The sequence below is a fragment of the Babylonia areolata genome, chromosome 24 (genome assembly GCF_041734735.1).
Source record: "Babylonia areolata isolate BAREFJ2019XMU chromosome 24, ASM4173473v1, whole genome shotgun sequence".
Classification (NCBI taxonomy): Eukaryota; Metazoa; Mollusca; class Gastropoda; order Neogastropoda; family Buccinidae; genus Babylonia; species Babylonia areolata.
This window is the reverse complement of record NC_134899.1, coordinates 47,778,960-47,833,959: the sequence shown is the minus strand read 5'-3', so window position 1 is coordinate 47,833,959 and position 55,000 is coordinate 47,778,960. Positions and strand designations below refer to the sequence as shown.

The following is a 55,000-nucleotide window of genomic DNA, read 5'->3' as shown; positions in this document are numbered from 1 at the left end:
AATCTGCATCTGTCAAATTTGTATCAAAATGTCGGGGAAACTGATGGGGTGAGGGGGGGTGGGGGGGTGAAGGGGGGGCCGTGTGAGAGTAGGACAGGGTGAAGATAGGAACTGAAGTGTAGGACGGGGACGGGGGGGAGGGGGGGGGGGGAGGGGAGATGGGGGATGGAGAGTAGGACAGGGGGAGATGATTGACGACTTAAGATAAATAAATTAGTTGACCCTGATGTTTCACGGGATTTCAAAAAATATGACATACTTTTTTTTTTTTTTTTCAAGAAACGCACCTGAATAAAGAAAGTGCACATGATATATATCTTCCAGAATTCTGACAAGGAATTCAACTATGTACGACAAAAACGGAGTAAAGCAGCAAGTTCATCTGGTGGTATATCGGTATATATCAAAGAAAATATCCGAAGATAAGTCAAATTTCTATCATGTAGCAACAGTGATCTAGTGTGGTTAATGATACCTGGGACCAACAATGACAATGATATTTACATTGGATGTGTATATATCCCACCACAAACAACGTCATTTGGTCGAGACAACACCGAGAGCATATGGGACAAGATAGACAGTCAACTGCAGTCCCTTTTTTTTTCTTTTTCTTTTTTTTTATAGTAAATTATTAATTTTTGCTTTTGCTTGTGTGTTTGTTTGATTGTTTTGTTTGTTTTGTTTTTTTTTCTTTGTTTTATTGTTTTGTTTGTTGTTTTTTTGTTTTGTTTTGTTTGGTTTTTTGTTGGCTTTTTTTTTCTTTTCTTTTTTTTTTTTTTTTTTTCGTTTTTGTCTCCTTTTCCTTTATGATTTTCTTTTCTTTTTCTCTTCGGGTGTTGGAAACTGTAAGTTTCTTTGTGCCGGGTAGGCATTTTAGTTTACTTTATTGTTTGTTTTGTTTTGTTGCTTTCACCAAAATGGACAAGGTTTACAAGAACACATGTAAAGGGGAAGATACAGCGATAATCTCTCTTCATTAACATAAATGTCTAGTATTTCGGTAATTTCAGCTAAAGTCCAGGGCCTAGGAGACTTCCAAAAAAGACGTGATGTCTTTCAGTTTCTTAAATAGAAAAGTAATTCTATTTATTTTGAAGCAGCACACGGACGCCGGACAACGTTTAAAACATTTAATAACAAAACTAAAACATTCTCAAATCAACTTCGCTAAAACAGTCGTTGAACAACGTGGTCATAGCAACGCTTCCGGTATCAAATACAATTGACTAAAAACCCAAATAGCATGCGACGTTATGTCATTAGGTAAGTCGCATTAGGTAAGTGCTACAGGGCTCCCCCCAGAACGGCGCACTGCGTTGAATGCAAACGTACCAAAATAAAACAAGTAATATAATGGATAGACTCGCTAACAACTGTCCAATATCATTTGGAAAGTATAAGCTTGGTTGAGTCTTTGAGGTATCATTAATAAGGGTAACAAGAAAATGTCTGTTCGACCTGTTCTATGTTGTAATGTTCAGACTCGGCTGAGTCGGTAAAATGTTCGATATTTCTTTGGCTTCTGCACCAGTCTTCCTGTGCGAGTTGTAACTTGTGGTGCCGGAGCATCTGACAAAGGATACTGGGTAGGTGCTGGAATGTTGCCTTGTGCATCATCAGATCTGGTAGCGCGATCAGATCCGGCAGCATCACCCGTTTTGGCAGTGCGATCTTCCTGAGGAGCATGAGGGTCCTGTGGTTCAGACACACAGGAATCCTGATTGGTTTTGGGAAAAGTTTGTGGGGAATAAGCAGGCTTGAGTCGATCCAGTGACACGCGAACAGCCTTTCCATCTTTGAAAATGTCAAAGTGTTTTTCAGCACGGGTCAATACAGGGAAAGGTCCATCGTAAGGTCTCACTAATGGGCCCTTGTGTGCGTCATGTCGAAGGTACACCTGATCCGCTGACTGCAAGTTTTTGGGAATGTACGACGCTGATGATCCATGGTGGGAAGGGGGGGAAGGGGAAAGTTTTCTAAGTTTTTCTTGCAGTTCTTGGACGAAAGTACTGGAAGGGAACACTTTGTCTGCACATGGGGGTGGAAGGAAATCGCCAGGCACTCGGAGGTTTGTGCCATAAGTGAAGAGAACAGGAGCAGCATCAAGATCTTCTTTCCACGTTGTCCGGATGCCAAGCATCACGATCGGTAGTTCATCCATCCAGCGTGGTCCATTGAGGCGAGCTTTGAGAGCAGCTTTGAGGCTGCGATGAAACCTTTCCACCATGCCGTTGGCCTGGGGGTGGTATGCTGTGATAGTTTGGGGTTTAATTCCGAGCACCATATTCAGCTCTCGCCACAGCGCACTGGTGAACTGACGGCCTTGGTCTGAAGTAATTGTGTTTGGGACCCCGAATCGCGCGATCCAAGTACGCAATAAGGCTTTGGCACAGGTAACAGCTTCTGCGTTGGGGAGAGGGATAGCTTCTGGCCATCTTGTGAATCTGTCCACGATGGTAAGCAGATAATTGCAGTCTTCTGATGAAGGGAGGGGTCCCACAAGGTCCACGTGTATGTCACCAAAGCGTCTATCAGGGGGGTCAAAAGAGGACAGTGGAGTTTTGGTATGGCGGCCAATTTTGCTAGCCTGACATTCATGACAAGCCCTGACCATGTTCTTCACATCCTTTTTGAGTCCGGGCCAGATGTAGCGTGCTGAGATAGCGCGGGTGGTGGGTTTGGGTCCAGGGTGAGACAGGTTGTGCAAAACATTAAATACAGTTTTTGTCCATGCTGGAGGTACCACCGGCCGGGGGTGGCCAGTAGAAACATCACACAGAATTTGGGTGCCATCCAGAGTGATGTCCTTTAGTTGTAGAGATCCTGGTTTGGAGCGTAAGTCTGCAACGTTGGGATCGGTTTGCTGTGCCACTGCCATTTGAGCAAGATCTACAGCAGGGATTGATGATGTGCTAGCAATCAGTGGCTCCTGGTCAGGCACAGGTGCCCTGGAGAGTGTATCAAGTACAATGTTGTCTGACCCACTGATGTGTCTGATGTCAGTTGTGAACTCGGCTATGTAGCAAAGCTGACGTTCTTGGCGAGGGGATCTGTCAGTGTTGCTTGTCAGGGCATGAGTTAGTGGTTTATGGTCTGTGAGCACCGTAAATGTTTTTCCTTCCAGGAAGTAGCGGAAATGCTGGATTGCACTGTAGATGGCCAACAGTTTACGGTCAAACGTTGAGTAACGTTGTTGGGTTGGTGTGAGCTTCCTTGAGAAGAATGCAATGGGTTTCCAGGCACCATTCTGCTGTTGTGACAGTTCGGCTCCTATGGCAGTGTCTGATGCATCCACCGAAAGTTTTGTTTCAGATTGTGGGTCGGGGTGATGAAGCATAACAACAGAAGCCAGTGCTGATTTGGCCTCCTGGAATGCAGCTTGACATTCAGGTGTCCATGTGAATTTCTTGGGTTTACCTTTGAGAGCCTCAGTCAGAGGTGCAAGGCGCTTTGCGATGCCTGGAAGAAATCTGTGGTAGAAATTCATCATTCCCAGAAAACGTTCAAGAGCTTTCTTATCAGAAGGTGTGGGAAGATCGACAATTGCGCTAACTTTTTCTGGCAGGGGTTCAATCCCGGCTGCTGAGACTAAATGTCCAAGGAAATGCAGGGAAGATTGACCAAAAACGCATTTCTTGATATTGACCACTAAACCGTTGGAGGTGAGTAGGCTGAAAATGGTGCGTAGATCGGCCTCATGTTGTTCGGGTGAATCACTTGCAACAAGAATGTCATCGAGATACACAAAACAGCAATCTAGGTCCTTCAAAACACCATCCATGAGGCGTTGAAACGCCTGAGCTGCATTTTTCAGACCGAACGGCATTTTCAGAAACTCATACAGGCCGAATGGGGTGATGACTGCTGTTTTTGGAATATCCTGTGGTGCAACTGGGATTTGGTTGTAGCCGGGAACAAGGTCAATTTTGGAAAAAAATATTTTTCCAGCAAGGTTGGCATTCAGGTCCTGGATGTGGGGAAGGGGGTAGCGGTCATCTCTAGTTATATCATTGAGTCGACGATAATCTCCGCAGGGACGCCAGCAGCCATTGCTTTTCTTCACCATGTGCAGTGGTGATGACCAAGGGGAAGATGAACGGCGGACGATACCTAGGTGCTCCATTTCATCAAACTCTGCCTTAGCAGCTGTCAATTTCTCATGGTCGAGGCGACGTACACGTGCATGCACAGGGGAACCAGTAGTGGGGATGTAGTGGAGTACACCATGCTTGTTTTCTGTGAAGGAAGGTACTAGGAGTTCAGGAAAATCCTCTACAATTGCTTCGTAGCGGTAATGAATCTTGTGTATGCCCCTTCCTGCTTGCGAGCGTGCCAGTCGTCCAGGAATCACCAGATCTCCATCCAGGGACACCAGACGTCTGTTGGTAAGATCAATAGCCAGTCTTTGGGTAGCAAAAAAGTCTGCGCCTAGGATTGGCTGAGTCACATCTGCGATCCAAAACTTTTGAACAAACGATGCGCCCTGGCCTAATTGTAATGGGATATTCCTTTTTCCATAAGTAGGAATGGCTGAGCCGTTGGCAGCAATCAAACTGGGTCCTCGAGTCTTTTTGCGTTCTGCGACACTTGCAGGGAAAACAGATTCCTCAGCCCCCGTGTCAACCAGAAAACTGCGTCCTGACAAAACATCTGCTACCATGATTGTGTTAATGTTGACTGAGGTAGCTGTTGAAAAGTCCTGAGATTCGGTGGAGCTAATGTTAGCAGCCTGTTTTTGATCTCTTTTCCACTTAGGTTGTTGTGGGGCCATTGCACAGGGTCGTCCACCAACCTTGTTTTCGCAGCGTCTCGCTTCAGTTCCGAATCGTGCGTGGTACTTGCACAAAGTGAAAGGATTTGAAGCAGCAGTGCTAGAATAATTCTTTGGTGGTCGATTAGATGTAGCTGCCACAAATGCAGGAGTTGGAAGATCCACTTCCAAAATGTGGTCAGCCTTTTCGGCCAGAACCTCAAGATCTTCGTTTGGAGACTGGGCAAGAATCTTTCGGACTTCTGGTGGCAGTTGATTCAGAAAAAGAGCTCTGAAGAGAGTCTCTGGGTTGGAATTCATCGTTTGCATGTACTGTAATAATTCTGACGGTCGTTTGTCTCCCAGACCTTGCATTTGCAGAAGGGCAGTATCTTTCTGTAGTTGTGTGGATTCAAAAGCTTTGAGTAGAGCCGCCTTGAGTGTTTCATACTTTTGGGTGTCTGGGGGGCGTTCAATTACCGCTTGTACGCGCCTGGATGTATCTGAGTCGAGAAGTTGTACCACATGATGAAATTGTGTCAAATCATTCGTGATGGGAGGTGTGTGGGTAGCAAAAACAGCTTCCAAACGAAGAAACCATGCTGATGCATTGGTTGTCCAAAAGGGGGGTGCTTTGAAGGCGACAGCTGCCACAAGTGGTTGAGGAGGAAATTTTTCTGTCTGAGATAAAGTATGTTGCCGGATGGCGTCTGCAAGTTGTGTAATTGCTTCTGTTGTCATCGACATGATTGTAATTTGTATGAGTTTGTGAGTATACGAGTGGTCGTAGCTGGTATTAGCTGGTCACTATTAGATTCTACTCACGTCGGGGTCACCAATGGAGCAGCACACGGACGCCGGACAACGTTTAAAACATTTAATAACAAAACTAAAACATTCTCAAATCAACTTCGCGGTAATCCTGCAGTTTAGAATACTAAACTCAGGGGGCCGTTCAAATGAAAAAATAGAGGTGAGATGCGCTGAGTCGAATGCAACCCTCAGCTAAGCTCTACGGCCACTCCTTGTCAATGAAACAGAGACATAATAAATAGTAAACTCAGTCGGTCACTTCCCGAGCAACTATCGGCGAGCCATTTTGATTGCTGGTGACGTGGTGTTTACGTCAAAATGGTGTGCAGGTCGGGAAGGAGTACTACTTACCGTGCATTTGATCCAGTTTCGTGGCAAAAGGAGTGGTCTTAGAGCTTAGCTGAGGGTTGCATTCGACTCAGCGCATCGAAGTCAGTCTAAAACACCTTCTACTTTTTCATTTTAACGGCCCCTGAGTTTAGTATTCTAAACTGCAGGATTACCCAACTTCGCTAAAACAGTCGTTGAACAACGTGGTCATAGCAACGCTTCCGGTATCAAATACAATTGACTAAAAACCCAAATCGCATGCGACGTTATGTCATTAGGTAAGTCGCATTAGGTAAGTGCTACAATTTTTTACAGGATACTCATTTTGTAAGTAAACAAGAGAAACAGATAAGAGCAGAGTGGGGATATGAATGTTTCTTTGTTTCATATACTTCTCATTTCAGAAGTGTGGCCATTTTGTTTAGCAATAATTTTGATTTCAAAGTCAAAACTGTAATAAGGGATGCTTTTGGAAATTATTTAATTATGATTATTCAAACTATTGAAAAAGACATCACACTAGTTAATATTTATGGACCTAATAGAGATAACCCACATTTTTATTTAGATTTAGAAAGACAAATTAAACAATTGGAATCTGAAAACGTAATTATAGGAGGTGACTGGACCTAGTTTTGAACCCACCACTTGATTATGATAATTACAAACATATTAATAATCCCAAAGCCCAAGAAAACGTGAACTGGAATTGATAGATATATGGAGAGAAGTAAATCCAGAAACACTAAGGTATACATGGAGAAGATCAAGTCCACTACAACAAGCCAGATTAGATTTCTTCCTAATTTTAGAAAATCTTTTATCACATGTAAAAGACACAGATATTTTGTTTGGTTACAGAAGTGATCATTCATTTATTTCAATAAAATTAGAATATAAGAATGATAATTAAACAAAGATTTTTTGGAAATTCAATTCATCACTTTTAAGGGATAAGAATTATGCTGAGACCATAAATTAATAGAGTAAAAGAGCAATATGCAGCATTGGTGTATAATAGACAAGAAGTGTGTATTCCTACAGAACAAATACACTTTACTATATCAGATCAGTTTTTCTTAGATACCCTTCAGTTTTATGGAAATAAGAAAAACATCAATGGAATATAGTTCTAGGAAAAACAAAAGAGATAAACAGAGAGAAAAATAATTAGAGGAAGAAATTGAGTCTTTGGAAAATAAAATAAGTAAATCAAATGAAGATATACAGCAAATTCAGGATAAAAAGGATTGTCTTGTACATCTTAGAAAAACAAAAGTACAAGGAATATTGATAAGAAGGAAAGCTAGATGGGCGGCAGAAGGGGAAAAAGTGACAAAATATTTTTGTAATTTTGAGAAAAGGCATTATATTAGTCAACAGATGTTTAATCTTGTATCTAAGAATGGAAAAACTTTAGATAAGACAGAAGACATGTTAAAAGAAACAAAAGAATATTATCACAATTTATATCACGAACGTGAAGTAAAAGATAATAATAATAATAATAATAATAATAATGATAATAATCATATAATCTAATAATAATAAGAAGAAGTAAGAAGAATCATCATCATCATCATAATAAGAAGAATAAGAATTAAAAAAAACAAAAAAACATTGATAACAATATGAAAATATGATATGATAATAATAATAAATATATTATTATTATTATTATTATTACTATTGTTGTTGTTATTATTATTATTATTATATAATTATAATCATAATAATAACAGTAATAATAATAATAATAAGAAGAAGAAGAAGAATCATAATACGAATAAAAATAAAAATAAGAATAAAAATAAGAATAATTAATACGAATAAAAATAAAAATAAGAATAATAATATAAAAATATAAAAATTATCATATAATAATAATAATAATAGTAATAATAATAATATTATTATTAGTGTTATAATAATAATAATTCTTATTCTTATAATAATAATAATCACCATCATTATTATTATTATTATATTATGTAATAATATATATAATAAGAAGAGGAAGGAGGAGAAGAATAAGAATATAATAGAAGAAGAAAAAAGAATCCTCATCATAATAAGAATAAGAATAGCAATATAATAATAATAATGGTATTTATATAGCGCTGAATCTTGTGCAGAGAAAATCAAAGCGCTTTTGCACCAGTCATTCACACGCATGCATAACTCTAAAACTGTAGAAACTAAAGACAAGGAAGGGCAGGCAAGGGAGGCTATTTTGGGAAGAGGTGGGTTTTAAGGCCAGACTTGGAAGAGCTGAGTGTGGAGACTTGACGAAGCGAAAGAGGAAGTTCATTCCAATCGCCCAGAATAAGAATAATAATAATATACTACTACTACTACTGCTGCTACTACTACTACTACTACTACTACTACTACTACTAGTAATAATAATAATTACTATATTATTATTATATTATCATTAATATTGCTATTAATATTATTATTAGTAGGATTATTATTTGTAGTAGTAGTAGTAGTAGTATATAATAATAGTAATATACACTACATCCAACTAAATACAATACATTCAACATATTACAATACATCCAACAGAATGCAACACAATGCAATACATCCAACACAATGCAACAGAATACAACATAATACACTACATCTAACACAATACAATACACTACATCTAACACAATACAACACAATACAATACATCCAACATAGTACAACACAATACAATACATCCAATACACTACAACACAATACAACACATTATTATTATTAGTGTTATAATAATAATTCTTATTCTTATTATGCAACATAATATAATATATCCAAGTCAGTACAACAGAACACAATACATCCAACACATTACAACATAATGCATTACATCCAACACAATACAACACAATATACTACATCCAACACAATACAATACATTTAACACAATGGAACAGAATACAATACACTATATCTAACACAATACAACATCCAACACAGTACAATACACACAACATAATGCAACACATCACAGCACAAAATCCAATAGATCCAACACAATACAACACAACACAATACATCCAGCACAATAGAACACAACACAATTCATCCCAAACACTACAACAAAATACAATAAATACAACCCAATGGAATAGAATACAACATAATACACTACATCTAACACAATACAATACATCCAAAACAATACAACGCAATGCAACAAGAAACAATACATCCAACACAGTACAAAACAATGCAATACATTCAACACAGTACGACTCAATACAATACAGTACAATACATCCAACACAGTACAACACAATGCAATACATCCAGCACACTCAATACAATACAGTACAACACAGTACAACAGAATATAATACACTACAACAGAATACAATACACCCATACAATACATCCATTACAATACAATACATACAATACAATAGTACACAATACAATACAATACATCCAACATAATACAACACAATACAAATCATCCAACACCATACAATACAATACATCCAACAAAATGGAACACAAAACAATGCACCCAACACAAAACAATACATACAAAACAACACAATACATCCAATACACTAAAATACAACACAATACACACAACACAGTACACTACATCCACCACAATACAATACATTCACCATATTACAATACAACCACCACAATGCAACAAAATGCAATACATCCAACACAATGCAACAGAATACAACATAATACACTACATCTAACACAATACAATACATCGAACACAATACAACACAATACAATACATCCAGTTGAGTACAACACAATACAAAGCAACACAATACAACACATCCAACACAATACAACAAAATACAATACATCCAAAACAGTTCAACACAATACAACACATGCAACACAATGCAACAAAATACAATACATCGAACACAATGCAACACAATACAACACATACAACATAATACAACACAATACAATACATTCAACATGTTACAACACGTCCAACAGAATGCAATCCAACACAAAATACGATACATCCAACACCATGCAACAGAATACAAAATACTTTACATCTAACACAATACAATACATCCAACACAATACAACAAACTACAATACATCCAACACAATACAACAGAATACAACATAATACACTACAACTAACACAATACAGGACAATACCTGCAACACAATACATCCAAAACAGTATAACAGTACAATACATCCAATACACTGTGACACAACACAATATATCCAACACAATACAACACAATACAATGCATCCAACACAGTACAATACACCCAAGACAATGCAATACATCACAGCACAATACAAAATACAATATATCCAATACTACAAGAGAAGGCAACAATACATTACATTCAACACAATAGAACACAATACAATACATCCAACACAACACAATTCATCCAAAACACTACAACAAAATACAATACATCCACCATAATACAACACAATACAATACATCCAACACAATGAAACAGAATACAACATATAACACAATACAATACAATACATCCAACACAATACAACAAAATACAATACATCCAACAAAATGGAACACAAAACAATGCATACAACACAATAGAATACATACAATACTTCCATTACAATACAATACATACAAGACAATAGTACACAACACAATACAATACATCCAACATAATACAACACAGTATAATACATCCAACAAAATGGAACACAAAACAATGCATACAACACAATAGAATACATACAAAACAGAACAACACAGTACAATACATCCATAACAGTGAAACAGTGAAATACAATACACACAGCACAATGCAACACGTTACACTACATCCACCACAATATAAAAAATTCAACATATTACAAAACAACCAACACAATACAATACGTCTAACACAATGCATCACATTACATCGAACACAATACAACGCAATATAACAAAATACAACACATCCAACACAGAACAACACAATACAATAATAATAATACACACTACATCCACTAAATACAAAAAATTCAACATATTACAATACATCCAACAGAATGCAACACAATACAATACATCCAACACAATGCAACAGAATACAATACATCCAATACACTACAACACAATACAACACAATACAATACATCTAACACAGTACAATACACCCAAGAATACTTTACATCTAACACAATACAATACAATACATCCAACACAATACAACAAACTACAATACATCCAACACAATACAACAGAATACAACATAATACACTACATAATACAATACAGGACAATACCTGCAACACAATACATCCAAAACAGTATAACAGTACAATACATCCAATACACTGTGACACAACACAATACAATATATCCAACACAATACAACACAATACAATGCATCCAACACAGTACAATACACCCAAGACAATGCAATACATCACAGCACAATACAAAATACAATATATCCAATACTACAAGAGAAGGCAACAATACATTACATTCAACGCAATAGAACACAATACAATACATCCAACACAACACAATTCATCCAAAACACTACAACAAAATACAATACATCCACCATAATACAACACAATACAATACATCCAACACAATGAAACAGAATACAACATATAACACAATACAATACAATACATCCAACACAATACAACAAAATACAATACATCCAACAAAATGGAACACAAAACAATGCATACAACACAATAGAATACATACAATACTTCCATTACAATACAAGACAATAGTACACAACACAATACAATACATCCAACATAATACAACACAGTACAATACATCCAACAAAATGGAACACAAAACAATGCATACAACACAATAGAATACATACAAAACAGAACAACACAGTACAATACATCCATAACAGTGAAACAGTGAAAAACAATACACACAGCACAATGCAACACGTTACACTACATCCACCACAATATAAAAAATTCAACATATTACAAAACAACCAACACAATACAATACATCTAACACAATGCATCACATTACATCGAACACAATACAACGCAATATAACAAAATACAACACATCCAACACAGAACAACACAATACAATAATAATAATACACACTACATCCACTAAATACAAAAAATTCAACATATTACAATACATCCAACAGAATGCAACACAATACAATACATCCAACACAATGCAACAGAATACAATACATCCAATACACTACAACACAATACAACACAATACAATACATCTAACACAGTACAATACACCCAAGAATACTTTACATCTAACACAATACAATACAATACATCCAACACAATACAACAAACTACAATACATCCAACACAATACAACAGAATACAACATAATACACTATATCTAACACAATACAGGACAATACCTGCAACACAATACATCCAAAACAGTATAACAGTACAATACATCCAATACACTGTGACACAACACAATACAATATATCCAACACAATACAACACAATACAATGCATCCAACACAGTACAATACACCCAAGACAATGCAATACATCACAGCACAAAACAACACAATTCAATACATCCAACACAATACAAAATACAATATATCCAATACTACAAGAGAAGGCAACAATACATTACATTCAACACAATAGAACACAATACAATACATCCAACACAACACAATTCATCCAAAACACTACAACAAAATACAATACATCCACCATAATACAACACAATACAATACATCCAACAATGCAACAGAATACACTACAAATAACACAATACAATACAATACATCCAACACAATATAACAAAATACAATACATCCAACACAGTACAACACAATACAATACTTCCATTACAATACAATACATACAAGATAATAGTACACAGCACAATACAATACATCCAACATAATACAACACAGTACAATACATCCAACAAAATGGAACACAAAACAATACATACAACACAATAGAATACAGTACAATACATCCATAACAGTGAAACAGTGAAATACAATACACACAGCACAATGCAACACATTACACTACATCCACCACAATATAATAAATTCAACATACTACAAAACAACCAACACAATACAATACATCTAACACAATGCATCACATTACATCGAACACAATACAACCCAATACAACAAAATACAACACATCCAACACAGAACAACACAATACAATAATAATAATACACACTACGTCCACTAAATACAAAACATTCAACATATTACAATACATCCAACAGAATGCAACACAATACAATACATCCAACACAATGCAACAGAATACAATACATCCAATACACTACAACACAATACAACACAGTACAATGCATCCAACACAATACAATACAACACAATATATCCAACTCAGTAAAACAGAATACAATACATCCAATACACTACAACACAATACAATACACCCACCAGAATACAACACAATACAATGCATGCAAAATAATACAACACAATACATCGAACACAGTACAACACAATACAATACATCCAATTGAGTACAATACAATATATTCAACACAAGGCTACACAATACAACATAATGCAATACATCCAACACAATGCAGCACAATACAATACATCCAACACAATACAACACAATACACTACATCCAACACAATACAATATATTCAACACAGTACAATACAATCCAACACATTACAACATAATGCATTACAATACAACACAATACACTACATCCAACACAATACAATACATTTAACACAATGGAACAGAATACAATACACTATATCTAACACAATACAGTACAATACCTGCAACACAATACATCCAAAACAGTATAACAGTACAATACATCCAATACACCGTGACACAATACAATACAATACAACATCCAACACAGTACAATACACACAACATAATACAACACATCACAGCACAAAATCCAATAGATCCAACACAATACAACACAATACAATACATCCAGCACAATAGAACACAATACAATACATCCAACACAATTCATCCCAAACACTACAACAAAATACAATAAATACAACACAATGGAATAGAATACAACATAATACACTACATCTAACACAATACAATACATCCAAAACAATACAACGCAATACAACAAAATACACTACATCCAACACAGTACAAAACAATGCAATACATCCAACACAGTACGACTCAATACAATACAGTACAATACTTCCAACACAGTACAACACAATGCAATACATCCAGCACACTCAACACAGTACAACAGAATATAATACACTACAACAGAATACAATACACCCATACAATACATCCATTACAATACAATACATACAAGACAATAGTACACAATACAATACAATACAATACATCCAACATAATACAACACAATATAAATCATCCAACACCTCTCTGTCACCGTCTGTCTCTGGCCGTCTGTGTGTCTCTGTCCGTCTCTGTCCCCGTCTGTCTCTCGCCGTCTCTGTGTCTGCGTCTCCGTCTCCATGTCTGTCTCTGTCCGTGTCTGCGTCTCCGTCTCCGTCTCCGTGTCTCTCTGTCTCTGTCGGTCTCTGTGTCTGCGTCTCCGTCTCCGTGTCTCTCTGTCCCTGTCCGTCTCTGTGTCTGCGTCTCCGTCTCCTTGTCTCTCTGCCCCTGTCCGTCTCTGTGTCTGCGTTTCCGTCTCCGTCCCTCTCTGTCCCTGTCCGTCTCTGTGTCTGCGTGTCCGTCTCCGTCCCTCTCTGTCCCTGTCCGTCTCTGTGTCTGCGTCTCCTTCTCCCGTCCCTCTCTGTCCCTGTCCGTCTCTGTGTCTGCGTGTCCGTCTCCGTCCCTCTCTGTCCCTGTCCGTCTCTCTGTCTCTCTGTTGTTATTGTTATTATTATTATTATTATTATTATGATCACGATGGTGATGATGATGATAATAATAATAATAATAATAATAATAATAATATGATGATGATGATGATGATTATTATTATTATTATTGTTATCATTATCATTATTATTATTATTATTGTTATTGTTATTATTATTATTATTATTTTTATTATTATTATACATTACATCCGACACAATAGAGCACAATACAATACATCCAACACAACACAATTCATCCAAAACACTACAACAAAATACAATACATCCAACACAATGCAACAGAATACAACATAATACACTACATATAACATAATACAATACAATACATCCAAAACAATACGACGCAATACAACAAAATACAATACATCCAACACAGTACAACAGAATACAATACACTGCAACAGAATACACGATACAACACAATACAATACTTCCATTACAATACAATACATACAAGACACAGTACAATATATCCAACAAAATGGAACACAAAACAATGCATACAACACAATAGAATACATACAAAACAGAACAACACAGTACGATACAGTGAAATACAATACAATACACACAGCACAATGCAACACATTACACTACATCCACCACAATATAATAAATTCAACATATTACAAAACAACCAACACAATACATCTAACACAATGCATCACAATACACTACAACACAATACAACACAGTACAATGCATCCAACACAATACAACACAATATATCCAACAGTAAAACAGAATACAATACATCCAATACACTACAACACAATACAATACACCCACCAGAATACAACACAATACAATACATGCAAAATAATACAACACAATACATCGAACACAGTACAACACAATACAATACGTCCAACTAAGTACAATACAATATATTCAACACAAGGCTACACAATACAACATAATGCAATACATCCAACACAATGCAGCACAATACAATACATCCAACACAATACAACACAATACACTACATCCAACACAATACAATACATTCAACATATTACAACACATCCAACAGAATACAACACAATACAATACATTCAACACAGTACAATACAATCCAACACATTACAACATAATGCATTACATCCAACACAATACAATACATTTAACACAATGGAACAGAATACAATACACTGTATCTAACACAATACAGTACAATACCTGCAACACAATACATCCAAAACAGTATAACAGTACAATACATCCAATACACCGTGACACAACACAATACAATACATCCAACACAATACAACATCCAACACAGTACAATACACAAAACATAATACAACACATCACACAATCTATATATATATATATATATATATATATATATCTGTCTTCCCTTATAGTGTAAAAGAATCTGCTTATTTTCCTCCCCTAGATTGAAAAAGTAGAAAATTACCCAAAATTTAAGTTTTTGACCTAGTTTCACGTACAGTACAATACCTGCAACACAATACATCCAAAACAGTATAACAGTACAATACATCCAATACAATACATCCAACACAACACAACATCCAACACAGTACAATACACACAACATAATACAACACATCACAGCACAAAATCCAATAGATCCAACACAATACAACACAATACAATACATCCAACACAATTCATCCCAAACACTACAACAAAATACAATACATCCACCACAATACAACAGAATACATTAAATACAACACAATGGAATAGAATACAACATAATACACTACATCTAACACAATACAATACATCCAAAACAATACAACGCAATACAACAAAATACAATACATCCAACACAGTACAAAACAATGCAATACATCCAACACAGTACGACTCAATACAATACAGTACAATACTTCCAACACAGTACAACACAATGCAATACATCCAGCACACTCAACACAGTACAACAGAATATAATACACTACAACAGAATACAATACACCCATACAATACATCCATTACAATACAATGCATACAATAGTACACAATACAATACAATACATCCAACATAATACAACACAATACAAATCATCCAACACCTCTCTGTCACCGTCTGTCTCTGGCCGTCTGTGTGTCTCTGTCCGTCTCTGTCCCCGTCTGTCTCTGTCCGTCTCTGTGTCTGCGTCTCCGTCTCCATGTCTCTCTGTCTCTGTCCGTGTCTGCGTCTCCGTCTCCGTGTCCGTGTCTCTCTGTCTCTGTCGGTCTCTGTGTCTGCGTCTCCGTCTCCGTGTCTCTCTGTCCCTGTCCGTCTCTCTGTCTCTCTGTTGTTATTGTTATTATTATTATTATTATTATTATTATTATTATTATTATTATTATTATGATGATCACGATGGTGATGATGATGATGATGATGATGATAATAATAATAATAATAATAATAATAATAATATGATGATGATGATAATGATGATGATGATGATTATTATTATTATTGTTATTATTATTATTATTATTATTATACATTACATCCAACACAATAGAACACAATACAATACATCCAACACAACACAATTCATCCAAAACACTACAACAAAATACAATACATCCAACACAATGCAACAGAATACAACATAATACACTACATATAACATAATACAATACAATACATCCAAAACAATACGACGCAATACAACAAAATACAATACATCCAACACAGTACAACAGAATACAATACACTGCAACAGAATACACGATACAACACAATACAATACTTCCATTACAATACAATACATACAAGACAATAGTACACAACACAGTACGATACATCCATAACAGTGAAATACAATACAATACACACAGCACAATGCAACACATTAAACTACATCCACCACAATATAATAAATTCAACATATTACAAAACAACCAACACAATACATCTAACACAATGCATCACAATACATCCAACACAATACAACGCAATACAATAATAATAACACACACTACATCCACTAAATACAAAACATTCAACATATTACAATACATCCAACAGAATGCAACACAATACAATACATCCAACACAATGCAACAGAATACAATACATCCAATACACTACAACACAATACAACACAGTACAATGCATCCAACACAATACAATACAACACAATATATCCAACTCAGTAAAACAGAATACAATACATCCAATACACTACAACACAATACAATACACCCACCAGAATACAACACAATACAATACATGTAAAATTACAACACAATACATCGAATACAGTACAACACAATACAATACATCCAACTGAGTACAATACAATATATTCAACACAAGGCTACACAATACAACATAATGCAATACATCCAACACAATACAACACAATACAATACGTTCAACACAGTACAATACAATCCAACACATTACAACATAATGCATTACATCCAACACAATACAATACATTTAACACAATGGAACAGAATACAATACACTATATCTAACACAATACAGTACAATACCTGCAACACAATACATCCAAAACAGTATAACAGTACAATACATCCAATACACCGTGACACAACACAATACAATACATCCAACACAATACAACATCCAACACAGTACAACACAATAAAATACATCCAACTGAGTACAATACAATATATTCAACACAAGGCTACACAATACAACATAATGCAATACATCCAACACAATGCAGCACAATACAATACATCCAACACAATACAACACAATACACTACATCCAACACAATACAATACATTCAACATATTACAACACATCCAACAGAATAAAACACAATACAATACATTCAACACAGTACAATACAATCCAACACATTACAACATAATGCATTACATCCAACACAATACAACACAATACACTACATCCAACACAATACAATACATTTAACACAATGGAACAGAATACAATACACTATATCTAACACAATACAGTACAATACCTGCAACACAATACATCCAAAACAGTATAACAGTACAATACATCCAATACACCGTGACACAACACAATACAATACATCCAACACAATACAACATCCAACACAGTACAATACACAAAACATAATACAACACATCACACAATCTATATATATATATATATATATATATATATATATATATATATATATATATATATATATATATATATATATATATATATATATCTGTCTTCCCTTATAGTGTAGAAGCATTTGCTTATTTTCCTCCCCTAGATTGAAAAAGCAAGAAATTACCTAAAATTTAAGTCTTTGACCCAGTTTCGCGTCAGGAGGACATAGGGGTTAATTTTTTTGGTTAAAAGATAGAAATTATTAAATGTGTCTTTAATTTAAGGTTGAGCTTTAAAAGCCCTAAAAAAACAAGACACCTAAAATTTGACCCTTTTTTAACACAAAAATTGAATTTTTGATGTTTTTGACCGTAAATTTTCGGTTAATTTTAACCAAGTGAGCGCTGGCTTGCTTGTAACCGTATATCTAATTATCTATGGCACGAAACCCATTTCATTTAGTCGAGTTTAGTCCGTGGCCTCTTACAGGATCTATAGGTGCTCTCTTTTTAACTTCTGGCTTAGCTGGTTGATTTCATGGTTATGGTTATATTACTATAGTTTTGGATCTTTTCTTAATTGGGGTAACCATAATTCAGTGGTGGCGAGATGTTATTCGAGAAGCAACTTTTCAAGGATTTCATACTATTAAGGTATCAAAAGGACTCCGTTGAGGAATAATTTTATTTATTATTTCAGAGGTCTGTTTTTTCTTTGCTTTTTTTTTTAATCTTATTTTCATAGAAGCTTGGCTCCTAGGATTGAATTAGGTTCATGCTGGCCCCCTTCCGGTATTACCCCTCTTAATCCATTTGAGGTTCCATTACTGAATACTGGTGTACTTTTAGCTTCTGGTGTCACTGTTACCTGAGCTCACCACAGATTAACTCTCTCCATACGAACGGCGAAAGAGACGATGTTAACAGCGTTTCAGCCCAATTACCACCATCAAAATATTGCTAGTGGAAGGCTCTTATACTGAAGAGGTGAATGTTGACAAAGAATACCACAATTCTGACGACGGAAGGCTAAAGGTTGGGTCATTCAGACACCCACTGGACATCCGAGGGGTCTGTGTAGAGGAGAAGAGAGGACTGGCCGTACTGAGTGAGTTAATAGAAGGTGATAATCCTGGGGGTCTTCAAGGACTAATTGCTACAGTAATCTTAGGGATTTATTTCACTTTTTTACAGGCAGGAGAATATTATGAAGCTTCTTTTACTATCGCAGATGGTGCTTATGGTTCAAGATTTTTTGTGGCCACAGGCTTCCATGGTTTACACGTCCTTATTGGTAGCACATTTTTACTTGTTTGCTTGGTTCGGGTCTGATTGCAACACTTTTCTACGGGACATCATTTTGGGTTCGAAGCTGCTGCTTGATATTGACATTTTGTTGATGTTGTTTGATTATTTTTATATCTTTCAATTTATTGATGAGGATGTTAAAAATTAATATTTGTTTTTCGGATGAGGATTAAAGTTTCTTAGATGACTGAGGTAATAAGTGTTAGATTTTTAATCTAAAAACGGCGATGTCGCCTCTAAGAATATATATAATATATATATATATATATATATGTATGTGTAATTTAAAGTAATAAATTTGAAAAGACTTGGTACTTTAATTATAAAAGATTTGACTTGCATTCAAACAATAAGTTTTACAACTTTCAGGTCATAACATAAAAAGCGAAAAAGTTGCATACGGTTTCGGCCCGTAATTTGGGAGTGTGAGTCTTCCTTTATGTTTAAGTTAAGTAATAAATGGAAGCCAAACTAGAGGTATCTAACTGTTAATTAGAAGATTGTAAAAGTATTTTTACCCATTTAGAAGGATATTATATTTCACAGTACTACGCCGGATGAACGGAAATCATTGATGTTGGTTAATATGGGATATAGAAATCTCTAGTACTAAATATGTTAAGAACACTATTGAGCAGAGTAATTGCATTGATTTTATCCTGCGTAGTAATGGGACTAGGTTGAGTATTAGCAAAGCGGGCTATTAGAGATCGTGAAAAAAGGTCGCCCTTTGAGTGTGGATTTGACCCCATTAAGTCAGCTCGTTTACCATTCTCAATGCGGTTTTTTCTTCTTGCTATTATCTTTTTAATTTTTGATGTAGAGATTGTTTTACTTTTTCCAATTTTAGCTAGGATGTCTAGAAGATTTTCTTTAAGCCTAGTTTTTGGATTATTTACTTTTCTCATTATTTTAGTATTAGGGTTATTTCATGAGTGAAATGAAGGTTCTTTAGATTGAGCTCAATAAAGAAAAAAACTTACAATACTTAAGGCAAAAACAATATTCAGTCTATTTTTTACAAGATACACACTTTACAAAAAAGATGGAGAGACAAATAAGGGCTGAATGGGGTTATGAATGTGTTTTTTCATCTAATAATTCTAGGTCACGAGGAGTAGCTATCTTGCTGAATAACAACTTTCAGTTCAAAATTAAAAAAACCATTACAGATACTCATGGTAATTATATCATTTTGGTCTTAAACATATTTGATATTGAAATTCTATTGGTAAACCTTTATGGCCCTAACAGAGATGACCCTATATTTTTTGAAGAAATTCAGAAAAAAGTTGAAGAGCAAGAAATTTCTAACGTCATAATGGGAGGGGATTGGAATTTAGTAATGAATCCCAACGTAGACTACCACAATTATAAGCATGTGAATAATCGGGGAGCACAAGAGTTTTAAAGATGATAGATGACTTACAGTTAGTAGATATATGGAGGGAACTCAATACTGAAGTCTTAAGATACACTTGGAGGAGACCAACTCCCTTACAACAAAGCCGTCTTGACTTCTTGATCTCAGATAACCTGGTTACTGATGTTAAAGACGCTGATATTTTGTACGGTTATAGAAGTGACCACTCTTTAGTCAAAGTTGACTTAGTATTTAATACAGAACCAAAAAGAAAACCTTATTGGAAATTTAACTCATCTTTACTTAGAGACAGAGATTATATTAAGTTAGTGAAAGAAACAATAGAGAAAATAAAGGAACAGTATGCAGTATTACCTTACACACGAGAAAGTATATGTAATATCCCGAATGATGAAATTCAGTTTACTATAAGCAGCCAGCTCTTTTTAGATGTGTTGATAATGGAGATAAGAGCAAAAACTATAACTTTTGGAATAAGAAAGAAAAAGCAACAAATAGAAAGAGAGGAAATGTTAGAAGAGGAAATACAACGACTCGAAAAGGAAGTTCGGTCGTATAATTAGAGAATTGCAGGAGAAGACGGAAGAGCTCATACAGTTAAGGAATTTGAAAATGGAAGGGATAGCTTTAAGATCTAAAGCAAGATGGGCATCTCAGGGTGAAAAAGTAAGTAAATATTTTTGTAATCTTGAAAAACATCACTTTATCAGCAAACACATGTTAAAGTTATTTACAGATCAAGGCAATATACTGACAGAAACAGATGAAATACTAAAGGCGACAAGACATTATTATGAAGACCTATACAAAGAACAGAATGTAAAAGATTTAGATATTAGTGAGTATGTAAACAACTTACCCAGACTTGATGAGACAGAATCAAAACAACTAGAAGGATTAATTACAAGACAAGAAGCCACAGATGCTATCAGACGAATGCAAAACGACAAGAGTCCAGGTACAGATGGAATGACTGTAAATTTTTTCAAATTTTTTTTGGAAGGACATTAGTTACTTTGTTGTGAGATCACTGAATGAAGGATTTATAAGTGGAGAAATGTCAACAACACAGAAAGAAGGATTAATTACATGCCTGCCAAAAGGGGATAAACCAAGGGAATATTTAAAAAACTGGAGGCCTATATCCTTGTTAAACGTTATTTATAAGATAGGATCAGCAGGCATAGCTAGTAGAATTAAGTCAGTCCTGCCTAAGTTAATAAATGAAGATCAGACAGGTTTCATTCCAGGTAGATACATTGGTGATAACTTAAGAATACTATATGACATCATGCATTACTTAGAAAAAGAAGACATTTCAGGCTTACTAGTTTCAATAGACTTTGAAAAGGCATTTGATTCGGTAAACTGGGTATATATGAACAAGGTCTTAAACGCTTTTGGATTTGGAGAAGATATATGTAAATGGGTAAGCACTTTTTATAGAAATATAGTCATATGTCATAGTAAATGGTAAGGTATCCCAGAGTTTCAGAGTACAAAGGGGGTGCCGCCAGGGAGACCCGATTTCGCCATACCTCTTTGTATTGTGCTCTGAGATTCTGGCATGCAAGATAAGGGAAGATGAGGGTATTAAAGGCATTAGCATATTGAACACCGAATTTAAAATTTGTCAGTTTGCCGATGACACAACATTTACGTTAGAGGGAGATAAAGAATTGTATGAGAAATTATTCGAAACACTAAATAGATTTGAAGAATTTTCAGGTCTGAAGTTAAATTATGATAAAACGCTAAATGTTTGGTTAGGGTGTATGAGAAATTCGAAAAGGAAGTATCTCCCAGAAAAGAATATGAAATGGAACCCCCCCAAATTCAAGATTTTAGGTATATGGTTTTTAAACGATCTATCAAAAATAACTGAAGTGAACACAAGGGACAAATTAATAGAAGCAAAAAAATTATTCAAGATTTGGTCAAAACGTATATGCACACCCCTCGGTAGAATTGCTATTCTCAAATCTCTCATACTTTCAAAGCTAATATACTTATGGATTCTTCTTCCAAACCCTCCAGACAAAGAAATAAAAGAATTACAGAGACTATGCTATGAATTCGTATGGGATAAAAAGCCAGATAAAATTAAAAGAAAATACTCAATACATAAAGTTGCAAATGGAGGAATAGGTATACCAGACATAAAAAAGTTTATACATGCTCTTAAGATAACATGGATAAGGAAATTATACACAGGAACACCAAAGTGGAAGAGAATCTTACTTATAAAATGCCAAGAAATTAACTCACTAAATCTTTATGGTTCAAAAAAGTTTGACTATCGAATGTAACCAATTTTGGAAAGATGTTTTTCAGGCATACTCGAATTTTACGAAACAAATAGAATTAAAAGAGTCACACGAGGTACTTGCAGAGCCCCTCTTTTATAACGACAAATTTAGAGTTGGTAACAATACAATCCACTACAAATGTTGGACAAATAAGAATATATATCTGGTTAGAGATGTTGTTGATGAGAATGGGTGCTTCCTTAGTTACACATGCTTTACAGAAAAATATAATATTAATGTAAATTATTTAGTGTATATGGGATTGATACATTCGATAAAAAGTTACTTAATTACACATAATATTTATCTAAGTGATAAAACCTGTAATGAACAATCGAAAGCACTACACGTAATATCCTCTACTATGAAAGGCTCGCAACTATATTATGATATACTTCTTGAACCACTCTTTATTTACAATATAAGTTCTTTTGTTAAGTGGGAGCAAAAATTAGATGTCATCGTTAATTGGGTAACCACCATGAAGCAAATAAAAAAAGTAAAAGAGATAAAATTAAAGTGGTTTCAAATTAGAATTTGTCACAACATTTTAGTTACAAACAAAATTCTAAAGAAAATGGGTATTACACACAGTGACAAGTGCAATTTTTGTAAAAATGAAATAGATTCAGTACAACATTATCTATGGTTTTGCAAGTTCTCTCAATTGTTTTGGAAGGAATTAGAGAACGTCTTAAAAGAAAGATGTGATACTTGCTCAAACGTTAAGTTAAACATAGAATTAGTTCTATTTGGAAATGATGAAATTACAAAAATAGATTAAATTTTCAACTATATTATTCTTGTTGCAAAATATTTTGTTTATAAATGCAGAATAAATAAGATTAAACCATGTATAGAGCACTTTTTGAATGATTTAAGAAATAGTTATAAAGTAGAAAGATATATGCATTCAACGGAAATGTTAAGTGCTGTATTTATGAGAAAATGGTGTCCATATATAAAACTTCTTGAAAACAGTAACCCATAACAAAATAGTATGAAAGATCAAAATGCACAATAATAATGAAGGCTCAATGATATATATATATGTATATATATATGTATATATATATATATATATATATATATATATATATATAATTTAAAAAAAAACTTGAACAGATGTACGTGAATGTGTAAGTATGCGAGTATGTAAATAATATATGCATGTGTGTATTCATGTGCACTTATGTGTCTGCAGTAATAATGTTTAACACGACTGTGTAATGGGTGTTTTATATAGTCACGTATAGAAAACTAGAGGAAATGTGTTCATACATAAGATATCCTATGTGTGGGTTGTGTTCTTTTCACATTACGTTAGCGAAGCAAAGTGTCCATAACTCTATGCTGATGCTATTATATGTTATAAAACTGCACTGTTACACATGATGAAAATGTGTCCACCTTGACCAAATTAATAGAACAATATATTATAAGTATAATGACTTATGATAACGATGTTATTGTTAATGTACACTGTATTCATTTTTTTTTTTCTTTGTTTTTTTCCCCTTTCTTTTCCATCTACTCTGAATTGTTATAATGAATTCATGTACAAAATAAAACGGTGGTCGACCCAAGAAAGTCCGGAAAAAAAAAAGAAAAAAAAAAAAAAAAAAAAAAAAAGAAAAGAAAAAACTTGGAGTAAAATAGGGCTCCTAACTTTGTTTTGGGTGATTCGATTTCATCCTTTTTCTTATGTTTTCAAGACTTCCGTTTGGGTATATATTTTTGTCCGTGATAGGACTAGGAACTTTGCTTTCTGTCTCTTCTATCCACTGATTGGGAATTTGGGCAGGCCTTGAAATCAACCTAATTGGCTTTTTACCTATATTAGTTTATCAAAAGAGAATTTCTGAGAGAGAATCAGCAGTAAAATATTTTATTGTGCAAGCTTTAGGTTCTAGGTTTCTAATTTTAGGGAGTTTAATAACTTTTAATATGTCTTTTACTTGAGATGTTGTTAGAAAAATGTGATTATCAGGAGATCTTGGTCTTATTGTAATTATGATAGGATTGTATATAAAATTAGGTCTTTTTCCCTTTCACTATTGATTGCCTGGTGTTATGGCTGGACTGCCTTGAAGTTCTTGTTTGCTATTAGCTACCTGACAAAAGTTAGCTCCTCTGTTTTTAGTGCTTTGCTTACTAGAGTTAATCTTATTTAATAGGTTTAGTACTATGTTTAGGATCAAGGTTAATTGGTGGACTTGGGGGTATAAATCAAACTCAGATTCGGGCCTTATTGGCATATTCTTCCATCGGTCATCTAGGATGAATGGCTTTTGCTGCTATACACAGAGAGTGAGTAATGAAGGCGTATTTAGGTATCTATATTTTAATTTCTCTATCGATGTTCTTAAGACTTTGGTATAGGGATTCAGGCTTAATAAAGCATACTAATAATTTAAAGAGAAATGGCTTGCTTTGAGACAATATTTGTCACCTTAGCATCTTCAGTGCTATGCTCTAGAGATAAGCTATCAATGCTTTTAATTAAAAAAGCTGAATCCGAAGAAAAGGCATAGCAATAATCTAAGTCTTGTTATTCTTATAATAAGAAAATTGAATGATTTAATTTGTATTTTTTGATTTATTATTGATAAGTTCCTAGAGATGCTTATACTACCTTGTCCTCCTAAGATTTCAAGTCAGCCTATATCAATGGATTTTATAATGTTGGTTCCTAGTAGCATAGAAAATTTGGTTAGAGGTTGTGCTGATAAGGGGGCCAGGAACCATATTGTGGAAAAGAAGAATTTTATTTTGCTAATATCAGAGTCCTGATATGATGTATCTCAAGCAATAAAGGCAAGAAAGAATCCCACTGTAATAACAGCAATAGTTAGAAGTTTCAAGTGGAATGGTAGGAAAAAGGGAATGGGGGAAAAGGGGAGGAAAATATTTTGTAAGAATTGTCCACCAAAAATAGCTGCTCTAGCAAGAATTGTAATAGCTCAGTTTACATAGGGATCTAATTCTTGTTTTACATGAAAGGCTCTTCCTTTAACTTCTCTTCATAAAGAGCAAAAGGATAATCGAAATGAATAAGCTGCAGTCATGCCTGTGGCTAAAAAGATAAGAAGAATTATAATAAGGTTGGTTGGGTTTACTAAAGAAAGCTCGAGAATTAGGTCTTTAGAATAGAACCCTCTTAAGAAGGGGGCTCCACATAAAGAAAGGTTTGCAATATTTAAACAGGCTACAGTTAATGGTGCTTGAGAAAAGAGCAGACCTATGTGTCGAATGTCTTGAGTATTTGAGCTATTGTGAATGATTATTCCAGCGCATAGAAATAAAAGGGCTTTAAAGAGAGCATGAGTATATAAATGGAAAAGAGCTAAATATGGTATTCCTATTGCTAATCTTATTATTATAACTCCTAATTGTCTTAAAGTAGATAAAGCAATAATTTTTTTCAGGTCATTTTCATAATTGGCTCCAATACCTGCTATAAGAAGGGTTAAAACGGAAATAAACAATAAAACAACCTGAAATCCATTGACTAAACTAAGAAAAGGAAAGAAGCGGATAATTAAAAAAACCCCAGCAGTAACTAGGGTGGAAGAGTGAACGAGGGCAGAAACTGGAGTAGGGGCTGCCATAGCAGCCGGAAGTCACCTAGAAAATGGGATTTGGGCCCTTTTAGTTATGGCAGCTAGAGTGATGCATAAGCAAACTCATGTGGTAAGATAAAAGTCTGACATTAAAATAATAAATCAATGGCCTTGAAGCACTAGGAGTCCAATAGAAATAAGAATTATAACATCGCCAATACGGTTAGCCAAGACTGTAATTATTCCAGCGCCTAAGGATTTTATGTTTTGATAGTAGATAACTAAGGCGAAAGAAACAATACCCAAACCATCTCAACCTAATAACAATGCGGGTAAGCTGGGAATAAAGACAAGAAGATTTATAGAGAGAACGAATAATATAACAATTCATGTGAATCGTTTTAAAAAAGGATCATGAGACATGTAGCTCGAAGAAAAAAGTATTACACAACCTGAGATCAGACAGACTACATTTCTAAAGCTGAGACTTACGGGATCTAAAATGAGTATAAAAGTTATTATGCAAGATCTAATTTGAACAATTGTTCATTCTAAGATAATATTTTGCTCATTTAGTAGAAATATTATGGTAAATGGAAATAATAAGATTCTGTACAAAATTAGAAATAAAGATCTAATGGACGAAGATTTTAATTTTATATACATAGGTCAAGTAAAATATAGTTTTATCTTCAAATCCACAGGCTGATATTTTTACTTAAACTAACTTGACTTCTATATTAGTGCTTTTAAATTCAAAACGAAAGTATTTCTCTTTTTAAAATTAAAAGGTTTCCGGGAATTCAGTGAAGAAAAAATAGTGTAAATCCAGTAGGTTTAAATTGAGCAAATGGCTTGATAAACTTAGGGCTTCCTCCGTGTTGGATGGAAGTATAAAGGTATATACTATATAGGGCAGCCAAAAACCTTATTAGTCCTAAGGGAATTAAGTAATATTTGGAACTAAAAATAGTAGAGGGAAAAATAAAGATTTCGCCAAGTAAGTTGATTCTTGGAGGGGCTGCCATATTTATGACACAGAAAAGGAACCATCATATAGCTAGAGCTGGAAGGAGCATTAATATTCCCTTGTTCAAAAATAAGCTACGGGTGTGGGACTTTTCATAAGTATAATTTGCTAAAGCAAAGAGTGCTGAGGAACAAAATCCATGAGAAAGTATAAGAATAAGAGCTCCTCTTCATCCTCAAGATGTGTTTGAGAAAACTCCGGCTAATATTAAAGATATGTGTCCAATAGAAGAATAAGCAATTAAAGATTTTAGGTCAATTTGGCGGAAGCAAATGATCCTTGTTAAAACACCTCCTCATAGGGCTAAGGAAAAAACAATGATTAATATAGGTGATGAAATAAAGTTGAAAAACTGGTAAGTACGAAGGATACCATAGCCACCTAATTTTAACAGAATCGCAGCAAGGACCATAGATCCTGCTACAGGAGCTTCAACATGCGCTTTAGGAAGTCATAAATGTACTGTAAATATAGGCAGCTTGACCAGAAATGCAGTGAATACAAGTAAGGATAGAAATCTCCAAGCCCAAGGACTGCTCGTATTGTAGACATATAAGCGTAGGCTATTTATTATCAATATTTCCCTAGAATTAAAACTTTGGGTAGCTCATAAAATACTAAAAAGTAGAGGTAGAGAAGCTGTAACGGTATAGATTATTATATACATACCTGCCTGAAGCCGTTCTGGTTGATATCCCCACCCTAAAATCAACAATAAAGTCGGAACTAAAGAGGCCTCAAATAAGAAATAAAATAAAAGGCTTCTTGAAGAAGCGAATGTGGTAATCAAAATTAAATTTAAAGTTAAAAGGGTAGCAGAAAATATAGGATGGTTATTATTGTTAATTTTAATTCTATTTTGACTAGCTAGCATTATCATTAGGGAAATTCATAATGTTAATGAAATGAGAATTAGAGATATAGAATCATAGGCAATTAGTGAGTTTCTGGCCTCATAAGTATAAGTGGGGGATATTAGGTGAAATAAAGAAATCAAGCTTGCAATAGCTAAACATCATATTTTAATGTATCAAGATAATTTTCTAACTGGAATAAAAAGTAATCTGAAATTCATGGTAAGTAGACCTAACACTTATGTATAGAAAATCTTGATACGTAATCATTACCTTCTGCCCGAATAATAGAAACAAGAATAGCTAGGCCGAGACTGGCTTCGCAGGCTCCTAAAGTAATTAAAATTAACGAAGTTTGACCGCTAAAAGTAATATTTCTAGTTAGAGAAAATGTCAGGATAAATAGGTTTATAGTAATTGCTTCTAAGCTTAGTAAAATTCTTAGAAGGTGTTTGTATTGTAAGGAAAGAGCTACAATTGCTATAAATACACCAAATATGCTAAGTAAACTTAAGTAAAATGTTCTCATTTCATATTAGCAACAATAGCTTAACATATAGAGCATTGGTCTTGTAAGTCAAAGGTGAATAGAAATATTTCTTGTTGCTTTAAGTTGTTGAGTGAATTGAACACTCTGAATTTGTTTTCAAGACAAATAGTCCCCAGGAAACAACTATTAGTATTGTCTTAATAGTCTAAAATATTGTCTCATGCTTTTTGAGCAAGAGGATTAACAATAAAATAAATAAAGTAAAGGGCAGTAAAGATTTGTCCGATTTGTTCGTAAGGAGCTTCTACAGGACAACTACCAATTCAAGTTAAAATTAAAAAAATTCCAATAAATGTCCAAAATAAAATTTGACTGAGGGGATAAAAAGCCGTAGATCGGAATTTAGCAAAATGAGTAAAAGGAAGAATAAACAGAACTAAAATAGAGCCAACTAAACCAATTACCCCTCCTAATTTATTAGGAATAGAACGTAAAATAGCATATGCGAAAAGAAAATATCACTCAGGTTGAATATGAACTGGTGTTACTAAGGGATTAGCGGGAATAAAATTTTCAGGATCTGTGAGTAGCTGAGGAGAGAAAAGAGCTAATATTGAAAGAAGAAATAAGACTGTAAGAAATCCTACTAAATCCTTAAAAGTATAGTATGAATGAAATGGAATTTTTTCCCCATCTCTGTTAAGACCTAAAGGGTTATTTGAACCAGTTTCATGGAGAAACAATAAATGAAGTATAGCTAAGCCAGCAATAGCAAATGGAAGCAGAAAATGGAGAGCAAAGAATCGAGTGAGTGTTGCATTATCAACTGCAAAACCACCTCAAACCCATTCCACCAATATTTTTCCAATATAAGGAATTGCAGAAAGAAGGTTAGTAATTACGGTTGCCCCTCAAAAAGACATTTGACCCCAAGGTAATACATAACCTAGAAAAGCTGTTCCTATTGTTAAAAGAAGGAGGATAACTCCGACATTTCAGGTGTGGAGATATAAATAAGATCCATAATACATTCCTCGTCCAACATGTAGGTAAATGCAAATGAAAAATCAGGAAGCTCCGTTAGCATGAAGGGCACGAAGAAGCCACCCATAGCTTACGTCTCGCCTAATATGAATTACCGAGCTAAAGGCTAAGTCAACATGGGCTGTATAATGTATAGCTAAAAATAACCCAGTTACAATTTGAATTACTAAGCATAAGCCTAATAGAGATCCAAAGTTTCATCAGATAGAAAGGTTTGATGGTGCTGGTAAATCCACAAACGCACCATTTATTAATTTTAAAACAGGATGAATTTTTCGAATAGGTCTTCGCATAGGTTTTATTAAATGGGCGGAGAGAAGCATGTTGATAATAACAGATTTTTACAACAACAATTAGGTTAATAAGGAGAATAACTGCTAACCCGATTAAAATGGAGATTATATGCGGAGAAACTATTTCAATACCGTGTATTTTTAAAAATTTAAGTTCATTAAAAAAATTTAAATAAGTAATTGATGATAAGTCTACTAGAGGGTATACATAGAAAAAGACGGTTAAAGGAAGTAACAAGACCGAAAAAAAAATTAATGGAGAACTCCTTCCAAAAAGCACATTAGGGGATAAAGCTGCTACATAAGCAAACATTACTAGCAAACCTCCTACATAAATAAGAAACAGGATATAACCGTATCATGAAGAGAGGGTAATGGCACTGATTAAGCACATCAAAAGTGTGGATAGAATAATTACTAACCCTAGACTTAGAGGTTGAATTATTAAAGGTAGTATTAAGAGAGTAGAAAGTGTTAGACTAAAAACAATTAGGGTGCTCATTTCGAAATGTAGGATTGTAACCTAATCGTTAACTTCCAATGCTAATATTTTATTTAAACTACAATTTCGAATTAATAGTAGAAAATATAAGACATAACTCTAATTAAAAGTAGGAAACAAAGAGAAGCTGGTAAAAATCCCTTTCAAGTTAACCCTATAAGTAAGTCATAGCGGAAGCGAGGGTACCTACCTCGAACTCAGATAAATAGGAAAGCAAAAAATAGTACTTTTATCATAAATCCTAAGTCACTTTCAAAAAAGATAAAAGATCTTCCTCCAAGAAAGAGTAGAGAAGTAAAAAGACTTATTACCAAAATATTTGCATATTCAGCTAAAAAAATAAGAGCAAACCCAGCAGCCCCATATTCAATATTAAATCCGGAAACTAGTTCAGACTCCCCCTCAGCAAAGTCAAAGGAGCTCGATTGGTTTCTGCTACACAAGTTACAAATCAAATAAAAGAAACAGGAATTATAAGAAAAGTAAATCATATGAGTGATTGTGATTCTTTGATTTCAATAAAATTAAAACTACCAACTAAAAAGAGAGGAAATAAAAGAATAAGAGCTATTCTTACTTCATAAGAAATAGTTTGAGCAATGGCTCGTAGTCTTCCGAGTAACGCATATTTCGAGTTCGAAGCCCAGCCTGCTAATAGTGTTCCATATACATTTATACCAGAGACACATAGAAAAAAAAGAATTCCTCATTTAAAATATCTACAAGAGTATAATCTGGGATATAATTGTCAAAGTAATAGAGCTAAGATAAACCTAAAAACAGGGGCTACAAAATATGGAGAATAATTTGCTATTGTTGGCTTAGCAATCTCTTTAGTTAAAAGCTTTGCAGCATCAGCGATTGGTTGAGGTAAACCTATTAAGCCAACTTTGTTTGGTCCTTTGCGTAGCTGTATATACCTGAGTCCTTTACGTTCTAGAAGCGTAAAAAAAGCGACCGCCAATAAAATACAAATATAGGAAAATAGAGAAGAAACAATGGATAGATACATTATAAAGGAAAGAAATTTCATCTTTATATTTAGGGCTTAAACCTAATGCACTTTATCTGCCACCTTTATTATATCAAATAAAGGATTTTCACCTATATCTATTGATCCTAAATCAATCACATTAACTTTTGCTAATTTGATCTTAATTTTAGCTATTATTTGTTACTTAAGTTTTCATTATATTTTTTCAAATTTTAGCAAGCTTTTACAATAGACTGGTCCTTTCGTACTAAGTCTATTTAAATAATTGAGGATAGAAACTGACCTGGCTCACGCCGGTCTGAACTCAGATCACGTAGAATTTTAATGGTCGAACAGACCAACCCTTAAAGACTGCTACATCTTCAGGATATTCTGGTCCAACATCGAGGTCACAAACCTTTTTTTCGATATGGGCTCTTAAAAAAGATTATGCTGTTATCCCTACGGTAACTATTTCCTTTAATCAAAATTTCTGGATCAATACTCGTGCGTTTATCTAATACCTTAAAGGAAGCTTTTTTTGTTCCTCAGTCGCCCCAACTAAAATGTCTAGTGGATTGTTTTTTATAAATAATTTCTAATCCGTTAGTTTTTTTAAAGCTCGATAGGGTCTTCTTGTCCTTCAATTTTATGTAAGCTTCTTCACTTACAAATAAAATTCTAGCAAATTATAAAGAGACAGCTATATTCTTGTCAAACCATTCATACCAGCCTTCAATTATAAGGCAAATGATTATGCTACCTTTGCACGGTCAGAGTACCGCGGCCGTTAAAAACTTTCACTGGGCAGGCCCGACTCCTTATTTAAGTTTTCACAAGGAGCCATGTTTTTGATAAACAGGCAGAATATGGGTTTGCCGAGTTCCTTTCTATAATTTAAAAGTAAAGTAAGTCTTTAATGTTTATTTTTACAATTTAATTAAGAATCATAACTTATTTAATACTCATTTTAACATAGATATAACTCATTTCAAATTTTTGGGTTTTCTTTACTTATAAAAGGAAGTATATCAATTATATTTGTAAATATTTTATGGTATTATAACAAAATCTAAATTATAGCTATTTTCAAGCTTAAATTCAATAGTAAAATTTTCTATACATTTAAATATATTTCTGAGCTTATCCTCAGAAATCTACCTAGATCACATAATACTTAGTGATTAGTTTCACCAACTAAATTTTTGATCCACAGCACTTTTATGCCCTTAGTAAAGAACTAGCTATCATCTGGCGCGAATAAAATTTCATTTCTATCTTTGATTTTGAGAAAATTTTTGCTACAATTAGTCTCTTATTACTAACATAATAAACAAAGATCGCTCGTCAGATTTCGAGAAATTATATACTTAATATGAATCTAGTTAAACCATGATACAAAAGGTACGAATTTTAATTTCTTCTTTGTTGTAGTTTAATTTTTCCTCTACAGTACTTTTTCGAAATAAATAATAATTTTTAATCACCTTTACTAAATCTAATAATGTTTTGGTAACTAATATTAAAATGATGTTTATTTTGCTTTATAAAAATTTCTGTAAAAACAACTCAGTAATTAAGTAGCTCTTCAGTGTAAGTGAAATGTATTAAATATACTATGTTTTTCATCTAGGAACAATTTCCATTACCCCTGCTATGTTACGACTTATCTCATTTTTCAACGAGAGTGACGGGCGATGTGTGCACGTTTCAGAGCCTTATTCAAACCGTTTATGTATTTTATTTTACTTTCAAGTCCTCCTTCAAGTACATTATTCAATGCATTTTCCGTTTTTATGAATTTATAATTGTAACCCATCCTCCCCCTGTTGTGAGCTGCACCTTGATTTGACGTCTTAATTTATAGTTCATTTTAATCGCTAACTTCTTATTTTTTTGAAAGTTACCTGACGACAACGGTATACAAACTGAGTGCAAAACAGGGTTAGGTCTATCGTGGATTGTCGATTACGAGACAGGTTCCCCTGAGAGGTCTAAAACACCGCCAAGCCCTTTGAGTTTTAAATTTTATTAAGTTCGTAGTACTCCGGTAAATTTTTTTGATTTTATAGCCAAGAATAATGGGGTATCTAATCCCAGTTTCCCTCGAGGCTTTCACGGATTCAACTTTATAGGTCATGTATAGTTTATGTATTTATATTCAAATTCTACCTTTATATAAATGATTAATAGACTAATAGAATTAAAGTCTAACCGTCTTTTTACCAAACAACATAACTCGATTTCTTGGTATAACCGCGGATGCTGGCACCAAATTGACCAAATCTTATGAACTAAGTTAAGACAAACTTTCGTTTTTTTCTTAACCTTCAGCACTGGTGTTAGCGGGACTTTTCAAGGCATCATGAAAGTTAATAATACCCAAAAAAATATTGTTCCACAACTTTTTGTTATAAATATACTATTTTTTACCTCGCCTCTTCCTATAAAAACCATGTGTATCTCTAAGTTCCTGCTATACTATTAAGTCAGAGCCAAGCTTGCCATCTTGTTATCGTAATAAATGTTTGCTTACCTAAAAATCTTTTTAATTTCTGTAAGCGTTTCAAAAACAAATAGAATCTAAAAGTTTCTGTGGTGTATAACAGCACACTAAATTTTCATTTTAGAAGAATAAAACAATTTATCAGAAATATCTTTTGAGTATGAATAAAGTATACTTGCCTTCCAAGTAAGAGGATTAAATAAATTTAAAAAAGATAGGTTACAAAGCGGTGTTAGGGCACAAAGAATTTTGATTTCTTAGGAGAGGTTCAAAATCCTCCTGGTAAGGTTTTAAGTTAACTATAAACTGTAAGCCTTCAAAGCTTAAAATAAAGAAAGATCTTTAAACCTTGCCCATCATAGTTTATTTTAAAACATCGACCTGCAAAATCGAAGAAGGAGATATCTCTTGATGTGTAGTTCTTGTTGGTGGCTGAGTAAATAAGCGATAGACTGTAGATCTATTAACGGAGTTAATTCTTCCTGACAAACTGTAAAATAAGCTAAGCGTAAGCTGTTGGGTTCATACCCCAAAAATGAGTGTAGACTCTTTTACAACTTAATTTTTTAATAAAGTATATACTATCTGTTAATGAGGGTGTTCATCTGAATATAAGGTAATTAATAAACAAAAAATATAAGCTTGAATTAGCCTAATTCCAAATTCAAAAATTGTATATAGAACTTGGATTATTAATAATAATGCTATTGAAAATACAGAAGATAAGAATAAGCTCGCTGTTAAGTAATTCCCAATCAATGTTAAAACAATATGTCCCGCTCTTATGTTAGCAGTAAGTCGGACAGATAAAGTGATTGGACGAACCATAATCCTCACTGTTTCAATAATTACTAAAAATGGATTTAGGGGAGCTGGTGCTCCTATGGGGAGTAGGCCTGCAATCACTGAACTAGGGTTAAAAAAAATAGCAGAAATAATTAAGATAGTCATAATGGTAATCCTAGTGAAAGAGATACTGCTAGATGACTTGTGGGTCTAAAAACATAAGGAATTAGGCCTCTTAGATTTATCACAATTAAAAATAAAAACAGTCCTGTAACAATATTAATAAACCCTCCTATCTTTACACCGAAGGATCGAAATACTTGAGAAGAACCAGTCTCTTTAAAAGTTACTATAATTCTTGTTCATCGAGGGGAGGAAACTCAATAAGAAGACCTAAAAATAGTAATTGTTAATAATGAAAAGACTCACATCAACATATATAAGGACATAAATACTTGGTTGTTATCGTCAAATGAAGAAAAAATATCTACAAGCATTCTTTTATCAATTTCATTTATTTTCCTCTGAACGACTATGCTTAGAGGTCTCTCTTTGGAAGAAGATTTTTTTAGTTCATCAGATTAAAATAGATAAGGTTAAAACTGCTGTTCAAAATAGGGTAAATAATAGAATTCAATTTAGGGGAGACAATTGAGGCATATAAAAAGTACTAAGTTTAATTTAGTAACGTAAGGCTGACAACCTTATATTATGTTTTAACTAACTCTTTGATATTAGTCAGATACATTTACAACTCATTCCATAAAGTTTTTTAAAGGAACCGCTTCTACCACAATAGGTATAAAAGAGTGATTAGCCCCGCAAATCTCTGAACATTGTCCATAAAACACCCCAGGATATTTAATAAAAAACCCCAATTGATTTAGGCGGCCTGGGATAGCATCCACCTTTACACCTAAAGAAGGAACTGTTCATGAATGAATTACGTCTGCAGATGTTACCAGAACACGAATATCAGTTTGAGTTGGTAGAACAACTCGATGATCTACTTCTAGTAAACGAAAGTCTCCGGGCTCTAATTCATCAGTGGGAATCATATATGAATCAAACTCGATGTTTGAAAAATCTGAATACTCATAACTTCAGTATCATTGATGACCAATAGTTTTAATAGTTAAACTACAATTTCCAACTTCATCAAGCAAATATAACAAACGCAATGAAGGCAAAGCCAAAAAAACTAAAATCACTGCTGGAACAATAGTTCAGATGGTTTCAATCTCTTGTCCTTCAACTAAGGATCGACAAGAGTATTTATTCAATATAAGAGATAGGGCAGCATAACCAACTAGACTAATAATCATAACTAAAACTATTATTCCATGATCATGAAAAAAAATTAACTCTTCTATTAAAGGAGAAGCTGCGTCTTGAAATCCTAATTGTCCTCATAGGCTCATTTTATGTGTTTAATTAGCTTTCAGATTTTACATATTATTAAATTAAGCAACTAACGCTCCTGTTTCAGGGGCATTATGAAAATCGGCCGGTAAAATATTATCTCATTCTAGAGCAGTTCTTAAATGTGTTCTTCAAATTACGCTTCGTTGAGAAACTAGGGCTTCTCATACAATCACTATAAAGTATAAAACTGCTACGAAAGAAATTATAGATCCGATCGAAGAAATAACATTCCATTTCGTGTAACAATCAGGATAATCTGAATATCGCCGAGGCATCCCACTTAAACCTAAGAAATGTTGTGGAAAGAATGTCACATTAACACCAATAAATATAATATAGAAATGGGCTTTTGTTCAGCGACTATGAAGTGTAACTCCAGTTAGGAGTGGGAATCAATAGTTAAAAGCTCCGAATAGAGCAAAAACGGCCCCCATGGAAAGAACATAATGAAAGTGCGCTACGACATAATATGTATCATGTAATATAATATCTAAAGAAGAGTTTGATAATATAATTCCAGTTAATCCTCCAAGAGTGAACAAAAAAATGAATCCCAAAGCCCACAGTATAGGAGTTTCATATTTAATTTTAGCCCCGTGAATTGTAGCTAATCAACTAAAAACCTTAATACCCGTAGGTACGGCAATAATTATAGTGGCTGCTGTGAAATATGCTCGCGTATCTACATCCATTCCCACCGTGAATATATGATGAGCCCAAACAATAAAACCCAAGACACCAATAGCTAACATTGCATAGATCATTCCAAGAGTACCAAAAGTTTCTTTCTTTCTTGAATAGTGACTAACAATATGTGAAATTATCCCAAAGCCAGGTAGAATTAAAATATAAACTTCAGGATGACCAAAGAATCAAAATAAATGCTGATATAAGATAGGATCTCCGCCCCCGGCAGGATCAAAAAATGCAGTATTAAAATTTCGGTCAGTTAAGAGTATCGTAATAGCTCCAGCTAATACTGGAAGTGAAAGCAACAACAGAATTGCTGTAATTTTAACCGATCATACAAATAAAGGAAGACGCTCAAATTGCATACCCTGTCATCGCATATTGATAATTGTTGTAATAAAATTTACTGCACCTAAAATAGATGAAACACCAGCAAGATGTAAAGAAAAAATAGCAAGGTCTACAGAACCACCAGCATGGGCTAAATTTCCAGCTAAGGGAGGGTAAACAGTTCATCCCGTTCCAACACCGCTTTCTACCGCGGCCGAAGATAATAAAAGAAGCAAAGCAGGCGGTAATAATCAAAAACTTATATTGTTAAGACGAGGGAAAGCTATGTCTGGAGCTCCCAATATTAGCGGAACCAATCAATTTCCAAATCCACCAATCATCATTGGTATTACTAGGAAAAAAATTATAACGAAGGCATGGGCTGTTACAATAACATTATATAATTGGTCATCACCAAGTAATGCTCCTGGTTGGCCAAGTTCTGCTCGGATTAGCAATCTAAGAGCAGTACCAACTAATCCGGACCATATCCCAAACAAAATATACAATGTTCCAATATCCTTATGATTTGTAGAAAATAATCAACGCATTACAAAAAATTTAATAGACCTCTGATTAAAATTAATCTTCCTCCAAAAACATTTAAAATATTAATGATAATAATTCCTTTATTTCTGATATAATTTATTTTCATTCCGTTTTTTTTCAACCCGGATAAAAATATAGAGAAAAATAAACTTAAGTAGTAAAACAATCTTATAAGAGATCCTAAGATTAGTAAAAAAACAAAAGATAATCAAGGTCTAATTCTAATTCTCATAACAACAAGCCATTTAGAAATAAAGCCTAATAAGGGGGGGAGCCCCCCTAAGGACAATAGCAATAGTATAATTCTTAATTGTAAAGAACTATTTCTCTTTAAATTATTAATATGTTTTATTAGGCCTGAATCCCTATATCAAAGTCTTAAGAATATTGATAGAGAAATTAAAATATAGATACCTAAATACGCCTTCATTACTCACTCTCTGTGTATAGCAGCAAAAGCCATTCATCCTAGATGACCGATGGAAGAATATGCCAATAAGGCCCGAATCTGAGTTTGATTTATACCCCCGAGTCCACCAATTAATCTTGATCCTACCCTTACTAGACATAATACTAAACCCATTAAATAAGATTGGTTTAACTCTAGCAAACAAAGTACTAAAAATAAAGGGGCTAACTTTTGTCAGGTAGCTAATAGCAAACAAGAACTTCAAGGCAGTCCAGCCATAACACCAGGCAATCAATAGTGAAAGGGAAAAAGACCTAATTTTATATACAATCCTATCATAATTACAATAAGACCAAGATCTCCTGATAATCACATTTTTCTAACAACATCTCAAGTAAAAGACATATTAAAAGTTATTAAACTCCCTAAAATTAGAAACCTAGAACCTAAAGCTTGCACAATAAAATATTTTACTGCTGATTCTCTCTCAGAAATTCTCTTTTGATAAACTAATATAGGTAAAAAGCCAATTAGGTTGATTTCAAGGCCTGCCCAAATTCCCAATCAGTGGATAGAAGAAACAGAAAGTAAAGTCCCTAACCCTATTACGGACAAAAATATATATCTAAACGGAAGTCTTGAAAACATAAGAAGAAGGATGAAATCGAATCACCCAAAACAAAGTTAGCAGCCCTGTTTTACTCCAAGTTTTTTCTCTATTGAGCTCAATCTAAAGAACCTTCATTTCACTCATGAAATAATCCTAATACTAAAATAATAAGAAAAGTAAACAATCCAAAAACTAGGCTTAAAGAAAATCTTCTAGACATCCTAGCTAAAATTGGAAAAAGTAAAACAATCTCTACATCAAAAATTAAAAAGATAATAGCAAGAAGAAAAAACCGCATTGAGAATGGTAAACGAGCTGACTTAATGGGGTCAAATCCACACTCAAAGGGCGACCTTTTTTCACGATCTCTAATAGCCCGCTTTGCTAATACTCAACCTAGTCCCATTACTACGCAGGATAAAATCAATGCAATTACTCTGCTCAATAGTGTTCTTAACATATTTAGTACTAGAGATTTCTATATCCCATATTAACCAACATCAATGATTTCCGTTCATCCGGCGTAGTACTGTGAAATATAATATCCTTCTAAATGGGTAAAAATACTTTTACAATCTTCTAATTAACAGTTAGATACCTCTAGTTTGGCTTCCATTTATTACTTAACTTAAACATAAAGGAAGACTCACACTCCCAAATTACGGGCCGAAACCGTATGCAACTTTTTCGCTTTTTATGTTATGACCTGAAAGTTGTAAAACTTATTGTTTGAATGCAAGTCAAATCTTTTATAATTAAAGTACCAAGTCTTTTCAAATTTATTACTTTAAATTACACATACATATATATATATATATATATATATATATATATATTCTTAGAGGCGACATCGCCGTTTTTAGATTAAAAATCTAACACTTATTACCTCAGTCATCTAAGAAACTTTAATCCTCATCCGAAAAACAAATATTAATTTTTAACATCCTCATCAATAAATTGAAAGATATAAAAATAATCAAACAACATCAACAAAATGTCAATATCAAGCAGCAGCTTCGAACCCAAAATGATGTCCCGTAGAAAAGTGTTGCAATCAGACCCGAACCAAGCAAACAAGTAAAAATGTGCTACCAATAAGGACGTGTAAACCATGGAAGCCTGTGGCCACAAAAAATCTTGAACCATAAGCACCATCTGCGATAGTAAAAGAAGCTTCATAATATTCTCCTGCCTGTAAAAAAGTGAAATAAATCCCTAAGATTACTGTAGCAATTAGTCCTTGAAGACCCCCAGGGTTATCACCCTCTATTAATCTGTGGTGAGCTCAAGTAACAGTAACACCAGAAGCTAAAAGTACACCAGTGTTCAGCAATGGAACTTCAAATGGATTAAGAGGAGTAATACCGGAAGGAGGCCAACATGAGCCTAGTTCAATCCTAGGAGCCAGGCTTCTATGAAAATAAGCTCAAAAAAAGGCAAAGAAGAAACAAACTTCTGAAACAATAAATAAGATTATTCCTCAGCGAAGTCCTTTTGATACCTTAATTGTATGAAATCCTTGAAAAGTCGCTTCTCGAATAACATCTCGCCACCATTGAACTATAGTCACCCCAATTAAAAAAAGACCTAAAACTATAGTAATATAACCGTAGCCATGAAACCAACCAGCTAAGCCAGAAGTTAGAAAAAGAGCACCCATAGATCCTGTAAGAGGCCACGGACTAAACTCGACTAAATGAAATGGGTTTCGTGCCATAAATAACCAGACATACGATTACGAGAAAGCCAGCGCTCACTTGGTTAGAGCGCTGGCCAAGTTTCATGCCGAGCGGTTCTGATTTTTTAAAAATATGCTCTAAATAGTGCCAAAAATAGAGCTGTGTGCTGCAATGTCATTCCGAGTCGAGGCAAAAAAGAACAGAAAAAACAACAGGGTTAAAATTAACCGAAAATTTACGGTCAAAAACATCAAAAATTCAATTTTTGTGTTAAAAAAGGGTCAAATTTTAGGTGTCTTGTTTTTTTAGGGCTTTTAAAGCTCAACCTTAAATTAAAGACACATTTAATAATTTCTATCTTTTAACCAAAAAAATTAACCCCTATGTCCTCCTGACGCGAAACTGGGTCAAAGACTTAAATTTTAGGTAATTTCTTGCTTTTTCAATCTAGGGGAGGAAAATAAGCAAATGCTTCTACACTATAAGGGAAGAGATATATATATATATATATATATATATATATATATTTTGTCTCTCTCTCTCCGTCTCCGTCCCTCTCTGTCCCTGTCCGTCTCTCTGTCTGTCTCCGTCCCTATCTGTCCCTGTCCGTCTCTCTCTCTCCGTCCGTCTCCGTTCCTGTCCGTCTCTGTGTCTCTCTGTCCGTCTCTGTCCGTCTCCGTCCCTGTCCGTCTCTGTGTCTCTCTGTCCATCTCTGTGTCTCTCTGTCCAATAGATCCAACACAATACAACACAATACAATACATCCAGCACAATAGAACACAATACAATACATCCAACACAATTCATCCCAAACACTACAACAAAATACAATACATCCACCACAATACAACAGAATACAATAGATACAACACAATGGAATAGAATACAACATAATACACTACATCTAACACAATACAATACATCCAAAACAATACAACGCAATACAACAAAATACAATACTTCCAACACAGTACAAAACAATGCAATACATCCAACACAGTACGACTCAATACAATACAGTACAATACATCCAACACAGTACAACACAATGCAATACATCCAGCACACTCAACACAGTACAACAGAATATAATACACTACAACAGAATACAATACACCCATACAATACATCCATTCACAATTCAATACATACAAGCAATAGTAACACAATACCAATCATCCAACACCACTCTGTCCCGTCTGTCTCTGGCGTCTTGTGTTGCTCTGTCCGTCTCTGTCCGTTGTCTCTGTCCGTCTCTGTGTCTTGCGTTTCCGTCTCCGTTTGTCTCTCTGTCTCTGGTCCGTCTCTGTGTCTGCGTCTCAGTCTCCGTGTCTCTCTGTTCGGTCCGTCTATGTGTCTGCGTCTCCCGTCTCAGTGTCTTTCTGTCATGTCCGGTCTCTGTGTTGCGTGTCCGTTATCCGTGTCATTTCTATCCCTGTCCGTCTCTGTGTTCTGCGTGTCCGTCTCCGTCCCTCTCTGTCCCTGTCCGTCCTTGTCTCTCTGTCGTCTTCGTCCCTCTCTGTCTCTGTCCGTCTGTGTGTCTGTCCGTCTCTGTCCCCGTCTGTCTCTATCCGTCTGTGTGTCTCTGTCCGTCTCTGTCTCCGTCTGTCTCTGTCCGTCTGTGTGTCTCTGTCCGTATCTGTCTCCGTCTGTCTCTGGCCGTCTGTGTGTCTCTGTCCTTTTCTGTCCCCGTCTGTCTCTGTCCGTCTGTGTATCTCTCTCCGTCTCTGTCCCCGTCTGTCTCTGGCCGCCTGTGTATCTCTGTCCCTCTCTATCTCCGACTGACTCTGGCCGTCTGTGTGTCTCTGTCCGTCTCTGTCTCCGTATCTCTCTGGCCGCGTGTGTGTCTCTGTCCGTCTCTGTCTCCGTCTGTCTCTGGCCGTGTCTGTGTGTCTGTCCGTCTCTGTCTCCATCTGTCTCTGGCCGTGTGTGTGTCTCTGTCCGTCTCTGTCTCCGTCTGTCTCTGGCCGTGTGTGTGTCTCTGTCTCTCTGTCTCCGTCTGTCTCTGGCCGTGTGTGTGTCTCTGTCTCTCTCTCTCTGTCTGCGTGTATCTGTGTCTCTGTCTCTCTCTGTGTCTGTCAGTGTCTTTGTCTCTGTCTGTCTCTGTCTCTGTGTGTATCTCTCTATGTCTTTGTCTGTCTGTCTGTCTGTGTCTGTGTCTCTGTTTCTGTCTGTCTCTGTCTTTGTGTGTGTGTGTGTGTGTGTGTGTGTGTGTCTGTCTGTCTGTCTGTCTGTCTGTCTGTCTGTGTCTCTATCTGTCTATGTCTGTCTGTGTGTGTCTGTGTCTCCGTCTGTGTGTGTGTGTGTGTGTGTGTGTGTGTGTGTGTGTGTGTGTGTGTGTGTGTGTGTCATTGTGTCTATGTTTCTGTCTGTCTCTGTCTGTCTGTCTGTCTCTGTGCTTCTATTTCTGTCTCTGTCTGTCTGTGTGTGTCTCTGTCTGTGTGTGTCTCTGTCTGTCTGTGTGTGTCTGTGTCTCCGTCTCTGTCTTTCTATCTGTCTATGTCACTGTCTGTGTCTCTGTCTCTGTCTGTTTGTCTGTGTGTGTCTGTGTCTGTCTCTGTCTGTTTGTTTGTGTCTCTGTCTCTGTGTGTGTCTCTCTGTCTATCTGTCTGTCTCTGTCTCTGTCTGTCTGTGTGTGTGCCTGTGCCTGTGTGTGTGTGTGTGTGTGTGTGTGTGTGTGTGTGTGTGTGTGTCCCTGTCTGTCACTGTCCCTGTGTTTGTCTCTGTCCCCGTCTGTCTCTGTCCGTCTGTGTGTCTCTGTCCGTCTCTGTCCCCGTCTGTCTCTGTCCGTCTGTATGTCTCTGTCCGTCTCTGTCCCCGTCTGTCTCTGGCCGTCTGTGTGTCTCTGTCCTTTTCTGTCCCCGTCTGTCTCTGGCCGTCTGTGTGTCTCTGTCCGTCTCTGTCTCCGTCTGTCTCTGGCCGTGTGTCTCTGTCTGTCTGTGTGTCTGTGTCTGTGTCTCTCTCTGTCTGTTTGCTTGTGTCTGTGTCTGTGTCTCTGTCTGTCTGTGTCTCTGTCTCTGTGTGTATGTCTCTATGTCTTTGTTTTTCTGTCTCTGTCTGTGTGTGTGTGTCTCTGTTTCGGTCTGTCTCTGTCTGTGTGTGTGTCTGTCTGTCTCTGTTTCTGTCTGTCTGTGTCTGTCTGTGTCTCCGTCCCTGTGTGTGTGTGTGTGTGTGTGTGTGTGTGTGTGTGTGTGTGTGTGTCATTGTGTCTGTGTCTCTGTCTGTCTCTGTCTGTGTGTGTGCGTCTCTTTCTGCCTCTGTCTGTCTGTGTGTGTCTCTGTCTGTCTGTGTTTCTGTCTGTCTCTGTCTCCGTCTGTCTATCTGTCTCTGTCACTGTCTGTGTCTCTGTCTCTATCAGTCTGTCTGTGTGTGTCTGTGATTGTCTCCGTCTGTCTGTTTCTCTGTGTCTCTCTGTGTGTGTGTGTGTGTGTGTGTGTGTGTGTGTGTGTCTGTCTGTCTGTCTGTCTGTCTGTCTGTCTGTGTCTCTGTCTGTCTGTGTGTGTGCCTGTGTCTGTGTCTGTGTGTGTGTGTGTGTGTGTGTGTGTCTGTCTGTCTGTCTGTCTGTGTCTGTCCCTGTCTGTCTCTGTCTGTCTGTGTGTCTCTGTCCGTCTCTGTCCCCGTCTGTCTCTGGCCGTCTGTGTGTCTCTGTCCGTCTCTGTCTCCGTTTGTCTCTCTCCGTCTGTGTGTCTCTGTCCGTCTCTGTCCCCGTCTGTCACTGTCCGTCTGTGTGTCTCTGTCCGTCTGTATCCCCGTCGGTCTCTGGCCGTCTGTCTGTCTCTGTCCGTCTCTGTCCCCGTCTGTCTCTGGCCGTATGTGTGTCTCTGTCCGTCTCTGTCTCCGTCTGTCTCTGTCCGTCGGTGTGTCTCTGTCTCTCTGTCTCCGTATGCCTCTGGCCGTGTGTCTCTGTCTGTCTCTGTGTGTCTGTGTCTGTGTCTCTCTCTGTCTGTCTGCGTGTGTCTGCGTCTCTGTCTCTCTCTGTGTTTGTCTATCTGTGTCTTTGTCTCTGTCTCTGTCTGTCTCTGTCTGTCTGTGTCTCTGTCTCTGTGTGTATGTCTCTATGTCTTTGTTTGTCTGTCTCTGTCTGTCTGTCTGTCTGTCTGTCTGTCTGTCTGTCTGTCTGTCTGTCTGTCTGTCTGTGTCTCTATCTGTCTATGTCTGTCTGTGTCTGTCTGTGTGTGTTTGTGTCTCCGTCCCTGTGTGTGTGTGTGTGTGTGTGTGTGTGTGTGTGTGTGTGTGTGTGTGTGTGTGTGATTGTATCTGTGTCTCTGGTGTGTGTGTGATTGTATCTGTGTCTCTGTCTGTCTCTGTCTGTGTGTGTGCGTCTCTTTCTGTCTCTGTCTGTCTGTGTGTGTCTCTGTCTGTCTGTGTTTCTGTCTGTCTGTGTGTGTCTCTGTCTCCGTCACTGTCTTTCTATCTGTCTCTGTCACTGTCTGTGTCTCTGTCTCTATCAGTCTGTCTGTGTGTGTATGTGATTGTCTCCGTCTCTCTGTTTCTCTGTGTCTGTGTGTGTGTGTCTCTCTGTCTGTCTGTCTGTGTCTCTGTCTGTCTGTGTGTGTGCCTGTGTCTGTGTCTGTCTGTGTGTGTGTGTGTGTGTGTGTCTGTCTGTCTGTCTGTCTGTCTGTCTATCTCTGTCCCTGTCTGTCTCTGTCCGTCTGTGTGTCTCTGTCCGTCTCTGTCTCCGTCTGTCTCTGGCCGTGTGTGTGTCTCTGTCCGTCTCTGTCTCCGTTTGTCTCTGTCCGTCTGTGTGTCTCTGTCCGTCTCGGCCCCCGTCTGTCACTGTCCCTCTGTGTGTCTCTGTCCGTCCCTATCCCCGTCGGTCTCTGGCCGTCTGTCTGTCTCTGTCCGTCTCTGTCCCCGTCTGTCTCTGGCCGTATGTGTGTCTCTGTCCGTCTCTGTCTCCGTCTGTCTCTGTCCGTCGGTGTGTCTCTGTCTCTCTGTCTCCGTCTGCATCTGGCCGTGTGTGTCTCTGTCTGTCTGTCTGTGTCTGTGTCTCTGTCTGTCTGCGTGTGTCTCTGTCTCTGTCTCTCTCTGTCTCTGTCTGTCTGTGTCTATGTCTCTGTGTGCATCTCTCTATGTCTTTGTCTGTCTCTGTCTGTCTGCGTGTGTGTCTCTGTTTCGGTCTGTGTGTGTGTGTGTGTGTGTGTGTGTGTCTGTCTGTCTGTCTGTCTGTCTGTCTGTGTCTCTATCTATCTATGTCTGTGTGTGTGTGTGTGTGTCTGTGTGTGTGTGTCTGTGTGTGTGTGTCATTGTGTCATTGTGTCTGTGTCTGTGTCCGTCTCTCTCTCTCTCTCTGTCTGTCTGTGTGCGTCTCTTTCTGTCTCTGTCTGTCTGTGTGTGTCTCTGTCTGTCTGTGTATGTCTCTGTCTCCGTCTCTGTCTGTCTATCTGTCTCTGTCACTGTCTGTGTCTCAGTCAGTCTGTCTGTGTCTGTCTGCGTCTGTCTCTGTCTGTCTGTTTGTCTGTGTCTCTGTCTGTGTGTGTGTGTGTCTCTCTCTGTGTCTGACTGTCTGTCTGTGTCTCTGTCTGTCTGTCTCTGTGTGTGTGCCTGTGTCAGTGTCTGTCTCTGTCTATGTGTGTGTGTGTGTGTCTGTCTGTCTGTCTGTCTGTCTGTCTGTCTCTCTGTCTCTGTCCGTCTGTGTGTCTCTGTCCGTTACTCTCCCTCTCTGTCCCTGTACGTCTGTGTGTCTCTGTCCGTCTCTGTCCCTCTTTGTCCCTGTCCGTCTGTGTGTCTCTGTCCGTCTCTGTCCGACTTTGTCTCTGTCCGTCTGTCTGTCTCTGTCCGTCTCTGTCCGTCTGTGTGTCTCTGTCCGTCTGTGTGTCTCTGTCCGTCTGTGTGTCTCTGTCCGTCTCTGTCTCTGTCTGTCTCCGTCTGTCCGTGTGTGTGTCTCTGTCCGTCTCTGTCCCTCTGTCCGTCTGTGTGTCTCTGTCCGTCTCTGTTCCTCAGTCCGTCTGTGTCTGTCTGTGTGTCTCTGTCCGTCTCTGTCCATCTGTCCGTTTCTGTCCGTCTCTGTCGCTCTGTCCCTCTCTGTCCCTCTGTCCGTCTCTGGCCGTCTGCGTGCCTCTGTCCGTCTCTGTCCCCGTCTGTCTCTGGCCGTCTGTGTGTCTCTGTCCGCCTCTGTCCCCGTCTGTCTGGCCGTCTGTGTGTCTCTGTCCGTTTCTGTCTCCGTCTGTCTCTGGCCGTCTGTGTGTCTCTGTCCGTCTCTGTCTCCGTCTGTCTCTGTCCGTTTCTGTCTCCGTCTGTCTCTGGCCGTCTGTGTGTCTCTGTCCGTCTCTGTCTCCGTCTGTCTCTGTCCGTCTGTGTGTCTCTGCCCGTCTCTGTCTCCGTCTGTCTCTGGCCGTGTGTGTCTCTGTCTGTCTGTGTGTGTCTGTGTCTGTGTCTCTCTCTGTCTGTCTGCGTGTGTCTGTGTCTCTGTCTCTCTCTGTTTGTCTGTCTGTGTCTTTGTCTCTGTCTCTGTCTGTCTCTCTCTGTCTGTAAACCTGTCGCTGTGTGTATGTCTCTATTTCTTTGTTTGTCTGTCTCTGTCTGTGTGTGTGTGTCTCTGTTTCGGTCTGTCTCTGTCTGTGTGTGTGTGTTTGTCTGTCTCTGTTTCTATCTGTCTGTCTCTGTCCCTGTAAGTCTCTCCGTCCGTCTCCGTCCCTGTCCGTCTCTGTGTCTCTCTGTCCGTCTCTGTCCGTCTCCGTCCCTATCCGTCTCTGTGTCTCTCTGTCCGTCTCTGTCCGTCTCCGTCCCTATCCGTCTCTGTGTCTCTCTGTCCGTCTGTGTGTCTCTCTGTCCCTCTCTGTCCATCTCTGTGTCTCTCTGTCGCTGTCCGTCTGTGTGTCTCTCTGTCCGTCTCTTTGTCTCTCTGTCCCTGTCCGTCTGTGTGTCTCTCTGTCCGTCTCTTTGTCTCTCTGTCCGTCTCTGTGTCTCTGTGTCCGTCTCTGTCCGTCTCCGTCCCTGTCCCTCTCTGTGTCTCTCTGTCCCTGTCCGACCCTCTGTCTCTCTGTCCGTCTCCATCCCTCTCTGTCCCTGTCCATCTCTCTGTCCGTCTCTGTCCCTGTCCGTCTGTGTGTCTCTCTGTCTATCTCCGTCCCTCTCTGTCCCTGTCCGTCTGTGTGTCTCTCTGTGTTCCTGTCCGTCTGTGCGTCTCTGTCCGTCTCTGTCCCTCTTTGTCCCTGTCCGTCTGTGTGTCTCTGTCCGTCTCTGTCCGACTTTGTGTTTCTGTCCGTCTGTCTGTCTCTGTCCGTCTGTCTGTCTCTGTCCGTGTCTGTCTGTCTGTGTGTCTCTGTCCGTCGGTCTGTCTCTGTCCATCTGTGTGTCTCTGTCCGTCTCTGTCTCCGTCTGTCTCTGTCTCCGTCTGTCCGTGTGTGTGTCTCTGTCTGTCTCTGTCCCTCAGTCCGTCTGTGTTTGTGTGTCTCTGTCCGTCTCTGTCCCTCTGTCCGTTTCTGTCCGTCTCTGTCGCTCTGTCCCTCTCTGTCCCCGTCTGTCTGGCCGTCTGTGTGTCTCTGTCCGTCTCTGTCTCCGTCTGTCTCTGTCCGTCTGTGTGTCTCTGCCCGTCTCTGTCTCCGTCTGTCTCTGCCCGTGTGTGTGTCTCTGTCTCTCTGTCTCCCTCTGTCTCTGGCCGTGCGTCTCTGTCTGTCTGTGTGTGTCTGTGTCTGTGTCTCTCTCTGTCTCTCTCTGTCTGTCTGCGTGTGTCTGTGCCTCTGTCTCTCTCTGTGTTTGTCTATCTGTGTCTTTGTCTCTGTCTCTGTCTGTGTCTCTGTCTCTGTGTGTATGTCTGTTTGTCTGTCTCTGTCTGTGTGTGTGTGTCTCTGTTTCGGTCTGTCTCTGTCTGTGTGTGTGTGTGTGTCTCTGTTTCTATCTGTCTGCGTCTGTCTGTGTGTGTTTGTGTCTCCGTCCCTGTGTGTGTGTGTCATTCTGTCTGTGTCTCTGTCTGTCTCTGTCTGTGTGTGTGTGCGTCTCTTTCTGTCTCTGTCTGTCTCTGTGTGTATCTGTCTGTCTGTGTTTCTGTCTGTCTGTGTGTGTCTCTGTCTCCGTCTCTGTCTGTCTATCCGTCTCTGTCACTGTCAGTGTCTCTGTCTCTATCAGTCTCTCTGTGTGTGTCTGTGATTGTCTCCGTCTGTCTGTTTCTCTGTGTCTGTGTGTGTGTGTCTCTCTCTCTGTCTGTCTGTGTCTCTGTCTGTCTGTGTGTGTGCCTGTGTGTGTGCCTGTCTGTGTGTGTGTGTGTGTGTGTGTCTGTCTGTCTGTCTCTGTCCCTGTCTGTCTCTGTCCGTCTTTGTGTCTCTGTCCGTCTCTGTCTCCGTCTGTCTCTGTCCGTCGGTGTGTCTCTGTCTCTCTGTCTCCGTATGCCTCTGGCCGTGTGTCTCTGTCTGTCTGTGTGTGTCTGTGTCTGTCTCTCTCTCTGTCTGTCTGCGTGTGTCTGTGTCTCTGTCTCTCTCTGTGTTTGTCTGCCTGTGTCTTTGTCTCTGTCTCTGTCTGTCTCTGTCTGTCTGTGTCTCTGTCTCTGTGTGTATGTCTCTATGTCTTTGTTTGTCTGTCTCTGTCTGTGTGTATGTGTCTCTGTTTCGGTCTGTGTCTGTGTGTGTGTATGTGTGTGTCTGTCTCTGTTTCTATCTTTCTGTGTCTGTCTGTGTGTGTTTGTGTCTCCGTCCCTCTGTGTGTGTGTGTGTCATTGTGTCTGTGTCTCTGTCTGTCTCTGTCTGTGTGTGTGCGTCTCTTTCTGTGTCTGTCTGTGACTCTGTCTGTCTGTGTTTCTGTCTGTCTGTGTGTGTGTCTCTGTCTCCGTCTCTGTCTGTCTATCTGTCTCTGTCACTGTCTGTGTCTCTGTCTCTATCAGTCTGTCTGTGTGTGTCTGTGATTGTCTCCGTCTGTCTGTTTCTCTGTGTCTCTGTGTGTGTGTGTGTGTGTGTCTCTCTCTGTCTGTCTGTCTGTCTGTCTGTGTCTCTGTCTGTCTGTGTGTGCCTGTGTCTGTGTCTGTCTCTGTGTGTGTGTGTGTCTGTCTGTCTGTCTGTCTCTGTCTCCGTCTCTGTCTGTCTATCTGTCTCTGTCACTGTCTGTGTCTCTGTCTCTATCAGTCTGTCTGTGTGTGTCTGTGATTGTCTCCGTCTGTCTGTTTCTCTGTGTCTCTGTGTGTGTGTGTGTGTGTGTCTCTCTGTCTGTCTGTCTGTCTGTCTGTCTGTGTCTCTGTCTGTCTGTGTGTGCCTGTCTGTGTCTGTCTCTGTGTGTGTGTGTCTGTCTGTCTCTGTCCCTGTCTGTCTCTGTCCGTCTGTGTGTCTCTGTCCGTCTCTGTCTCCGTCTGTCTCTGGCCGTCTGTGTGTCTCTGTCCGTCTCTGTCTCCGTTTGTCTCTGTCCGTCTGTGTATCTCTCTCCGTCTCTGTCCCCGTCTGTCACTGTCTGTCTGTGTGTCTCTGTCTCTCTGTCTCCGTCTGCATCTGGCCGTGTGTGTCTCTGCCTGTCTGTCTGTGTCTGTGTCTGTGTCTCTGTCTGTCTGCGTGTGTCTGTGTCTCTGTCTCTCTCTCTGTCACTGTCTGTCTGTGTCTATGTCTCTGTGTGTATCTCTCAATGTCTTTGTCTCTGTCTGTCTGTCTGCGTGTGTGTCTCTGTTTCGGTCTGTCTCTGTCTCTGTGTGTGTGTGTGTGTGTGTGTGTGTGTGTGTGTGTGTGTGTCTCTGTCTCTATCTATCTATGTCTCTGTGTGTGTGTGTGTGTGTGTGTGTGTGTGTGTGTGTGTGTGTGTGTCATTGTGTCTGTGTCTGAGTCTGTCTCTCTCTCTCTCTGTCTGTCTGTTTGCGTCTCTTTCTGTCTCTGTCTGTCTGTGTGTGTCTCTGTCTGTGTGTGTCTCTGTCTCCGTCTCTGTCTGTCTATCTGTCTATGTCACTGTCTGTGTCCCTGTCAGTCTGTCTGTGTCTGTCTGTGTCTGTCTCTGTCTGTTTGTCTGTGTCTCTGTCTGTGTGTGTGTCTCTCTCTGTGTCTGACTGTCTGTCTGTGTCTCTGTCTCTGTCTGTGTGTGTGTGTGTGTCTGTGTCGGTGTCTGTCTCTGTCTGTGTGTGTGTGTGTGTGTGTCTGTCTGTCTGTCTGTCTCTCTGTCTCTGTCCGTCTGTGTGTCTCTGTCCGTCTCTGTCCCTGTCTCTGGCCGTCTCTGTGTATCTGCCGTCTATGTCTCCGCCTGTCTCTGTCCGTCTGTGTGTCCCCGTCTGTCTCTGTCCGTCTCTGTGTCTGCGTCTCCGTCTCCGTGTCTGTGTCTGCCCGTCTCTGTGTCTGCGTCCTCGTCTCCGTCCCTCTCTGTCCCTGTCCGTCTCTGTGTCTGCGTGTCCGTCTCCGTCCCTCTCTGTCCCTGTCCGTCTCTGTGTCTGCGTCTCCGTCTCCGTCCCTCTCTGTCCCTGTTAATCTCTCTGTCTCTCTGTCCGTCTCCGTCCCTCTCTGTCCCTGTCCGACCCTCTGTCTCTCTGTCCGTCTCCGTCCCCCTGTGTCCCTGTCCGTCTCTCTGTCTCTTTGTCCGTCTCTGTCCGTATCTGTCCCAGTCCGTCTATGTGTCTCTCTGTCCGTCTCTGTGTCTCTCTCTGTCCGTCTCGGTGTCTCTCTGTCCCTGTCCGTCTCTGTGTCTCTGTGTCCGTCTCTTTCTCTCTCTGTCCCTGTTCGTCTGTGTGTCTCTGTCCGTTACTGTCCCTCCCTGTCCCTGTCCGTCTGTGTGTCTCTGTCCGTCTTTGTCTCCGTCTGTCACTGTCTGTCTGTGTGTCTCTGTCCGTCTCTATCCCCGTCTGTCTCTGGCCGTCTCTGTCCCTCTTTCCGTCTGTGTGTGTCTGTCCGTCTCTGTCCCTCTGTCCGTCTCTGGCCGTCTGCGTGTCTCTGTCCGTCTCTGTCCCTGTCTCTCACTTGGCGTCTGTCCCTGTCCGTCTGTGTGTCTCTCTGTCCGTCTCTGTGTCTCTCTCTGTCCGTCTCTGACCGTCTCTGTCCCTGTCCGTCTGTGTGTCTCTGTGTGTCTCTCTCTGTCCCTGTCCGTCTGTGTGTCTCTGTCCGTCTCTGTCCCTCTCTGTCCGTGTCCGTCTGTGTGTCTCTGTCCGTCTCTGTCCCCGTCTGTCTCTGTCCGTCTGTGTCACTGTCCGTCGCTGTCCCTCTGGCCGTCTCTGTCCGTCTGTGTGTCTCTGTCCGTCTCTGTCCCTCTGTCCGTCTCCGCCCCTTACTGTCCCTCTCCGTCTCTCTGTCTCTCTGTCCGTCTCCGTCCCTTTCTGTCCCTGTCCGTCTCTCTGTCTCTCTGTCGTCTGTCCTCTCTGTCCCTGTCCGTTCGTGTCCTCTGTCCGTCTCTTTGTCTCTCTCTGTCCCGCCCGCTCTGTCCTCTGTCCGTCCTCTTGTCCTGTCCGTCTCTGTCCGCTCCGTCTTGTCCGTCCGTCTCTGTCCTCTGTCTTCGTCTCCTGCCTGTGTCTCTGTCCGTCTCCGTCCCTATCCGTCTTGTGTCTCTCTGTCCGTCTCTGTCCGTCTCCATCCTTGTCCGTCTCTATGTCTCTCTCTGTCCGTCTCTGTCCGTCTCCTTCCCTGTCCGTCTCTGTGTCTCTCTCTGTCCCTCTCCTGTCGCTCTGTCCATTCTGTCCTGTCCGTCTCTGTCCCGTCTCTGTCCGTCTGTCCGTCTCTGTCCCCGTCTGTCTCTGTCCGTCTGTGTGTCTCTGTCCGTCTCTGTCCCCGTCTGTCTCTGGCCGTCTGTGTGTCTCTGTCCGTCTCTGTCCCCGTCTGTCTCTGGCCGTGTGTGTGTCTCTGTCCGTCTCTGTCCCCGTCTGTCTCTGGCCGTGTGTGTGTCTCTGTCCGTCTCTGTCTCCGTCTCTCTCTGGCCGTGTGTGTGTCTCTGTCCGTCTCTGTCCCCGTCTGTCTCTGGCCGTGTGTGTGTCTCTGTCCGTCTCTGTCTCCGTCTCTCTCTGGCCGTGTGTGTGTCTCTGTCCGTCTCTGTCCCCGTCTGTCTCTGGCCGTGTGTGTGTTTCTGTCCGTCTCTGTCTCCGTCTGTCTCTGGCCGTCTGTGTGTCTCTGTCTCTCTGTCTCCGTCTCTCTCTGGCCGTGTGTGTGTCTCTGTCCGTCTCTGTCTACGTCTGTCTCTGGCCGTGTCTGTGTCTCTGTCTCCGTCTGTGTCTGTCCGTGTGTGTCTCTGTCTGTCTGTCTGTGTCTGTGTCTATGTCTCTGTCTGTCTGCGTGTGTCTGTGTCTCTGTCTCTCTCTCTGTTTGTCTGTCTGTGTCTTTGTCTCTGTCTCTGTTTGTGTCTCTCTGTGTGTGTGTGCGTGTGTGTGTGTGTGTGTGTGTGTGTGTGTCTGTGTGTGTGTGTGTGTCTCTGTCTCTGTCTCTATCGGTCTCTGTCTGTCTGTGTCTGTCTGTGTCTCCGTGTGTGTGTGTGTGTGTGTGTGTGTGTGTGTGTGTGTGTGTGTGTGTGTGTGTGTGTGTGTGTGTGTGTGTGTGTGTGTGATTCTGTCTGTGTCTGTCTGTCTCTGTCTGTCTGTCTGTCTGTGTGCGTCTCTGTCTGTCTCTGTCTGTCTGTGTGTGTCTCTGTTTGTGTGTGTCTCTGTCTGTCTGTGTGTGTCTCTGTCTCCGTCTCTGTCTGTCTATCTCTCTGTCCGTCTCCGTTCCTCTCTGTCCTTGTCCGGCTCTCTGTGTCTCTTTCCGTCTCGGTCCCTCTCTGTCCCTGTCCGTATCTCTGTGTCTCTGTCCGTCTCCGTCCCTCTCTGTCCCTGTCCGTCTCTGTGTCTCTCTGTCCGTCTCTTTGTCTCTCTCTGTCCCTGTCCGTATGTGTGTCTCTGTCGGTCTCTGTCCCTCTCTGTCCCTGTCCGTCTCTCTGTCCATCTCTGTGTCTCTGTCCGTCTCTGTCCCTGTCTGTCTCTGTCCGTCTATGTGTCTCTGTCCGTCTCTGTCTCCGTCTGTCTCTGTCCGTCTGTGTGACTCTGTCCGTCTCTGTCCCCGTCTGTCTCTGTCCGTCTGTGTGTCTCTGTCCGTCTCTCTCCCCATCTGTCTCTGTCCGTCTGTGTGTCTCTGTCCGTCTCTGTCCCCGTCTGTCTCTGGCCGTGTGTGTGTCTCTGTCTCTGTCTCCGTCTGTCTCTGGCCGTGTGTGTGTCTCTGTCTCTCTGTCTCCGTCTGTCTCTGGCCGTGTGTGTTTCTCTGCCTCTCTGTCTCCGTCTGTCTCTCGCCGTGTGTGTGTCTCTGTCCGTCTCTGTCTCCGTCTGTCTCTGGCCGTGTTTGTGTCTCTGTCTCTCTGTCTCCGTCTGTCTCTGGCCGTGTGTGTGTCTCTGTCCGTCTCTGTCTCCGTCTGTCTCTGGCCGTGTGTGTTTCTCCGTCTCTCTGTCTCCGTCTCTGTCTGTGTCTCTGTCTGTCTGTGTCTCTGTCTCTCTCTGTCTGTCTGCGTGTGTCTGTGTCTCTCTCTCTGTCTGTGTCTTTGTCTCTGTGTGTATCTCTCTATGTCTTTGTCTGTCTATCTCTGTCTGTCTGTCTGTGTGTGTGTGTGTCTCTGTTTCTGTCTGTCTCTGTCGCTGCCTCTGTGT

At 38.5% G+C, this 55,000-nt stretch overlaps 6 protein-coding genes, 1 non-coding gene and 1 pseudogene across 7 annotated transcripts; 1 reads left to right on the top strand and 7 right to left on the bottom strand.

Moving 5' to 3' along the window:
• Positions 1-19,221: 19,221 nt before the first annotated feature.
• Positions 19,222-20,268, top strand: LOC143298850 (cytochrome c oxidase subunit 3-like; annotated as a pseudogene).
• A 6,012-nt stretch (positions 20,269-26,280) lies between these two features.
• Positions 26,281-27,728, bottom strand: LOC143298980 (NADH-ubiquinone oxidoreductase chain 5-like; the record flags this gene model as incomplete). The annotated part of the gene is given in 1 exon segment (XM_076612037.1): positions 26,281-27,728. A coding segment is annotated over 1 exon segment (1,140 nt), but the record flags the coding sequence as incomplete, so codon positions are not given.
• Positions 27,729-28,080: 352 nt separating this feature from the next.
• On the bottom strand, positions 28,081-29,392 carry LOC143298659 (NADH-ubiquinone oxidoreductase chain 4-like; the record flags this gene model as incomplete). Its single annotated transcript, XM_076611543.1, is given in 1 exon segment — positions 28,081-29,392. A coding segment is annotated over 1 exon segment (993 nt), but the record flags the coding sequence as incomplete, so codon positions are not given.
• A 513-nt stretch (positions 29,393-29,905) lies between these two features.
• LOC143298978 (NADH-ubiquinone oxidoreductase chain 6-like) lies at positions 29,906-31,795 on the bottom strand. The gene is given in 1 exon segment (XM_076612035.1): positions 29,906-31,795. A coding segment is annotated over 1 exon segment (684 nt). The 5' UTR covers positions 31,561-31,795; the 3' UTR covers positions 29,906-30,876.
• Positions 29,906-32,593, bottom strand: LOC143298976 (NADH-ubiquinone oxidoreductase chain 1-like). The gene is given in 2 exon segments (XM_076612032.1): positions 29,906-31,975; positions 31,978-32,593. Coding segments are annotated over 2 exon segments (834 nt in total). The 3' UTR covers positions 29,906-31,757.
• A 1,562-nt stretch (positions 32,594-34,155) lies between these two features.
• Positions 34,156-34,875, bottom strand: LOC143299259 (small subunit ribosomal RNA). Its single transcript, XR_013057508.1, has one exon. It is a non-coding gene; the product is annotated as a small subunit ribosomal RNA (ribosomal RNA).
• A 1,677-nt stretch (positions 34,876-36,552) lies between these two features.
• On the bottom strand, positions 36,553-37,150 carry LOC143298979 (cytochrome c oxidase subunit 2-like). Its single transcript, XM_076612036.1, is given in 1 exon segment — positions 36,553-37,150. A coding segment is annotated over 1 exon segment (591 nt). The 3' UTR covers positions 36,553-36,559.
• Positions 37,151-40,739: 3,589 nt separating this feature from the next.
• On the bottom strand, positions 40,740-42,013 carry LOC143298977 (cytochrome c oxidase subunit 3-like). Its single transcript, XM_076612033.1, is given in 1 exon segment — positions 40,740-42,013. A coding segment is annotated over 1 exon segment (768 nt). The 5' UTR covers positions 41,556-42,013; the 3' UTR covers positions 40,740-40,787.
• Positions 42,014-55,000: the final 12,987 nt, after the last annotated feature.